Source organism: Mustela lutreola, chromosome 7 (genome assembly GCF_030435805.1).
Source record: "Mustela lutreola isolate mMusLut2 chromosome 7, mMusLut2.pri, whole genome shotgun sequence".
NCBI classification, from domain to species: Eukaryota; Metazoa; Chordata; class Mammalia; order Carnivora; family Mustelidae; genus Mustela; species Mustela lutreola.
This window is the reverse complement of record NC_081296.1, coordinates 93857324-93929412: the sequence shown is the minus strand read 5'-3', so window position 1 is coordinate 93929412 and position 72089 is coordinate 93857324. Positions and strand designations below refer to the sequence as shown.

At 40.0% G+C, this 72089-nt stretch overlaps 2 protein-coding genes and 1 long non-coding RNA gene across 5 annotated transcripts; 2 read left to right on the top strand and 1 right to left on the bottom strand.

The window, feature by feature from the left end:
* Positions 1–8135: 8135 nt before the first annotated feature.
* Positions 8136–10131, top strand: CLEC14A (C-type lectin domain containing 14A). Its single transcript, XM_059181963.1, has one exon. It carries the CDS (start codon positions 8232–8234, stop codon positions 9699–9701), a length of 1470 nt encoding a protein of 489 aa, XP_059037946.1. The 5' UTR covers positions 8136–8231; the 3' UTR covers positions 9702–10131.
* Positions 10132–38810: 28679 nt separating this feature from the next.
* Positions 38811–42539, top strand: LOC131836497 (uncharacterized). The gene is made up of 2 exons (XR_009355644.1): positions 38811–42286; positions 42376–42539. It is a non-coding gene; the product is annotated as an uncharacterized LOC131836497 (long non-coding RNA).
* A 2032-nt stretch (positions 42540–44571) lies between these two features.
* Positions 44572–49447, bottom strand: SSTR1 (somatostatin receptor 1). Of its 3 annotated transcripts, none has more exons than XM_059181961.1 (2): positions 48976–49447; positions 44572–48124 (listed from the first exon to the last, which is right to left on the bottom strand). In XM_059181961.1, exon 2 carries the CDS (start codon positions 48055–48057, stop codon positions 46990–46992), a length of 1068 nt encoding a protein of 355 aa, XP_059037944.1. In that variant the 5' UTR covers positions 48058–48124; positions 48976–49447; the 3' UTR covers positions 44572–46989. The 3 variants fall into 3 exon arrangements, with proteins under 3 accessions (XP_059037944.1, XP_059037945.1, XP_059037943.1); XM_059181962.1 differs by having other exon boundaries at positions 48990–49447; XM_059181960.1 differs by lacking the exon at positions 48976–49447 and having other exon boundaries at positions 44572–46660; positions 46917–48965.
* Positions 49448–72089: the final 22642 nt, after the last annotated feature.

Genomic DNA, 72089 nt, shown 5'->3' with positions numbered 1-72089 from the left:
TGAGCTACTGAAGCCAACTATAGTAAATGTCATTCGTACCTTTGGTGTCTTTCTGACTGGAGGTGTTCTCTGGACACCAGAGTATATTCGACCTATGCTCTGGGATTGCTATAAGTACCTAAAACCAAATGCCCCAGCGCTATTTGCTTCAGGGAAAAATTTATAAGTAAACATCCTAGCTTCACCACCCCTTAGTGGGACATACTCAGTTGGGTTTCATAGTCTCTCAGAGGGTTCCCAGCAGGGTTGTGCCCCAGTGGTCTACAGCTATAACTCATATCAACTTTGACTTTACTCTTTTCCCTGTATTGAATCCCTACTCCTGGTCAATGACTCTGATCCCCTTCCAAATAAATTACTTTCTCCGAAATCCTTGTCTCAGGGTTTGCTTTTGAGGGAACTCAGATTAAGAAACTAAACCACTCACAAAGGACTATAAACAATTAGAAAGACAGATAGATGGATAGATAGATATGCACACATATACATATATATGTGTGTGTGCATACACACACCCAGACACACCGCACACACCTACACAACTAGGTTGAAATCTAAGGGGAAGAAAGACATAGAAACCTGAAGTGAACACAGGCCACTTTTGCTTTTGGACATTTGTCCCCAACCCTAGGAATCTCGAATTTCTGTTTTGATGACCCCATGGGGAAAGAGGAGCAAACTACAAACATAAACTGGCCCTATTTCCTGAATTGGGTGGTAGTTTCAAGTTTGCTTGGAAAACTGTACATAAGTGATTGAGGAACTTTCCTATATGTGCATTATACTTCACAATATTTCAAAATGCAATTCAAAAAAAAATCTGAACAAGAGAGGAATGATTTAAGCAAAGGGAAATCACATAAGAATTATGTAGATGTTTTGGAAGAACAGAGAACAGGCCAGGTGTGGCTGGAGCATGATGAACAACAGGCAGAATGGTGGAAGATTCATTCATACATTCACTTACTCATTTCTGAGTATGACCTTTTTAATAGAGCTTTCATTGGGTGGGAGATAGGCAAAAACAAACAAACATACAAACAAACAAAAAACCCACAACTAAATAAGCAAGATAATTTCAGAGATTAATGATTGCTATGAGGAAAACGAAAAAGGTTGATGTCACAGAAAAACCCTGGCGGGGAGGGTTTTTTGGTGGGATAATGGAGATTGGGTCATGTAGAAAGATCTCACTGAGGGGCTGGCAATGAAACTGAGATCAAAAGAACAAGAAGATAAAATTAGAAAGGGATATAGAAGCCAGTGCCTGGAAACCTCAGTAAGAATTTTGAACTTTATTTTAGGAGCAATGGAAAGTGATTAAAGAAGAGGGAGATAATCATACTACGGTTCTTCAAGATCGACCTGATGACTCTGTGAGGAATGGTTTCCAGTGAGAAGACATGATAGAGGCTGACTAGGATGCCAGAGCAGACACATACAACTGGATCTATTCAAGTTATACTATAGACTTAGAATGGCATATTCCTTCCATAAGCCCTGGTACAGACCCTACCCTCTAAAATCATCAGTCACTAGGCCCTATCTTGTTAGCTTCTGTGATTTGGCTGATGAATGACAAATGACTGAAGTTGGACCAGTCAGAATCCTTTCTTGGGATATTCCTAATGGAGCTGGAGGGGAAGATTGTCCTTCTATAGTAGAATGTTGTAATGCCATGAGAACTGCTAGCGATCTTGTTCAAGATCGTTTGGAGAAAGGCGGAAGGAAACAGAAGAGGATGCGACCCTGAAGAGAGAGGAGAGAGGGAGAGAGATTGAGACAAATACCTTGTGTAATAGCATTTCCTGGTTGCTGTGGTTTTAGCAGTACTTTATTTGACTGTTGGAATTCAGGATTCTTCCCAGTTACACAAATCATATTAATTCCCTTTTGCATTTAGCTAGTTCAAGTTGCATTTCTGTCAATTAACTGAAAAAATCCTGGGTGGTTTAAGAGGTGAGGGAGATGGAGGTGAGCACGTGAGGGAATAGGTATGCCATTTACCAAATAGAGGAAGGCACGATGAGAAGTTGGCACAGGGGGAACCAAAGTATTGTTGAGAAAATGAGAATTTGAAATACCTATGAGATATCAAATATTGAGTAGATAGTGGATATTTGTTTTTGTTTTTTAAAGTTAATTTTATTCCCATTTTTCTTCAAATTTTTATTTAAGTTCTAGTTAGTTAATATACAGTGCAGTATTGGTTTCAGGATTAATTCAGTGATTCATCACTTACATTCAACACCCAATGTTCAATATGACAAGTGCCCTCCTTAATATCATCACCCATCTGGTCCATCCCCCATCCACCTCCCTCCATCAACCCGCCATTTGTTCTCTATCATTAAGAGTCTCTTATGGTTTGCTTCTGTCTCTCTCTCCCCCCGCCCCAATGTTCATCTGTGTTGTTTCTTAAATTCCACATATGAGTAAAATCATATATTTGTCTTTATCTGACTGACTTATTTCACTTAACATAATACACTGTAGCTCCATCCACATCATTGTGAATGGCAAGATCTCGTTCTTTTTGATGGTTGAGTAATATTCATATATATTACCTTTATCCATTCATTATTTGATGGACAGATAGTGGATATTTGAATTAAGAGCTCAGCCAAGAGGAATGGAGTGTGGATATAAGTTTGGACATCACTGTCAAAGAGTTGATATCCAAAACCATAGGATGATATGAAATAAATTAAAGGAGAGAGACTGTCCAGTGGAAAGAGAATAGGACCCAGGACCAGGTCCTGAAGAATTCCAAGATCTGTGGACCTGTTGCCACAGATGAGATGCTTGCCAAATTTCCACTAAGGAGGACTGCAAGCCACCCACCACACCCCTACTGCCATTCAGCTGTAGTTTGTTTGCTGGATGGTCTTAACTAATGCTACAAGTTTCACCTTCATTGTCATTTGTCAAAAAAAAAAAAAAAAAAGGCTGGGTGAGGAAGCTGTGAGTATAACTGCATGACTTTAAAGTAATGAGACTGATTTTCAAGGGTGACTCATAAACTGGCTCTGTAGGTAATTTTGAAAAAAAAAAATCTAGGTAGTAAGATAAACATTTATACTTTAGAACTTGTTCGGCATTTGGGTTATAACAAGCCTTTTGTGTGCATGACTCATTCCTCCATTATTTCTTGATTATAAATGTGGCGGTGGGGAAGTGTACTAATTCTGTGATGGCCACCAGAGAATAATTTTTTTATATTACCTCTAGCATACATGAAATAAGGTCAGCACCATCTGTTTAGAAAGCAGTTTGAATGCAGGAGCTTCAAGTTTAATTTTTTTTTATGTTTCTTTTTTCTGTACTTAGTCACGTTGTTCATTAACCCACAAGGGTACCTATTGTTGTGACGTACATTACTGAGCTGACTGACTACTTATGAATGAATGCACATGTCATAAATACAACACTACCTAAAAAAACCCATCTAGTCAGGTGAGTATAAATTTCTTAGGTTATGAGCCTGTATGATCTGTTGGATTAAGAGTCAAACCATATATTCTGATTAAACCAGAATGATGATTAGGATGATTAGCTACCAGACTTTATCATTCTTAAGCATTTTATGGAAAGCTGGGACATAAATCAGTTAAAAGTGTAAAAATATTGGTCACTGATCATTTTGTTAATGTCCAGTACAGTTCTAAAAGGCTACATATTTTCGCAATTCTTAGTCTCTAGCTTAGAGAATAAGAAGTTAATCTTAACTTCTGAATGCCATGTTCTCCTAATGGAATGCTGTCTCCTTCTCAATTTTCTCTGGAGTATTTTTATACATCTTAAGTGAACTGAAAAATACACCAAGACCCAGATGTTTTATTTCTACAATTACAGAATTTATTCAGTGAGGATCAGGAACTTCATAAACTTATGAGATTACTTAAGATGTGAAATTTTAGTGAAATTTTATCTTTGTTTTCTTTCAGATATTTTAAATTAAATAAAATTAAAACATTAGACTAGACTTACTTTTCTTATATATTCCCTTTAGGTCTTTGGATGGCATTGATTAAATGAGTGAACCAATAAATATCAGACATGATTCTTACTAATAATACACAGATTATCTGAAAAGTCTAGAAACATTGGGAAAATACTTTTTATTATGTTCTTTCAGATGAATAATTAGCTTAAATTCAGAAATGTGTTACCTGCAAAAGAACAGGGGAATTAAAAGAAAATATGTTTTGAAAATGTAACTAACATCTTGATTTTATTTTTATTTTACAGCTTGAAACTCAGATGTTCAAAATCAGATTAATTATAATTTTTAATTCATTCATTTTCTCATTTGCCTAGATATAGACATATTCATTTATTTTGTTAATTACTTAATTATTTATTTTTAATAATGAAATAGCCACCCACAAAATCACTGTTTGAGACAAATCTGAGAGTCTAACAATAGCTCACATTAAATCCTGTTTCCCCAACTGGTCCATCCCTCTCTTCTCTTGCACCCAAAGGACCGACCCATCACCCAGAATCTCATACTCATTCTTCCTTTTATCTCATTGTATTGTAACTACTTTTTTCCTAAAACATGCACAAGTATGTGTATTTGGTAGGTTTTTTAATTGACAAAAAGAATGTCGCACTTTGTATAACCTTTTAGAAATTTTGTCCTTTAGTATTTATTGATAAGATTAATTCATATGGTTACTTGCAACTATAGTTTATTCATTTCCATGGCAATATATTCACTGAGTGAATGTATCACAGTTCATGTATCTACTGCCTGTTGCTGGACACTTGGATTCATTCTGGTTTTTGTTAAATATGAACAAGGCTGCTATAAACATCCATTTACATACCATCCCTTATACACATGCAAGAGTTTCTGTGGAAAATACAGCTGGGCACAGAAGTGCTGACATATAAGATTTTAAGAAAAAAAATGCCAAGCTTTGCCAAAGTTGTTGCTCTCATTTGTAGCAAATAAAAGGACCTGTGGATCCACATTTGATATTATCAGAATTTTAAATATCTGGAATATTTAAATATTTTAATTTAAATATTTAATATTTAAATTAAATTTAAATATTAATTATTTTAACTATTTGGGATATTTAAATATTTAAATATTTAAATATTGGAGGTAGAATGGTGGTATTCTATTATGATCTTAGTAAACATTACTTTAAAATAAAAATATTCGGGGCACCTGGGTGGCTCAGTTGGTTAACGGTTTGCCTTCAGCTTAGGTCATGATCCCAGGGTCCTAGGATAGAGCCCCACATAGGGCTCCCTGCTCAGCTGGAGAATCTGCTTCTCCCTCTCCCTCATTGCTCCCCCTGCTTGTGCACGCTCTCTCTGTGTCAAGTAAATAAACAAATAATATTTAAAATAAAATAAAATAAAAACATTCCTTTATTTCTGGTTTTAATCAGGAATACTATATATTTCAAAATGTGGTATGGTATAGATCAATACAAAGTAATTAATTACAAAATAGCCTATGTCTTACTTTGAGTATTTATTTGGGGGGTTACTCTTCTCCCACATTACTGCAAGCATGGCCAGGATTGTGATAAGCAGTCATTTTGGCCACTGTGTTCTCTTCGAGTATCCCATCTCCTGAATGGCAGAATGCCAGGGAGTGAGATCATGTATTTGCTATAAGCTCTCCAGTCATTCATTCTTTCTTACTCTAGAAGCTTCACCTCATCCCAAGTGATTTAAAAAATATCTGAGAGATTTCCATTGCCTACTTAGGTTTATAAAAGGCTTTATTTTATTAAAATTCATAGTGCTACATGGACACATTTATGAACACACAGTCATTTGATTGCAAAGGTATATAGAGTTGGGCCACATGATTAAGTATTTTTAAAATCCATTCAATTAGATTTCTAGATTTTCATGTTCCTTTCTCATAAGACATTTAGTTACTTAATTTAAATGCAAAGTCACGTTTAAGGCGACATGGCCATCTGAAATGAAGGACTAATGAATGTCCTTTAAATTGGAAAACAGCAAGGGTAATCGAGAAATCCTGCTGCAAAACTCCACAGTTAGCAAAATCAAGGTAAGTGTGATGATAATTCATGTGTTTATTATCACTTGTTAACAAACATAGACTTTCCAAGAGGAAAAGAAGAGTGAGAGTGGTGGTAAAAATGCGATGGGGAGGGGCACCTGGGTGGCTCAGTGGGTTACTCAGTGGGTTAAAGCCTCTGACTTCAGGTCAGGTCATGGTCCAGGGTCCTGAGATCGAGTCCCGCATTGGGCTCTCTGCTCAGCAGGGAGCCTGCTTCCCCCCACACACTCTGCCTGCCTCTCTGCCTACTTGTGATCTCTGTCGGTCAAATAAATAAGTAAAATCCTTAAGAAAAGAAAAAAAAATTTTAAATGAGATGGGGACATACAGATATGACCCTGAGGCCTTCTTTCCTACCCCTCCTCAAATCTGAACAGTCTAATCTTGCACAAGAAGGTGAGTTTAAAAGTGTGGTATACATTAGTCATAGAGTGGCAACTTTCATTCTGATTGTAGATATTTAAAAGCATCATACATGTTAAGTGGGCTTAGTTGAAACTGTTTGCACCTCTATTGCAATATATTTGGTCACTGTGAGCCAAGATAGATAATGCATTACCTAAAATTATATAGAATTGCCTAAGTTGCTAACAAGAAAATCTTTCCATAAACAGTGCAGTGTTTAAACTTGTCTTCCTTTACTCATCTTTAATTCCTCTCTACTTCCAATTGAATTAATTGCTTATATTTTTGAGTTTTTAAAATTGCGTTATGTTAGTCCCCATACAGTACATCATTTTTTTTATGTAGTGCTCCATGATTCATTCTTTGTGTATAACACCCAGTGCTCCGTGCAATCTATGCCCCCCTTAATACCCATCACCAGGCTCACCCTTCCCCTCACCCCCCTCCCTTTTAAAACTCTCCATCTCTTTCCCAGAGTCCATAGTCTCTCATGGTTCACCTCCCACTCTGATTTCTCCCCTTTCATTTTCCCCTTCTCCTAATGTCCTTCAGTTGCTTTTATTTTTAAAAAAACTGGAACTCTGGAGAGATTGACTCACCCATCTTTTAAGTTACAGGGTATTTCTTTACAGTATGTAATATGCATTATAATGTAATAAATAATTCAAGAATAGGAACTCTAGTGTCCCTGAAAGGGGACTTTTACAACTTACTGATATAAATCTTAGTCCTCAATCACAAGAGAAAATGGCATTAAAATAATTCAAAGATAAAGTTATACATGGGGTAGTTGTTCTCAAACATTACTAAGGCCACCATCTCATTTTTATACAACATATAAGCCCGAAAAAGTTAAGAACCAATAAAGTGGTAAGGAAACCTAACTACACAACAGTTAAGATCTGTGGCCATTATTTTTTATTTAGGCCTAGAAGTACATTTCCTTTCCTGAGTATGGCCATTTCAAGGAGAAAGAAATGGAAGCAAAAAATAAACTTCAAGGCAAGCTGTGACTGAAGAGGCAGGATTACCCATTTAAGATAACCCAAAAGGAACCCCAAATTCTTCCACTAGCAATTAGCCCACAGGAATCTCCTTTGGCAGAACAGAGAAGCAGAGTCCTGGGGACTGGTGCTTATTGTAGTGCTGCCTCTCGTGGTCAAGGGAGATGCTGGGATTTCTCCCTAGATTCTTTTCTCCCGTCCAGTCTCCCGCCTGAGATGGCAGCCAGCCATCTACTCATTGTTAACCCAACTCCAGTGCCCCATAGGAAGCACAACGGGTGGGCGTGGGCTGTCACCGAGTTCCTCCTTTCCAGTCCTTCCTAGCAATATTCACCAAAGTGTTTTGGGATCTGAGCTCCTGAAACTTTCTAATCCCGGGGAGGGGGCGGGGGGCGGGGGAATGATAAGTTTCCTCCCAGTAACGTCTTTCCTTTTCCCCTGCTCTAAGCGACCAGGTTTGACCTGGTCTACTGTGTTCCCACTGCCCTGGGCGCCAGCTGTGTTCTTGACCCCAGAATAAATCAGGGCTGCACCAGGCCTGCCAGAGTTCGGGACACATTTCCTGTCGGGGCCTAAGGGAAGAGGTTTGCCGCCAAGAGGGTGGTGGGGATTCTTGGCAGTAGAGGGCTCTGGCTGGAGTGGGGCGGGGGAAGAGGGGGAGAGCCAGCTGTAGGGGGCGGTGACCGCGCTCTTGGGACAGCTCCGCGCCCTGGGCGGGACAGATCCAAGTTGGGAACAGCTGTGGGACCCGGGCCTCCAAGATGAGGCCGACGCTCGCCCTGTGCCTCCTCTGGCAAGCTTTCTGGTCTCGGCCTGGCTGGGGCGAGCACCCCACCGCCGACCGCGCGGGCTGCTCGGCCTCGGGGGCCTGCTACAGCCTGCACCACGCTACCATCCAGAGGCTGGCGGCCGAGGAGGCCTGCAGTCTGCGCGGCGGGGCGCTCAGCACAGTGCGCGGGGGCGCAGAGCTCCGCGCGGTGCTTGCACTCCTGCGGGCAGGCCCGGGGCCCGGAGGGGGCTCGAAAGACCTTCTGTTCTGGGTAGCGCTGGAACGCGGGCGATCCCACTGCACCCTGGAGAACGAGCCGCTGCGGGGTTTCTCCTGGCTGTCCCCCGACGTCAATGAGTCCGAAAGGGACACGCTGCAATGGGTGGAGGAACCCCAACGCTCCTGCACCTCTCGGAGTTGCGCGGGACTCCAGGCCACCCGGGGGGTCGAGCCCGCAGGCTGGAAGGAGATGCGATGCCACTCGCGCGCCAATGGCTACCTGTGCAAGTACAAGTTTGAGGGCTTGTGCCCCGCGCCGCGCCCCGGGGCCGCCTCTAACTTGAGCTACCGGGCGCCTTTCCAGCTGTCCAGCGCGGCGCTGGATTTCAGTCCCCCCGGGACCAAGGTGAGTGCGCTCTGCCCGGGGCAGCTCTCCATCAAAGCCACCTGCATCGCGGACGCGGTCAGTGCGCGCTGGGACGGGATACCCTCTGGGGCTGAGCTCTGTCCCTGTCCCGGGAGGTACCTCCGTGCTGGCAAATGCGCGGAGCTCCCTAACTGCCTAGACGACTTGGGAGGCTTTGCCTGCGAGTGCGCCGCGGGCTTCGTGCTGGGGAAAGACCGACGCTCTTGTGTAATCAGTGGGGAAGGACAGCCGGCCCCTGAGGGGACCAAGGTGCCCACCAGGCCGGTCGCTACTGCCAGCCCCGTCCCGAAGAGAACGTGGGCACCCACGGTAAAGGAGAAGCCAGCAGATATACCCCATGTCCCTGGACAAGGCAGTTCAGCAACATCTATTCCCGAGATTCCTCATTGGGGAGAACAGAGCACGACGTCTACCCTTCCGATCTCCCCTCAAGCCAGCTCACAGGCCGCCACCACCTCTTCAGGGAGTGTGACTCCCAAGTTTAATTCCACGTCTTCTTCTGCCATTCCCCAACCTTTCGACTCCTCCTCCACCGTGGTCTTCATACTTGTAAGCATAGCGGTGGTAGTGTTGGTTATCTTGACCATGACAGTACTGGGGCTTTTCAAACTGTGCTTCCACAAAAGCCCTTCCTCCCAGCCGAGAAAGGGACCCTTGACCCAGCGGGGCATGGAGAGTGATACTGAAGCCGCTGCTCTGCGTTCCAGTTCTGTACATTGCACAGACAATGGGGTGAAGGTGGGGACCTCTAGTCTGCGGGACAGAGCAGAAGGTGCCTCCCAGACAGGGTCCTCTCTTGGCTCTGGTGACACATAGGGAAATGGAACAATGGGCACTTCTGAGCAGAGTTTTTCACTTTCAGTGGAAAGGGAGAAGTCCCTTATTTATGGGACTAACTATTCTTATAGGAAATACCCTTCCCCCAAATTCCCCTCTATTCCACTAAGGAGCCAAATCTGAACTGGACACTCATTTCCTGAAGATGGAAGATGTCGAAGTGCCTTATGGTGGTACTGGGGGCCGGGATTCTACTGGGGAATGGTATTTACTTGTGTTGATTCTGGGGGATTTGTAGAAGTGGTTGGACTTTTGAGATATGGGAAGCAAACAGAGAACAGTACAATTAAAAAAAAAAAAAATTAACCAACCTGGAAAGGAAACTGTCTGCTTCCTTCAGGCTGGACATATATTTGTTTGAAGTTCCCAGGGGAAAAAAAAAAAAAAATAAAGGATTGTTGATAACCCACACTCAGTTATCATTGGTCTTCTGGAGGATTGATTATTTAGGAAAAACAGCTGAGGCACATGCTGAGCATAGAAACAAGGGCACCTCCTTCTCTCAGATTGAAGGGGAAATCTTCAAGTCCTTGTAATGAAGAATCAGTCTTTAACAACCAGCAACCTTTTTCCTGGTTCTTTTATACTTTGCTTTCAAAGTCACTGCTACTTGTGTGCTCAGCTATAAATCCAAACTGTAGTGTTGCCAGAGTAGCTGGCTCTGGAAGCAAATTATAGTTGACCACCAATTCAAGTGTTTACTGTGTGTCCTTGCTCAAGGAAACAAATGATTTGTGTTTTCCTTTTCCAACGTTTGCTCTCCAGTGTAATGACCTTCCCAACCAAATAGCCCTCTCCTAAGCATCAGGATGCTGATCCTCACTTCCAATTATGGCAATGTTAATTTCCAATTAAAACTTTAATGCTAAGTATTGATTTGAAATCTTCTGGGTGCATTAAAGCAAAAATGAGCTGGATTTCTTCCAAAGTTGCTAGGTTTTCATGCACTCTTTACTTCATGAAAAAAACTTGAATTCCAAACTATTTCCTTACCTCCCTTCTAAAAAGTGTGTGCAGTGACCATACATTGCCTATCTTGGAATGTTTGTAATAACAGTCATGGTAACAGCTCTCCCTAAGAATTAATAGCATAAGAAGTCAGTGGTAAATAAAAATGTTTATCATCTTCTTATGACTTGGAGCATTAGAAAGTAATCTAAATGACACATTCATCTAAAAAACAATTAAGTTGTAATAATCATTATCTAGTGGAGTTGAGACCCCTAAAAAAGATTCCACTTCTATAGTATGCTAAGACTTTAAAACGAAATGTGTGAGGGTTGTGACACGCAGAGAGAAAAACAAGCCTAGTAACCAGAAAGAATGAAAATAGGAAGTTTGCACTATGTTTTCATGGGACCATTTTGATTTTCTTAAGTGTACAATGAACAAAATACATATATAAAATATATATGGTATTATGACATTAGAGGAGTAAAGTAGCAGGTAATTTGCTTCATATATTAAATATATGTCATATCTAAAATAAAATCACAAATGAATTAGAATTAACATTTGAAGGAATTTTAAATAAAATCACTTTACAAGAGAACTAAAATCAGGTAAGTAAGGCTTTACTCAATATCCCCAACTTGTCAGAGTGTGCCTCAGTTCACTTCAGTTGTGGTGTTTTACCCTCATTCTTTATTACATGACCTTTCTGTAAGAAGGTAACTATATGAACAGAATATATGATCCTTTATTTTGTAAATTGAAAAATAGGCTCCTCTATAAATGAACTGAACTGTAAATTATCTGTATCTATAATTATAAATATATCTAAAATTATCTATATCTGTGTGTGCATATTTCTGTGTGTACACATGCTTTGTCTTAAAGTAGATTGCCTTCATATCATTGTTCTAATACAATGGACTAGGCATCATTAACTTAGTATGCAGCATGACCAGGTGGCATTACAAATCTTGGGGTCCAAATGCCCTAATGTGAAAAACAAATAGGTTTGAACTCAATTACTCAAATATTACCTGCCATTCTTTCCCCTTGTAAGTAGGTCAGGAAAGAATTAGAGAAAACCATCTGTTTTCATATTTGATTTCCTGACAGATAGCGATTGCAGACCAAGTTTCATACAACTGTCTTAGATTTCTGGCTATGAAGTCTTCCATACAATCTCGAATCCATGGCAGAATCAGGCCAGCCAAGCTTCATCTCTTGTGAGCTAAGATTAGGGACTTTACTACTTCTCTACTACCGTTTCATTACTTCTGCTCTCTTTGAAGTTCCATCCTTTCTCACTTAAAAGCCTCTGTCCCTACACTCATCTCATGTAACTACCTGTTCAGTCATCTGCTTCAAAGGAAGACTTGGTATCTAAGTTACAGTCTTTGTCTTTAGCCTAAGTCCTGCCATTGTTTTACACAATTTCAAAGCCCTCATATATGACTCTTCTAGTGCCTGTACATTTCAGTTCATTGACTGCCTCACTTCCAAAGACCTCCCCTTCATTTTAGTCATCCAATCCAACAGCCACAACTTAGCTTTTCAGATGATTCTGAAAATGCTCTACATATGAAATCACAAATTCACACATCCATATCTTTGTACATATGTTGAGAGCTATACTTTTGAGTTTTGTCACTGATTAAAAGTAAATCATTACTGTTTGCCCAGTATTCTCATATAATTCTTTTTCATTTCCATCAGGTTCATAGTGATGTCTTCTCACTGATTTCTAATTTTAGTAATTTGAGTATTTCCTCTTTGGGGTTGGGATCAGTTTACCTAAAGGTCTGTCAATTTGGTTGATCTTCTCAAAGAACTAGCTTTTCGATTCATTGATTTTCCCTTATTGTGCTTCTATTCTCTATTTCATTTATTTCTCATTTAATCTCTATTATTTCCATCCCTATCCTTGTTTTGTGTCGATTGTGTTCTTATTTTTCTAATTTTCTTAGAGTGCTAAGTAGACTATTGATTCGAGATCTTTCTCTTTTTTTAATATAAGTATTTATAGCTATGAATTTTTCTTTAAACACTGCTTTAGTGCTATGTGATACATTCGGGCAAGTTTATTTTCTTTTTCGTTCATCTCAAAGTATTTTCTAATTTCCCTTGTGATTTTTCTCTTCAATGCATTGGTTTATTTTGGGGGTATTGCTTGATTTCTATGTATTTGCAAACTTCCCTAAATTCCTTCTGTTTTTAATTTGATTCCCTTGTGGATAGAAAGCATATTTTGTGCAGTTAGAAAGCATAATTTGTGCAGTTAGAAAGCGTACATATGTATGGTTTCAAACTTTTTAAATTCATTGAGTCTTGTTTATGGTCTGTCCCAGAGCCTAGCTTATGGTCTATCCTGGCAAATGTTCCACAGGTACTTGAGAAGATAGTATATACTGCTGCTTGGGAAATGTACTACAGGAGTCTGTTGTAAACATCTTGTTTAAAGTGTCTTTCAAGTCCTTTATTTCAGTTTTATCTTTTTCTTCATTGAGGGCTTCCGAAGTCTCTTTTATTGTTATAGTATCAATTTCTAACTTCAGTTCTGCCAGTTTTTTTTAATGTGCATATATGTTTATGGTTATATCTCCTGATGTATGGGCTTTTTTATTTTTTCATAAAATGTCCTTCTTTATCTCTAGTAACATTGTTTGTTTTAACAAAGTCTATTTTGCATGATACTCGTAGAGCAACTTCAATTGTCTGATGGTTGCTTTTTCTTGTTGTATCCTTTTACATCTTTTAGCTTTAAACCATTTATGCCTTTGAATCTAAAGTTTCCTTTGTAGACAGTATATGTTAGGATGGTTTTATTTAATCCATTATCCAATCTCTGCCTCCTGGATGGATATTAAATACATTTGTGATTAATGTAATTACTGATAAGGTAGGATTTATATCTGCTGTTTTCTACTTGCATTCTACATGTCTTACCTCTCTTTTGTTCCTGCATTCTATTACTGTTTTTTTTTTAATTGAATATTACTTGGAGTATCATTTTAATTCTCTTGTTGTTTCCTATACTTTCATAAAAATTTTTGTTAAGGGACTGCCATGGAGATTATAATTAACATCTTAATTTAAATACTATACAATTAGGATTAATACCAACTAATTTCAATAGTGTACAACAATTTTTTGGGGATGGGGTTAGTCTAACTAAAGGCCTGCTACTTCCTTCCTTCTCTGTGCTATTATTGTCAATCAAATTACATCTTTATACAACATAAGCCCACCATCACAGTTTTATAATTATTGCTCTATCATGCAATTATCTTTTAAATCAGATAGAATGAAAAAAATACATTTATATTGTCTTTTATATTTACCTATGTTAATACCTTCACCAGTGCTCTTTATTTTTGTGTGGTTTTGTTACTGGTTATAGGACAGTACCATAACTTGTCTTTTATCATCATCCTGAAGGACTCTGTTTGTATTTCTTATAGAGAATGTCTGTTCGTGAAAAATTCTTTCAATTTTTGCTTGAGTATGTCTTAATTACTTCTTCATTTATTGATAGATAGTTTTACTAGATATAGAATTGGGGGTTGGTCATCTTTTCCTTGTAACACTTTGCCTAATTTATCCCACTTCTTCTGGGCTTCATGATCTCTGATAAAAGCTAGTTAATTTTATCATATATTTTGGCTTGTTTTTCTCTTGCTACGTTTGAGCTTCTTTCCTGTGACTGATTTCCTGTTTCTTTGTATAGTTCATGAAATTTTGTTGAAAACAGGTCGTTTTAGCTAGTATAATGTGGCAACTCTGTAAATCCATGCCCTGATAGCCACACCACTGTTTGGCTCCTGCTGTTTATTTGGTAACTTTCCTTGATTGAGTCTGAAAGGTCTGTATTCCCTGTGATATGTAACCACTGAATTAACTGTTAACTCTGCTCAGTTAGCTTATGGTCAGCTAATGATTAAATAGAGATTTCTTTAAAGGATTGTACCAATAGATCTGCCACCATTTTTAGAGGGGTTCTTGGGTGGGGCCAGGCCTTCCATGCTCAGACAGTTTATAAATTTGCTTTAGGTTTCACTTCTTGCTATCATAAGAACTCAGCATCACCAGAGTTGGAGAAATTAGGGCCTTTTCATATCTTCCCTGGCAAATACACAGCCTTAAACATGCATCTGCCTTCCTAGATTCCCAGAAAAATGTTGGAGCATTGCAAAGTCCCCAAGGACATCTCTTTCCCCAAATCTTCCTTTTTAGTTTTTGTTCCATCTCTGGCTTATTGCATTGATATCACCACCTGTGTTAGTTTCCAGAGCTGCTATAACAAATTATCACAAACTGCTTGGCTTAAAACAACAGACATTTATTTTTTCACAGTTCTGGAGGATAAAGTCCAAACTCAAGGTGTTGGCAGGGCTTTGATATCTCTGAAATCTCTAGGAAAGAATCATTCATTGCATCTTCCTTGCATCTCGTGGTTGATGCAATCCTCAATATTTCTTGGCTTATAGCTGTATCACTACAGTCTCTGCCTCTGTTACCACATGAACCGCTTACCTCCCTGTGTGCCTCTTATTTATTTCTGTATCCAAATTTTCCCCTTCTTACAAGAATACTGGTCACCGGATTTAAGGCCCACCCTAATTTGATATGACTTCATTTTAACTTAATTATACTGCTACAATCCTATTTCCAAATAAGATCACATTCACAGGGACTGGAAATTAGCACTTAGATATGTGGGGGAGGTGGCACAATTACAGACTGATCGATAGTGATAATTCTCTGTGGATAGAGCTCTCAGAAAGTTCCAAACCTTTCTGCCTCTTCTAGTGGCTGATATGCTGATGATTTTTGTAAGTGCTCTGTAACTCCGCTGGATTTCAAGGCTTCTTCAGGGCTGGTGAGTAGAGAATGGGAATAGGGTGGAGCAATGTTGATAGTCTGATGATCTCCTCAAATTACACCAATTAATTTGCTGCCATAGGCTTGCCTTGCCTGAATGGCAATTTACTCCACCTGTGGTTCCTAAACCCCCCTCGTCATTGAAATCATCCGTGGTGACTTTATATATACAAATATCTATATATACAAATATATATATATAGTAAATATATAATATATATAAGTATATGTAAAATAAAATATGTAATACAACATAGTATATAGTAAAATATACAATAGAACATATATCTCTGTGTTATATATAAACATACATATTATACATATATAATATATATGTATATATAAACTGATATAACTTGCAACTACAGATGTAGACAACCAGAAAGCCTAGGAGATTGTATGTTCCACTCTAAACCAGCCTGGACAGATCTGGTTATCATGAGCCATGGGACTGGGTATTTATCCCCCATTGCCAGGGATGTATGTAAACTCCCCAGAACTTAGATCATCCCTATGGTTAAGTGCTCAAGGGAGAGGAATAGAAACCTAGAATTATCATTTAACCAGGTAGCACTAAGAAAAATCAGAAATAATTGATTTATAAATATCATGATAAGGGCATTTCATATCTTCCCTTTTCATCTGCTACTAAGGTATTTGATGCATGCTTACTTCTACTCCGGATTACTGTACTAAGTCTCTGTAATCCATTTCCTTACAACAGTTGTAGGAGGCAGTTAACATTACCTCTATTTTGCAGACAAAGCTAAGAACATATATAATTTTTTCTAAGTATGTACATAGAGATTTCTCAGTAACAGAATTAAATTCTTGAGTCCCATTTCTGCTGATGACAGAAAAATTAATATAAACCACTCAGACCATACCCTTTCAGGGTTTTAGGAAGTCTTAATGTCATTACAAACTAGTGAACATAATTCAAGGGTCCTGAGAACCAGAAAACGAGTCTATAAACTACTGACCCATAACTCTGGGGGGAGGGGGGGAGGAAAGTACTTAAATGTGACCAAGGATAGCAAACAATGCTCTTAAGCTAAACATACTTTGTTTTGGCCAAGTGAGCTAACTTGTTATGTGAAATGAGGGTGTGATGGAACTGGTAGTAAGACTCATTATTTGAAGAAATGACCACTTCCCAATTCCCACATTTCTTCCTCTGAAATTTCAAATGGCAGAACTGGAAGTGTAAGTATCAGCCAATGGACACTGGTTTGATAGACACTTACAGTGGCCTGGAAGCATCTTTCTCAAAGCCTTGGATAGGAACATGTCCTTTAAATGACCCACCACAAAGGATTAGTTCTGGAATTATAGTGGCTCAGAAGGCAGTCATTGTAGTTTATTGCCTGGACAAGCCCCAGATTGCCTGGTCATCCAGGGGTGTGATTGTGGTGCCATGAAAATTGTGAACTGTTCAGCAGATGCCATTATTCCCAGTGCACTGTGCCTGGTTTAAATATTTCCTTTCCCACTCCTCCCTTCATCAACATATACAGAAAGCTCTTAAAAACAGTAAACCATGAAAAAATGCTTAAAGTTATTCTATAAAAAAATAGGATATAAATCAAAAAGAACAAACTAAATAGTTCCAGATTATTCTGATATGTGGTAATGTCCACATAGCACATTTTATAGACCTATAATAACCTCATAACAACTTTTTACAGAAAAAATACTTTTATATGTACTCTCTTGTTTTATTTATCCTCACAAAATCCCTGTTAAACTAGGGGAAGGATAGATGGGTAGAAATCTGCAGTGTCTATGATAGCTTGTCCCAAGCTGGGGCCTGCAGAATTATTGAGACCATTATCAGAGCAGATCAGCCAGGTTTTTCATTTTAACAAGAGGTTCTTCTCCTTGAAACATAAGAAGCTGAGGAGTTTTATGTGGATTAAAATTTCTGTGTTCCTAAGGTGGAGCTACATTTAACTAAACTTCACTGGTTTATGTGAAAACCGAATCGAAACTTCTTACTCAATGCTTCTCCTTTATTTGGCAGGTGACTCGGAGGTATAGAACGAGGCTAGGAAATCCTTGCTTTCAGATGTTAGTTAGCACCTTCATCTGTACCCCCTCACACAACACTTACATTTCTTCTTTTTTCCCTTTTTCAGGTCTCAGGGCAGGCAGCAATAGGATGGCTAACCCTTCCACGTATGGTCTTAACATTCCCATCCATAATTTAAGACTGTCTCATTTTTACCTTCAATTTTCCTCTCTGCCCTGGTTTTCCTTTTGGACTATACCTCAAGTCTGCTCCATCCTAAATCACCACCACAAACAGAAATCTCATCATGGTGCTTTTCCTCTTTCCTCTTCATCTCAGTCCCCTTCTGGTGACTTACCCCAGCTTGGTATTACATTTACCTTCATAACTTACTACTCCATCATTCGCTCTGCTGCCCAGTAGGATCCCAGGCTCCTCCACTAAAGTCCACATTCTCGAAACTTGCTCAGGGCCTTCCAAGACATTATCAAGTGAGTCCACACTCCCATCATATTGTGTCCTGTGTTTTTGTTAAACTGAATTACTCGGTTTCACTTAATTGCAGCTCCATGATTTTAACACACATTCCTACCACCTGGAATGCCAGCCGTCACCAGCTGGCATGCTGAAATGTGTCTGTACTAATACCAATCCCAGTTTAAATGCCACCTCCTCCAAGATATCTTCCCCAGCCACCTCAAACTCAAACCAATTCTCTGCAATATGCTACTGGTGCATATTTTTTTCATCTCCCAACTACACTACATGCTGTTGAAGTGAGGAATTATACCTTACATGTTTTGTAAAAAAATGAATTACCTTTACATTTTAAGTTACCAATAGATGTTTCCTAACTAAATGATAAGTAGGCAGAAATAATAAATTTGCTTAAATGAATACTAATTTTTACACTGAATAATCAAGTTTTTATAATTTTAAATTCTTAAAAAAGAATTTCATCACTATATTATGCATTATTACCAAAAGCTTCCCTTGATACCTTTTACAACTTTTTACTTCATGATGAGTACATATTAACTCGTGCAAGTATGAAACAGAATTCTTTGCTCTCTATCCCTGAAAGTCTGTCTTTCTTTGTTCCCACACATTCCCTCCTACATGGTTAAAAATGGAGACAGTCTTCCTTCACTCTTTTCTTACAAAGGCATCCCTAAATAAGAAATCCAGATGGAATCTGTTTCTGAAAAAAAATCCCTCTAACACCTTCCCCCTCTATCCGCCACACCCAATGTCCTCCTTTCTGAAGACCAGTGTTGGGTGTCCTGACAGCTCAAAGCAAGAGTTGGATTTTTGAAGGTGCCATTGTTTGGGGGAATAAAGTTTGGGCAGATCCAAGGAAGACAGTGAACTTCTAAGATGAAAAACACACGGCAATGGACTCTCCCTGGGGATAAAATTGCCTGTAGAAAGACCTATCCAATGGACAGTCTCCAGTCCCATGGGTGTAACTTGAGAAGAACAGGGATCTCTGGGCACACTGGCTTCTCACTCAAGAGTCTGTAGAACTAGGATCTCTGGTGGTTCCAGCTAGCAAGACCAACCCAGTCTCTATTACCCAACAAATCTGTGATCCAACAGACCAAAAAAAAAAAAAAAAAAAGAAAGAAAGAAAATATATAAATTAAAAATAATTTGTACATCTATGGTCCTTTTGCTCTTATCCAAAACCTCTACTGTTATTGTTCTCATCTTGATAGCCCACTTATATTATCTTTCCACCATCCTTATATCCCTTGTTTCTTGAGCCCGAAGAAAGACCCACAGACTGGAATTGGAAGCGAGTGGGAAAAATGCTGATAGGTATTTCCAGGCCTTCAAAGCTGAAGGTAGGTTTCTTCTCTCATTGAGTTCATCTTTGTACTGGATGCCCGGATGTGGGTGGCAGGTGCGGTAGGAAAGACTCTGTGTGTCCACAGTTAGGCCTTCCTCTCTAGGACTTGAGGCTAGTGTTTTCCCAAATGAGCTGTTTTCAAATTATTAGTTCACCCTAAAGTACTTCTTGCTTCTGTACAGCTCTATTTAACTTTCTTACTTTGAGGAGGCAACCCTGATAGAATTTAAGAGCACATAGTTCTCTCCTTCTCACTTAACACAATTTTAGTAAATTAATCAATTAGTATGTATTCACTTTCTCTATCACCATTAATTCCTGTGAGGGCAGGAACCATGTCTGCCTGGTTCTTTTTCATGTCCACATAAACGGCATGAAGTCCTTATTGAATAAATGGAGGTAAGTGGTTTGAAATGTAGGTTAGGGGCAGGGTTGGCGGAGACACATTCGCTGATCTTTTCTGAATACACGTGCATTTGACGTGCACACACACATACACAGACACCCAGATACACACGTCTTTCACCTCATGAAGTTGCCCCTCCTCTGGACCCCTTGCATTTCCCCAGCTCTGCCTTTTGGTTTTTTCTGGGATGCATTCCTTCCACCACTCTTTATCCCTCAGCCATCCTCTGCCCTACTTTTTCTTTAAACCATCTGGCATCTTCTTCTCTTTGTTTTACATTGACATGTACAGAAGGTCCGGGGCTTCCACTGATGGAGGAAGAGTCTGCAAGAGGGCAGGCCCACTTGGCAATTGTATTGATGACAGACTTATTTACCTTCACATATGCTGGAAAAGACAAAATCCGAGCAGATGTCTGTTTAGATCTTACATGTCCACAGACTGTGGCTCCCAAAGGCTATGTCTTCATTACTGACAACACCTGCTCTCCAGGCCTCAGCTACCTGCTCAATATCCCCCACAAAGATTGCCTCCTGCTGCAGCAAATACAACAGGCTTTAAATTAAACTCATCACAGACTCCTTTTGTAACATTTATCTGTTTAATGGTACAACATTCATTCCAGAATTTCAGGCTGGAACCCTCAAATATTCTTTTCCATTCATTAGTGTCCCTAACCCTTATATTCCATGTTACCGTTTCCTATCGATCGTCCCTTTGACATGTCCATTGGGTTTGCCTTTTTATAATGATATCCACCATTGCCATTCCATTCGAGGTTTTCATTGCCATAGCTTTCACTTAGTTATTTTAATATTTATATCCAGACAAGACTGAGTGCATTTAGACTGATATGGCCATACACAATATTTATATCTGAATTGACTCAGAAAACCAGTGTAGTCTTGCTGCAGCTCCCTTAAATTTAAAAAAAAAAAAAAAAAAAAAAAAAAAAAAAAAAAAAAAAAAGAAAGAAAGAAAGAAAAACTTTTGATTCTTGTTTCATAGCATGTGACCTAAAAATCCATGACTGACTTCTCAAAATCTGGCCCTACCTATGCACTGGCCCAATATTATGTCCCAAGAGTCTTTAAGACACCACTGTCAGGCCACAGTTCTCCATGAAAACAATAGAAACATATTAAGCACTAACTTTGTGCCAGGCCCAGTGATCGGCCCTGGAGATAAGGCAGAATTTGAGACAGACGTGATCCCTATCTTCATGGATCCTACAATCTAACTTGGGATTTTTCTCCCTTCTCTTATCTGACAGTAGTGCTCTGCTACTTAATATTAATTGCATGCCATCATATTGCTAATTCATATATTCAACCAAGGATTATTTATTTACCATGTGGTTCAGGTGGGGCATTATGCTAGGCATGTGGAAGCTTCAAGCTCTGGTAGTTGGAGACTATGCCATCATACACCCAGTGTCTAGCACAGTGCCTGGGGGTAGGTCAGTCATCCATAACCCTTTCAAAATGAATGAATCACATAATCAGAGGTTATAACTATTGAGACTTCAGAATTTAGAGCAGAGAGAGATCAGAATGAGGAGGGGTTTGCAGAAAGCTGTGCTTTGGAGGATGTGTGGGATGTGCACAGCCTGAGAAGTGGGAGGAGGGCAATCCAAGCTGGTACAAGGCTGGAGTGTGAGACAAGGAAATGAGGCTCTGCCCCCACTCCCTACCCCCAGCTCTCTGCTTCCCTTTGTTTCCAAGGTAACAGGGTATAAACAGCCCAGCCAGCCCTTGAACCAGGATTACCCATGGGACTATGTTCTCACGGATAACATGGGGACAGAAGTACTCTACAGTGTCCACCTCACCATCTGTAATAGTCACCGCAAGATGGGTTATGTTGTGGAATGAACAGCATAAGTTTAGGTCTTGCTCACTCACATCTCCTGCAAGCCTGAGAATTTCTTTGCATTCATTTGGGTTACATGCAAGTTCCTGTCTCTTAGCACCTCCACAGCAACATGTGTTTTATGGTCCTCATGGCAAAGGGAGTAAGGACAGAGACTCAAGTGCCGGCAAGGAAAGCTGCAGCACAAAAGTGACTCACGCTGCATTGGCTCCCATGGCTGTGCCTGACTACAAAGAGTGAAGAGGTATAACCCTCTGTGTGCCCTTAAGGAAAAAAGAGCTGGATATTGGTATAAATATTGTTATATCTATTACACTTATGAAAACTGAAATTGCATATTGTGGACTTACGGTCTACTTTCTGAAGGTCAAAATATGTGTGGCATCCACCAGTCTTTTTTTTTTTTTTTAAACATATAATGTATTATTAGCCCCAGGGGTATAGGTCTGTGAATCGCCAGGTTTACACACTTCACAGCACTCACCATAGCACATACCCTCCCCAATGTCCATAACCCCACCACCCTCTCCCTCTCCCCCTCCCTCCAGCAACCCTCAGTTTGTTTTGTGAGATTAAAATTCTCTTATGCTTTGTCTCCCTCCTGATCCCATCTTGTTTCATTTATTCTTTTCCTACCCCCAAATCCCCAATGTTGCATCTCCCCTTCCTCATATCAGGGAGATCACATGATAGTTGTCTTTCTCCAATTGACTTATTTTGCTCAGCATAATACCCTCTAGCTCCATCCACATCATCACAAATGGCAAGATGTCATTTATTTTGATGGCTGTATAGTATTCCATTGTATATATATGTATATGTATCCATTCATCTGTTGATGGACATCTAGGTTCTTTCCATAGTTAGGCTATTGTGGACATTGCTGCTATAAACATTCAGATGCACATTCCCCTTCGCATCACTACATTTGTATCTTTAGGGTAAATACCTAATAGTGCAATTACTGAGTTGTAGGGTAGCTCTATTTTCAACTTTTTGAGGAATTAAAAATAGGGCCACCACTCTAGGGGATGGTAGAACCATAAGATGAAAGGAAGCTAAGTCCCTGACGATTTTGTGGAGTAAGGCCACTATACCGGCTTTCCCACCTCCAGACCATTGCAGGAGTGAGAAATAAACTTCTCTCAGGGTCAAGTCCCTGTGTCTTGAAGTTTTTCTCATTAGCTTAGCCTGTACTCCAACTAAGAAGGAAGAGTCAAGGGAGACAACGGTGTTAATTGGAGTTAAGACTTAACTCCAAGGAAATAGTATTATGGCATTAAAATCAACAAAAGGAATATCAAGACACATCTGTTTATTTCCAACACAAGAATAAACTTTGAGCTAATAGGAACTAAAACACAGAAACAATTTTTTTTCAGATCTCTTCAAGATCTAACATAGTTTTACATCCAGAGGGTGTCCTTTTGTACATAACTGTTGGCTGATCGATAATAATAAGAAACAAAAATATAAGAGATCTTCATCTAGCTACATCAAAGACACAAGGACTCTGAAGTATAACATACAGTCTCCAAATTGAGAAGGGCATACACCACCTAGACACACAAAAGTTTAGAAGGTCAATCTTCTAATGGAAAAGGAGGTGATACTTAGGTGACAATATCCATTGACCCATTGCTCCTCCAAATGCACAACATGAAATGGCTTCACCCTTCTGAACACCATTAGAGAAGAAAAGCATAACTACATAGGAGATGCTTTTATTTAAGTTTTATTTTACTTACATTATTATTTCTTTTGCTTTTTGTTTATGTTGGGACAGAAGAGAGTGATAAAGGATTTTCAGTAAAGAGCTGTGTTTCTTTTGATTTTTCATTATTAGTGATGTTTTTTTTCTCTCTATTTGTAGCATGACCAGGGGAGAAATGTATTACAACAAGGTCATAATAATAATTTTGTATACTACACTTAAGCATAGAAAGGGTTCACCTGTTTGTCCATTAGCAATTACAAGTATTATGTTATGGCAATAATAAAGCAGAATACAATTCTCTTGCTAGTAAGAATTAACTGAAATATGCACCAACTAGAAGAGGGTTAATCTCCTTATCTCATATCCGACAAATGTCAGCCTTAAAGGAGTCACTTGGAACAATGTAAAATAAAACAAAAAATTAGATAATTAACAAAGTAATTTAAGAAAAAAAATAAAAATAAACATGGTGATAATAAAAAATGTTTTATAACCTAATTCATAATTATATATTTATGTTTATCTTATTAATCTGATTAATTTTCCCATTAAGTTGGCTCTATAAAGATTTATTTCATTAGTCTCAAAACATGTTCATGGTGAAATTATTATAAATATGTCTTTAGCCAGCATCAGCAAGGGGAACACATAGGTCAGAGGACAGCCTTGCCCCTGTAGCATGGGTTAGAGGGTGCTGCAGGTAGCAGAGAGAGTGCTGAGGTGTGACAGGAGTGGCTGAGCTGGAACTGCATGAAGTATGTGCACTACACATTGAAAACCAGAGCTGGAGCTTGGGAAGATATGAATTCTAGCCCTTAACTTTGACAGTGACCAACTGTAGAGCTTTGGTGTTGAAATCCAAAAAGACTAAGCTCACCCAATTATGAAGCAATGAAAATAGGCAGATGACATAGGGAGATGGAGAGGAGAAGGAAGTTGAGGGAAATTGGAAGGGGAGATGACCATGAGAGACTATGGACTCTGAAAAGCAATCTGAGGGTTTTGAAGGGGCGGGGGGGGGGGGGTGAAGTTGGGAGAGCCAGGTGGTGGGTATTATGGAAGGCACGTATTGCATGGAGCACTGGGTGTGGTGTATAAATAATGAATTCTGTTATGCTGAAAAGAAGTAAAAAAAATAATAATAATAAAATAAAAATTAAAAAAAATTTAAAATAGGCAGAGGAATCAGAAAATTATTTCCTTTTAAACTAATAAAAGCTATACTAGAGAACAGAGCTTAAGTGTACAGGCAGCTTGGCCCTGCAAATATTGAACCCAGAATGAGACAAACTTATCCCACTAACCCCAGTCAGAAGCACTAAGACAGCTGCAGGCCTGCCCAGGACAGGTAGAGCCTACACCTGAAAACCTGGGACAAGGAGCAGTGCAAAATGTGTAGGTCCTGTGACAGATTCCCCTAATGCTAGAGTCTGAGGTCCTGCAACTGCATGCCTAGATTCTCTTCTGAACTCAGAAGCTTCCAGCTCACTCTGCCTTCAAGGAGGAAGAGGTCTGGAGTGTTTTAGAAACATTCTCTCATCAGGGAATCTAGAGAAGTAGAGAAGCGATCCCTCCTGAGGCAAGTCACTTCAGCTTTCTAAAACTCAACATTTTCTGTCTGTAAACTAGTATCTCCAGTGTACCTTTTAGCTCTAACATTTATGATTTTAAAAAGCCTCTTTTGGGGCAAGTTTGCACCCAGGACTGGTGAAGAGAGGGTAGTGGTCTTTGGGGGTCACTTACTGGTCACTTGGAATGGGGAAGTTATTCCTGAGCCATCAGTGTGAGTTTATTCTATTATATTTCAACAAACATTTATTGAGTACCTTCTATGTGCTGGCAAACTGAATGATAAATAAAACAGATTGGGTCCCAGGCTGCCTTCCTAGAGCTTACATTCCAGTAAAGAGAGGCAGTAAAAAAAGGGATACACAAATGTGCAATTACCAAAACCAAAGAGGATTTTAACACAAGAAAAAGTGGAGGGGGTAGTTGTAAGGAGAGTGAGAAGGAATAACCTTCTGGGCAGAAGGAACAGCATATGCAAAGGCCCTGTGGCTGAAATGAACATAGCATATTTGAGACTTCAGAGAAAGGCTCTGGCTGGAGTTTAGTGACTAAGGACATGAATGACATGAGTTGAATATAGAGGGACCAGGCAGACAGGACATGATAGAATATGCCAAGGAGCTTGGATTTTATTCTGAGTGAATGAAAAATCCAGTGAAAAGTTTTAAGATAAGAAGATATATGATCTAATTTATGGTACTAAAATAAATTTACTCAACAGTGTGGAGAACAGATTTGGGGCTTGGAGGATGAATGCCCATATGAGATAATATAAGTCATATAGGCAAAGCCATAGAGGAAAAGGGAGAAAGTATCTTTTGGATTTCTGGAATGTAGCTGCAGAGCTCCTATATCACAGTCATCACTGGTAAGAGCTCCTGATGTCTCAATGAGTCATAGAAACAAGTTGGTTAATAACTGACAGTTGGGTGGCATGACATTAACCTGTCATTTTATATATTAATGTTAACATTATTCACTACTTAGTTTAGAGGAATGGAAGTGAATTTTTATCCAACAATCCCCCAAATACAATTTATTCCAAATACACGTTTATACTGTTTCATCAAAATAGCATTCCTTATGCTCCACCTACTTGCAGCCCTCAGAAAATTTAAAATCTGGATTCTTGGGGTGCGTGGGTGGTTCAGTTGGTTATGCATTTGACTCTTGGTTTCAGCTCAGATTGTGATCTCAGGGTCATGGGACTTAGCCCCACATTAGGCTCCTTGCTCAGTGGGGAGTCTGCTTCTCTTTCTCTCCCTCTCTTCTCTTCCTCTCCCTCTGTCCCTTCCCTTTGCTTGTGCTTTCTCCCTCTTTCTTTCTATAAATAAATAAGTGAGTAAATAAATAAAAATCTGTATTCTGACGTTAAATTTTGTCAGGAAGGTCATTTACCTCCAAATCCAGAATAATCTGACTAAGTGAATTAATTCATGTTCACCATGGTGCTAATCTATGTGGGGTACCCTTTGTGACTTTTCACCAAGGTAGGGGTTATTTGCATAAGAATTAGGAAATGATCCATTCCCTCCCTACCACTAAATGTTCCATAGGTTTTGGTATCTGGGACACCGCAAATAGTTTCTTTTTCAATATTTTTATTCAAGACCTCTTAGATTAGAGGACATGGGAGAGCAGTGTTCATAGTGCAAATAAGACCAAACTGGCATTCTGAAGTTTGTTTGTGCTCGGATGCAGCCCCTTGTCTTGGTAAGGATGGGAGAATGGTTGGGGAAGATGGTTTTCATGTTGATAGTATATTTCAAATTTCTGGTCACTTTTATAAGCAATAGCTGGAAGTAGCACCTCCTTTTACTTCACCAGCTATCCCAAAGTTACTACCAAATCACCCATGGCAAAAGTACCTATAAAACAGAAAAAGAAACAAAAACGAGAGCCTATGGTGACTACTCCAGGAGCTCTCCTGGAGAGCTGGGTAAAACACTCCTAAAAACCACAAAACTTGGCCATAGGTCTAGGGAGCTGCAGTGGGAAAGTTACCTGTAGTCATTCACAGGCCTGAAACTGCCCACCAAGAACCACCATTTCAACCCATTCAATGGGACTTATGGAGTGGCTCCTATAGCCCAGGACTCAGCAATCAGGACAACCACAACTAACTTTCTGCAAAATACAGAAACACAACTCAAACTGACTTCAGCAAAAAAGGAAGCTATGGGCTCATGTAATTCAAAAATATAAGGTAAAACCACCTAGCATCAGGCAACACTGGAGGAAAAATAAAAGCTGCAATGGTTTCTTAGAAGATCTAGGTCTTGGCTCTGTTTTCTTCCATGTTTACTTGATTCTCATGAGTAGCTCCTGGCCGATCCAGGCTCAGAGTGTGAGAACAAAGTGGACACCGAGCTTCCACTCCAACTTGAAAAAAATCCCCCAAACTGGCTCTAGGTCATTGCGTGCAGATCTGAACCAATCACTGACTGACGTAGACTAGCCTGTGACTTGTGTTGCCTTGACCAGTGGGATCAAAGTCATGACTCTACCCACATAGGGCAAAGTAGGGGTGGATTCAGCTGTATCCAAATGACATAGGTGGGAATTTGTAGCATCTAAAGAATGCAGTAGGCTGTCCCTAAAGACACTTTTACTAGAATAAAGGTAACAACAAAGCAGTAGATATCCACTAAGTTTTTAAATACCACCAATCATTGCGTGATGTACAAAATAGGCTTGCCCTCATAGTCTCATTGCAGGAGAAGGATGGTTCCACCATACAATGCCATAAGTGCTGTAATTAGGGTAACCACATACGCTGACTAGCCAGGACAGTCATCTATGCCTGATATCCCAGTGTAGTTATTAACAAGGCACCCCTGTGCTCTCAAAATTGCCCTGGTTTGGACAATACATTATATGGCCACCCTGACAACAACTAATATAAGTTCAAATGCACATAGAAGGAAAGGAGAAGGAATGACTAACTGTAAGAGAGATGAATAGGGGAGTTGCAAAAGCCTTCATAAAGAAGGTGATGCTTTGGGGAGCCAAGAGGTTCAGTGGGTTAAGCCTCTGCCTTCAGCTCAAGTCATGATCTCAGGGTCCTGGGATCGAGCCCCCACATTGGCTCTCTGCTTAGCAGGGAGCTGGCTTACCCATTCCTCTCTGCCTACTTGTGATCTCTCTCTCTCTCTCTCTGTCAAATAAATACATAAATAAAATCTTTTAAAAAAAAAGAAGAAGAGGAAGAAGGTAATGCTTTGTCAGAGAGTTGAAGGATGTATGGAAATATACCAAGTGGCTAAAGAAGCTAAAAGCATTCCAAGCATCAGGAAAGATGTGAAGGTATGAACAATCACTTGATGTATAGGAATCGCTCCCACACCTGTATGATCCAACAAGATCAAAAGTGTGCCAAGGAAAGGGGTGGGGTGAAGGACAGGAAAGTTGGGCCAGGTATCCGCCTTCTGACTGAAAGAAGAAACACCACAATAAAATTATTTAGCCAACTTTATAGAGTCTAGAAGTAAGCTAAATGCTTACTAGAATTAGAATAGAAAACAGAAGAAAAAAACTTTTTCTTTCATTGCTGCTTCCATGAAACATTGAAGTATATCATACCCAAGAAGGGAACCTGAGACGCTTGTTTCACTTCACTCAGATTCATCACACAGGCTACTGAAGATGTAACCCAGACCCGGAAGATGAAAAATGTCCTCTGTCAGGCACAGACATATGTTACTGGTTTGGATCGTATGTCATTCGTGACTCAAGTAATCATGAACGTGAAATGAGAAAACAAACAGTTGTGTTGTATAATATGTTTTCTGCTTATCCTTCTTGTGAGATACATTATTAAAGAAGACAGGTAGAAATACATCCATCATAGGATGTTAGCAGAGCCATACATTTGTCAAAAGAACTGGAAAAAATGTATATTAGAAGTTGCTTCTGTAAATGGTACCTCAGATATGCTGATTATTTTGCATTATTAGCTTCACTTGGCCAAAACGAAGGTTGATTGTTTAGTGTTAAATTGTTATATTTGCAGCTGGAGAAGGAAAAGGAAAGTGTAAGCATGCAACCTTATTACCTACGAAAACTAGCTTCTTCCTAGTCTTATATTTCTAATCACTATATCACAATTCCCTGCTCCTGTCCAGTACAGGGATGTCAAAGTTTATTTCACACAAGGAAAACTTTAAAATGAATAATGGAGTTGAATGTTTCATAATTTCAGGTACTTTATGTGTAATAGCTAGTTATTCTCTAATGTGGTCGAGTTTCAATATCTTTATATAGTAGAAGAAAAATTAAACAAGAGGGTTAAATGCCAACGAATCCTATCCATGTCCAGCTATAACCATTGATGGAACAAATATTGTGTTGTCCACACAATACCACTTACTTGATGTGAAGAGAAGAATTTGGACATTAATACAGATAACCCTTGGGGTCTGACAGCATAGTTGGTGTCTCTGTTCTCTTTATGCTTTGTGTGACTTCTCCATCTTTGAAACTTTCAGACATCTTTGCACTCATATCAAACTATACCACCTTTTTTTACTGAAGAATAATTAACATGCAGTGTTCTATTAACCTTAGGTGTCCAATACAGTGATTCAACTATTATGTATATCACCCCATGCTCCCCTTTTCTGTAGCTGGCAACTGCTAATTGCCTGGTCCCTTCCTTTTGTTTGTAGAAGACTTCAGTATGTGAATCTCTGTCATCTCTATGCCTGTATCAATAATGTTTATTGGTGACTTCGATATCCTTGTGAAAACTCATCCTCCATGTGACTTCATAGTTCCTTGACCTTCTTCGTCTTTGGCATCTTTTTCACCATCTTACAGTAGCTGGCCACTCCCACACCCACAGTTACATCCTTGACCTAATTACCACGGACAACTGTGCTGTTCCTCCAATTTTCTGTATTCTGTTCTTTAACCTTATGGCTCTTCATTCTCTCATTCCCACTCCAGCTGTGCTTTGATCATACCAAGTTCTCCAAATCATCAATCTTTATTCTTGTTTGTTCTAACTGATCGCTTTTTATTATTTATTCCTTATTCAGTTGATGTTTCATGTTACAGCATTTTATCTATGTACTTTTAAAAGATGCAACTACCTTGCTCCTTTTTTCTTCTGTATTACTTTTCCCCAAAAAATTCTAACTCTAGTTATCCCACTATTTCTTATATCACATTGACTGCTGAATAAGTCTGGAGAAAATCATGCATTTATATTGATTGATTCCAATTTTAACTCAGGGCCACAAATTCTTACTGGGTAGTCAATATTGCTTGGCTATCTTTTTACCTAAATATGTGTTGTTTTCCCACTCTTTAAAATGAGACTATGTCATGATTTTCATATCTCCTCAAACTGCCAACAAGATGAAAACCACTTTCTATGTACCCATTTTCTCACATCTTCCATTATAAGAGATGAACATGCTTCTGCCAAACCCAAAACTTGGGTTCATGCTCTCCTGCCCATGCCTTTCCTACTATAGAACTCTCTTCCTGAAATATTTCTTCTTTTCATCAATGTATCCCTCCTAACTTAATTTTTCCCACTAATACAAAAATGCTCTCTTGGTTTCTTCCTCTGGCTCCTGTTATATTTCTCAGCTCCTTTTTGGATAAAAACTTTTCTTAAAAATTTTTATTTCTTTATTTAACAAAGAGAGAGAGATCACAAGTATGAAGAGAGGCAGGCAGGGTGTGGGGGGAATCAGACTCCCTGCTGAGCAGAGAGTCCAATGTGGGGCTCCATCCCAGGACCCTGAGATCATGACCTGAGCCAAAGGCAGAGGCTTAACCCGCTGAGCCACTCAGGCACCCCAGAGAAGAACTTTTCGAAAGTGTTGACCAAAGTTGCTATCTCCATTTCTTTCCCATTCTTTTCTTTCCTCAACCTATGCCAATTAGCCTTCACCCTGTAATCCTCTGAAACTGTGCTACATCATGTCAGCAACTACCAATGTTCTATCACATTCAATATCACTTAATTGTCCTTTTCATACTGGAGTTCTCATGAACATCTGGTACAAGAGAAACTTCTCTTTATAGAAACACTTTCCTCTCTTAAATTTTCCTCTTTCTTCACTGGCCCTTTCTTTCCTGATCATCCTCTTCTGTTCAGTTTCCAATTGGTTTCTGGAATATAGCATTCCCATATTAGGTCCTCAGCTGGGAATTCCCTTTCCCTCAATCTTTCTAGGATAATCTACAGGTCATCCAAATCTTACCTTAAATAGCTCCCCCTTAGAAGGGCATTTTCTGACAAGTCAATTTTAGTTACTCAGAAACACTATCTCATATCACTTTGTTTTATCTTCACTATAGCTCTTAATATATTTATGTTTATGTGTTTGTTGTCTGTCTCACCCCATTAGAATGAGGAAGTGGTGATGCAACATGGGGGCTTAAGTGGGTAGGAGAAGAATAAATGAAACAAGATGGGATTGGGAGGGAGAGACAAACCACAAGTGACTCTTAATCTCACAAAACAAACTGAGGGTTGCTGGGGGGAGGGGGGTTGGAAGAAGGGGGGTGGGGTTATGGACATTGGGGAGGGTATGTGCTTTGGTGAGTGCTGTGAAGTGTGTAAACCTGGTGATTCACAGACCTGTACCCCTGGGGATAAAAATATATGTTTATAAAAAATAAAAAATTTTAAAAAAAAGAATAAGAATTCCTGTTCTTGTCTTGTTGGATCTGAATTGTCTTGCTCAAGGTTGTAGGTAATTAAAATATTTCTTGTGTGAGTGAGAAAATTAACATTGATTTGCACAGTGACAACAATTATTTTTTCACTATCAACTATACCTTCATTCCATTTCCATGTTTGTCAAGATATTTGATGCCATATAGATGAAAATTTCTCCACCTACCCACAAAATAAGATTGATTTTCTTTTTAATTTAAACTCAAAGAAGATCTAGAATTCAATAAAGTTTTAGAAACCGCTGCATTTACTTTAATCTCTGTTTTCAAATACTAGCATAGGAACTGTAATAATAGTAATCCTTTATATGTCAAGATCCACTCTTTTTTTTTCTTTTCTTTTCAAATTTTTATTTAAATGTTAGTTAACATATATAGCAATATTAGTTTCAGAAGTAGAATTTAATGATTCATCATTTATATATAGTCAAATCATAGACAAATACACCACCACAAGAATAATTTTATCTACCGCAGATTAAAACTTTAATGTTAAGATTTAAACTTAAATATATTAAGATTTATTTAAATATAATTTTAAATTATTTTCTATGGCATTGTTTCATGCAAAGAGATTATTATGTACTCGTTTTTTCCTTAAGTTATGATAATGTTTTATTTATAACTTTGATTAGTCATTTTCTTTAATTCTGGACACTGACGTGGAAAATAAATTCTGGAAACAGGAATCTTGAAAATATGGGTAAATTTTTAATTTAGTTATTTATCAACAAAAGAGAAAATCAACTTAAAAAATCTGTCAATCATCAGGTATACGATTCATAAAATTTAGAGAAAAAAAATTTTTTTTGAGAAAGAGAGAGTGCAAGTGTGTGAAGATGGTGTGTGTAGAAGACGAGGAGAGAGAAAATTCCAAGCAGGCTCCATGCCTGACTGAGGGTCAGTCCGATTTCACCGCCCAAATATCATGACCTAAGCCAAAATCAAGAGTTGGATGCTTGGGATACCTGGGTGGCTCCGTCAGTTAACCATCTGCCTTCAGCTTAGGTCATGACCCCAGGGTCTTAGGATCCAGTCCTGGACGGAGTTCCTCACTCGGAGAGGAGCCTGCTTCTCCCTCTGCCTTCTGCTCCCCCTACTTGTGCTCACTCTCTCTGTCTCTCTGACAAATAAGTAAAAAAAAAAAAAAAAAAAAAAAGAGTTGACACTTAACTAACTGTGCCACCCATGTGCCCTTGAGCAATTTTTTACGGTATCCTAAAGACTCATGTGCCCTTATAAAAATCAGGTGCTATAAATACTTTGTTTAATAAATATAACAACACTGGGTACTGCCAATTACCTCTCTTAATATGTGAAACAAATGTAAATTTTTTAACATCTTCCTATTTTCATGCCAAAAAATTGTTGACTTAGACTATTTATACAATACTGTACTATACTGTACTAACAGGACAAATGAAATTTTATCCTGAAGAATAAAGGCTGGGATTTCCTAACCCATATGAATGATGACTCACTCTAGTTTCATAAAAAGACAAATCCCAAGGAAAAGAAAAACACATTTTTAAAGACCTTTTTCTCATAACACTTCTGTTGTACAAAATATTATTAACCAATATTACTTGTCTGGGGTGTTAATCTATATATAGGGCATTACATCAGTGAAGAAACAATATGAATATAATCATTTCAAGCAATGTATTTTAAGAACCCACAATTGCAAACCTGCTATCTAAAATTTGTCATTTTTGTAAAAGAAATAAATCATTTTGGTGGACAAACAATTGAATCAAAGATGTAGAACTAGGCTATTTGTAGTCATGTTGTCGTGAATATTTGATTTTAAAGAATATTATTTGAGTCTTTAACTTAGTAGACATACTATTAAAACATGTTTTCTAACTCAAAACTAACCTTCAAGTGGTGATGAAATCTGATAGAAAATAGGAATAAATAGGTGTGACTTTTGTTTAAAAAATTATTCCCTGTACTAAGCAACTTTATTATATATTACTAAAGATTCTGAGAAATAAATTAAATGAAATTGGCTTTTTAAGCTGTGATTTTCTTTCTCTAATACTTTTTACCCCCCCTCCAAAAAAAGTTTAAATTATCCTATTGCTAGAGAGTTCTTTGCAAAATGTGTTGTTATTTCACATTATTGACAATCTTTATTTTTCTAGTTTTATGCAGCTTATGGGAAACTAATGAAGTACTATATTTATCTGAATTATTCCTGGATGTTGAGTTGTCATCCTCTAATACCCAGGCTAAAAATTGGTCCAATGCATTAAATGTAGATCCTACACTCTCCTTTTATAGTCATGTCTGTCATATGATTTTTTTTTCCAATTCATTAGTCCTCCTTTTCATTCTCTTTATCATGGCCTTAAATACCCAGTGAGACTCTAGGATCTCTCATTGAATGCTAATAACTCACTCCTTTGAAGCCACTTCAACTACAGTCGCACAGCCAGGAGGTCATAATAAGGATGACGGAGGTAACAGTAGTCACTGTCATTACCATCATTCCCATTGTTCCCAATCCCAATTTCTTCAGGCCTCAGCATACTCTCCATTTCCTATAGTGGTCAATGAATTAAAATATTCAAGAAACAAATTCTGCTTTTGCCAATGATCTCAAAGCTCTTTGGAAATTGACTTTTATATTGCATGTGCTGATCACATGAGCTAAATAGAAAAGGCTGCAGAGGAAGAGGTTAAGGCTATGCATGTTATACACTCCTTTTTAATTGGGATAATTGGTGGAACATGAACCAAGACCCAAAAGAGTATTAGAGGATATAGAAAGGAAACCTTCAGAAATTTCCGTATGTGCAAAGTCTGGTTGTTTCCCCTGAAGAGATGTGTCTGCAGGAAGAATATCAAAGAGAAAGAATATCAAAACAAAGATTTTCCAATGCCCTTGAAAATGATACCAGTAAGAGAGGGGCTGGCAACAATACCATTGTAGTTGGGAGATTTACAGAAGGCCTCTGAAGAGCTATTGGGGTGAATGGCAATTCTGATTATAGTGTGGTGGAATTTAAGGGGCCAAAAAAGACACCAGACTGAGAAAGAAAAACATCACCTTTACAACCATAGACTCCTCACAGCCCCCACAATCCCTTCACTAGGAAGGCAGTACTTTCCTTTGTGGAGTCTTTTTCATCTATAGTGGAGGCTCCCCACATACCAGTTAGTAAAACCATTGGTGTCAGAATCCTTTGGAAACTTATTTCCAAATGATGTCTTAGGCTTTATTTTCAAAAGTTTCTTAAGCTGTGCATTAGACATCCTAGGTTTTGTTTTTTTAAAGATTGTATTTATTTATTTATTGGACAGGAAGAGACAGTGAGAGTGGGGAGGGGGAACCAAGCAGGGAGCCCGATGTGGGGCTCAATCCCAGGACCCTGGGATCATGACCTGAACCAAAGACAGAAGTTTTAATGACTGAGCCACCCAGGTGCCCCAGAATCCTAGGTTTTTAAAAAACTTCCCAGATGTGTTTAATGTGCAGCAAGGTTAGGGAGCCATTGTAATTATCTGTCATTAAAAAGCCAACCCACCAGTGGCACCTGGGTGGCTCAGTCAGTTAAGTATCTGACTTGATTTCAGCTTGTGTCATGATCTCAGGATGGTGGGATGGAGCCTCCTGTCTGGTGTCTTGCTCAGTGGGAAGTCTGCTTGGAATTCTCTCTCTCTCTCTCTCTCACTCTCTCCCTGTGCTCCTCACCCCATCATGTGCTCTCATGTGTGCTCTTTCTGTCTCTAAAAAAAAAAAAAAAGGCAAAAAACAAAACAAAAAAACTCCAACACACTTCTGATTAAGGAATTCATAATTAAAGTTATTAAGTACCTGTACTTAGAAAAATTCGTTGAGATATGAAAGTCAGATGCTCATGTGGAGAATACTCCAGAAGCCCACAGGTAGGGAGAGAGCTACTCAAGAGGTAAGCAATGCCCCCAATACCTAAAATCAATGACTTCAAAGCTTTGCTTTGTCTTAGTAAATCCATCAAATTTAATGTAACGGTATTTTGTTGAGTACTAGAAAACTCATCGTGTGCCAACTATTTTGAATACTTTACAAATGTTAACTTATTTAACCTTCAGAACAATCTCATGATGTAGGTACTAGTATTTCCCCAACTTTATAGATAAAGAAATTATAATTAAGGTGAAGATATGAAGTCATTTCCTGAGGTCACAGAGCTATTAAGTCACTGAGCTCCACAGTTACTACACCTAATGACTGTGTACCTTTCAGATGATGAGGTAGGCACTGAGAAATAAAAAACAAATGGCCCTTAGGGAATTTGTAGACTGGTGGAAAACAATTGGGAAGCCCCGACATCTGTGCTCTAGGAAGAGAGAGCGTGAATGGGGTCTTGCCTAAGCAAATCCTCATTGACTTTATATCCTGTTGCTCATTGCCGCTCACCATCTTTGCAAGGACCCATCATTGGCTTGTCAAATGCTTCCCTTCCCCTTTGTCTCCTCAGTGCTTTTGTTGGACAAATGATAGGAAAAAATGAATATGTACTCAATTTAGAATGGAGTTCATTTTATTTCATTTTGAAATGGGACGTAACAGGATATCAGTTGTGATGATTCTAGAGATTCTTACTTTGGGGAAGATATTGCCATAGAAAAGGATTAACTCTCAGAGGAATAAATGCAGTCATTAGTTCTATTCTTATAGAGTCATCCTTGGTTTGCAAATGGGATGAGAAATGCAGCTGCAGGTGAGACAGCACTCATTTCAAAGAAATACTTGGCAGACCTCAGATTTTAAGTGTCCACAGCTGTTTGAAGTTGTGCTTTACATTTTTACCTCTTTGTTTTACACGCTACTCCTGTTGCTCATAGATTCAATGAGATAATTTATAAAAATAATTTATAAGAAAATAATTTGTTTATAATTTTATAATATCAGCTTTCAATATTTGGGAAGGTTTTTCTAATTTGCTCATCATTTCTTTACTAGACTTTATTCACTTGAATAATTCAGTGGATTCTATTTAATTGCTATCCTGATAAATGATACGGCCAATTAATTGAAAAGAATACCAGATTTAAAAAAATTAGGTTAATGTGTTTCAGTTACTTTACACTATTATTATAGCATAACACCTTACTAGTTGAAGTAGAGAGGTAAAAGGAACTCAACTTGTCTCTAATGCCCTACAGTAGTTTATGGAATTGAACTAATGTTACTCATTCAGAATTTTGCCTTTTTAAACTCCAGAGTTTTGTCCTATTCTAATGGCCATTAAAGTTGTAGTAACTAATATTATTTTAATATTTCTTAATCATTTAATTCCTAATAATTGGGACATATTTACTATATCTTCATAAGTGAAAAAGAAACTCTGCTTTTCAGTGTTCTTGAACTTTCACTATCTCTGATAGTTATGTCAACAAAAAGGATTATTATTAAAGTGTGTAAAATATGTTAGAAGGACTTACATGTCACTTTGCTAACATTATGGAAAAGAAATTATTCTTCTTGTCACTTTTCAGTTAAATATGAGGCATAAGGGTGCCTGTGTGGCTCAGTTGGTAAAGCCACCCCCTCTTGCTTTAAGCCCAGGTCATGGTCTTAGGTCATAAGATCAAGCCCCATGTCAGTTCAGCAGGGAGCCTGCTTAAGATTCTCTCTCCTTCTCCCTGTGACCCTCGCCCTCTACCTCACACACTCACTCTTTCTAAAAACAAACAAACAAACAAAAAAACAAACAAAAACGAAACAAAGAGTGCAAGACATAAGTGGATAAGTGGCCCAGGCCCATAGTGACATAGCCAGTGGTTTCTAAAGCCAGGATTCTTTTTTTTTTTTTTTAAGTTTTTTTTTTTTTTTTTTTTTTTAAGATTTTATTTATTTGACAGAGATCACAAGTGGGTAAAGAGGCAGGCAGAGAGAGAGGGAGAAGCAGGCTCCCCACCGTGCAGAGCCTGATGTGGGGCCCGATTCCAGGACCCTGAGATCATGACCTGAACTGAAGGCAGAGGCTTAACCCACTGAGCCACCCAGGTGCCTCCAAAGCCAGGATTCTTAACCATGCATTCAGATTCCTGACCCCACCTACTGGATCACTCTGTTACCATGTCTCTCTCTTTAGAGGAAGAGCATGTATGGGAGGCCTCGTATGTACACAATGATGTTCTTGACATGGGTACACTTGGCTTGGAGGTGAAACTGGTGTTTTTTGTAGGCAATCAGATTGACTCTGTGGAAAATAGTATAGCTCCTTTAGTATTTGCCAATAATTTATTTGATTATTCTCCCTGAGGTAAGACCTCTACTCATTAGTAGAGTGGTACATTTTGACATTTTGGCTTTGGTCACTGTGATTTGTAAAACTGCAGGTAACAGTCAGACTTTTCCCATTTCTATGTAGTTGATGGAATGGACTCTGTGTGGCAGTTAAAAGGACTTCAACTGGTATGATAGAAAGATCATGGTTCTTGGAGTCATTAGGCTTGATTTTTAGTCCCGGTTCTTCTAACTACCTGCTTCAACATGCTGGGCAATTCTCTCTTCTCTCTCCCTCTCCCCACTCCCCTTTCTCTCCCCCTCACTCCTGCCCCTTGCCTGTAGGAGAAATAAAGATTTCTAGTTCACAGGAATCTTGGGAAAGACCAAACGAGGTGGCATATAAAGCACCTAGCAAATGTGTCACTTACAAAGTAGGTACTGAATAAATGTTACTTCTCTTTCCTTCCCCTGCCTGCCCTGCTGCTATCTTTTAAACTCTGGTTACTGACAGTTTTATATAACTGCTGTGAAATCTGAGGGGAGATGCAGCTGTCATTCTAATTCATGGGACTTGGTTATCTTCACAATGGTATCTTGGGCCCTAAATATGTGGCACAAATATATTTGTGAGCCACGCTAAAACAGAAGGAAATTCATTTGGATTTTATTTTACTAATCATTGGCACCTATCCTGGTTGTGGTGGGTTTGCTTCTGTTACCTAAAACTGTATTTATAGCAAACTTTTCCCCCAAGTGCTGATAATAAGATGTAATTTCAGAGCTGGCTCAACCAAATCTCCGTGTATCACTTCATGCTTTATTCATTTAGGTTTCTAATCTCAAAGCTGTTTTCAATATGTTTAACTGTAAGCTGGGTATCATAGTAAAATGTCTGTGTCACCTGATTTTAAAATATGCATAAATGGTGTCATTCACCTTATAGGAATGTACTATATTGTTATTAATCTAATTCTCATTTTAAAGATGTGGAGTCTGATGCTAAAGTCATTTGGAAACTATCAGTTATATCTGTGAGATGTTTTGAATTTCCCAAATAAGTGACTATATTCTTTATCGTAGAAAAAATATATGAATGAAAATATATCTTGTGCCAGTTTCATATGTGCTTACATTTGAAGAAATGAAGCAAAGTTTTGCATATTTAAAGTTACTCTAATACCATCCACTTAAATATATGACTAGAAGCAGAAGCATTTTAAAACATGAATCACTTTAATTCTCTTTCTCTTAAAGATATACCAACAATGATTAATAATAATAATATCATCTGTCATTTATTGAGGTATCTATATCAATCTGTTTGGTTCCCAGATCTGTGCTGGGTGGTTTTTAATTTTATTTTTGCCGTGTAATATACCTTTCCTCATCTACTGAGGGTAATTGCATCTCATTTTTTCTTTTGGGATCCACCCTCCTAACCCTCCCATTTCTGGGTGGAGTTGACCCTCTCAGCTCCAAGGGTTAAGTATATAGCCCAGTTCTAGCCAAAAACACTCCTCAGACCTTGCTAATGGCTTCAGTGGTAGATCCTGTCAGGGTCCCAAATTCCATTTTACTTAACTTACAAGCTAATAAGATAGTCTATTGTCATCTATTGTTTCATGGATGACAGCAGAAGACGCAGAATTTCGGGGTCAGAGACAAGAGTTTATTACTCGTGGTGCAGCCAGTAAGCATCATGATTTGCATGAGTTCCTTTTGTTTCTGATTCTCATAGAGCTGAAACCATATGAGCCCATCTGGACACCGTGTGCCAGTGGGCTTGTGTCACAGCTAAGGAACAATGATGGTGGGGAAACCGCCACTTCAGAGCAAGCAATAATCAAGACTTCCGTGTTCTTGAAAGAGACTTTATCTGATTGCTCACCATTCTTGCTAACAATCACCACCTTGAGAAAGAATCCAGAAGTGTGGTCAGGGCCTTTATTCTTGGGCAGACTTAGCAACATAGATGGAGGAGATGGACAGTGAGAGACACGGAGTGGTGTCTCACAACCGATAAACTATCTCAAACAGTCCAATTGGAGAGAATCATTTTTACTCTTTCCTTTGAAATTGGAGCCTGGAAAAATATCATGTTTTATTCTCTGCAGCTGTCTTGTAATCACAAAGAAATGGCCTATCTGGCAATGGAGTCAACATGGCAAAAGTCAGAGATGAGAAAAGAAAACGAAAAAAAATTAAAAAAAAGTCTTACTGAGTTATGGATAAAGCACACCCTGAAGCCAGATCTTTCTCCTTCCAGAACTTTCAGTTATGTGAGCTAGTAAGTTTTTGTTCATTCACAACTTAAAGAGTCCTAATGGATTGGGCCCTTGACCATGCACTGTCTCATCACAACCTTCAAAAGGAGGTATTATTATCTGATCTTATAAGTGAGCATAACACATATCAGGAAGATTAACTAGCTCAGTATCACACAGTTAATAAAGTACAGCTACATCTACTGAGGCCAGTCTCCATGCTCTTCATCCTGAAACCATAGTTCTCAAACTTAAGTGTACTTTAGAAACACTGAGACTCACCCCAGACCTAATGAATCAAAAACTTTAGAGCGGAGCAAAGACAATATGCATTTTTTTTTCCTTTTTTTTTTTTTTTTTTGTCTTTTCATCTTTATTTTTTTTTTATTTTTTTATTTTTATTTTTATTTTTTATAAACATATATTTTTATCCCCAGGGGTACAGGTCTGTGAATCACCAGGTTTACACACTTCACAGCACTCACCAAAGCACATACCCTCCCCAATGTCCATAATGCATTTTTTTTTTTTTTAAGTTCTTGGGTGATTTGATGCAGGGTTCATGGACCACTTGTTAAGAAGTATTTCCCTTGGGCAAAAGTGTGCCTTCCAGGATACGGCTGTCTGATGATCTGATACTATATCCTTATTAAAAAGCCTTGCTTCTGGAAGATAACACTTGGAGCCTTGTCAGGGATATAAACTGCAAATCAGAGGAAATCCTTTTCTGAGAAGAGCTCTATTGGGAGAAGTGGGAAAATTCAGGAGAAAAGGCTTCTGAGGTGAGGATGGAAGGGTTAGGGAATGGGAACGTAAAAGGCTAGGGGGTCGGACAAAGTTTTGAAGTTCTATTTCACCAGTTATTACCTAAGAAATTCCTTTTTGTCTGAGGTGTGTGTCTGTTTTGGGTTCAGATCCCACAGAGAGTTTATGTATGTATAAGGAGACTTGGGAGTCTTTTTGAAAAAAGCATAGAGACATCTGCTTGATTTGCTTATTACAGTGGCTCATTGGACATGAAGGAGAATATTTAATTTAATTATTTACTTGGAATAGACATTTTGCCACTGCTAATAATATTAGCTAGATTAATGAATTGTTCAAGGGTTATAGAGACAAAGACACAGCCAGTCCCAGAACAGACATGTAAACCACATATGTCATTGTAAAATATTTTCCTAGTTGCCTATCATGTCTTGGATTTTTTCCTCTCCCTTTTTAAATGTAAATGGACTGCTGTCTTTTGATACTCTAGTGTCTCCACAAACCATCCTCCTCCAAGTGGACTCTGCTCCATCGTAAATCTTTCTGTAATTTTTTAAAGCTGTGAGTACTCCTGAGGTCTTCGCCCATAGCTGGTCTGGGCCTGTGGGCAATGAGTAGGGGTGCGGAGTTGAACACACATGGGGTTAGTATGCTAGTTAACAACATTCCGCACCTCTCATTCCTTTGTTTTAAACTTCTTCTCCACTCAAAACTGCAGATTTGAATCACACTGGTTTAAAGAAATCTTTTTTTTTTTTATTATTAAGAATCTTAAGCTCACTATTATTCCAAAGAATTTTGAGACTATGCCTATAGTCTTAGTCTTGAAGAAGTGTAATATTTCCAAATATTGACTAATAAGATTGAGTTTAACATAGGTTTTGAAAATAATTCAGATCATTATCAAAGTGAACATTTTACCAAAGGACATCTATTTTAAATAATGGCTCCTTTTTAGATGTCGCTACCCAACAGTTTGACAAGCAGGTATTTTGATATTTTAGTTTGCACTGGTTACTTCTCTTCACAGGCCTCCTCAACTTTGTCATCATTGTAGAGACACAGTCCTTTCCTTTAGAGCTGAAATCAGAACCTGGACTATATCTGTTCATCCCTAATACAAATCCTTTCATGAATACATTCGCTATAATAACCTGTCTCTAGATCTTTAACAAAATAGTAAATGATCACTTACAACATTATCTCTGTACCTGCCTTCCTCCAGGGAAACCATGTAACAATGTTGAACCCCTCTGCCTTCTTTTAAAGCCAGCGAACTTAAATGTGCTGAATGAAAAGGAACGTTTCCATCGGAATGTGGGAAAGAGGTTCTCCTTACCTCAAAGATGTAATGGTGTGTAACCAGATAACGGCATAGACTTTGCAATACTTTATTTTCTTAAGAACACACTGTACTAATTATATGAACATCTATCATTTCAGTTGAGTGCCTAACCTCTCTGCTGTGGTACGTTGGACCAAAGAAGGTGAAGAGCAAGATTTACAAAGCAACCCCACTACCAAGGTGTTCTTTGGAAGACTGATAGAAATATGATATCTCTAATATTTATTTAAAATAAGTTGGAAATATATCAGGTTTTTTTGTTTGTTTGTTTGTTTTTAATGTATCTTCCATAAAATTTTCCAGGAGAACACTTTGCCTTTCTTCTCAGGCCAAAATCATGCATACAGCATTTTGTATAATGGTCAGGGTTAAATTAGATGAAGCATCAGAGATTTTCAACATAATCCTTTTGTGGGGGACATTGTGTGAGAGGATGGCCTGAGGATATTGTGTGAGAATTCCTCTGGGAACACAGAGCTCACTAGTAAGAGAGATAATGGTTCACAGACACTAAAATGATGCATTTCAACTTCCTTCACAAGTCTTGTTTCATTGCAGTCCCTCATTGGGAGTGCCTAACTCCGCACCTTAAGACAGAAAAGGGCTTATCTTCAACTTCAAGGTGGTGCAGAAAAATCTTGAAAATCAGGTGAACCCCTGGAGGCAGGGAATTGTGCAGAGATTGCTAAATCCTTTTATTTTGCCTCACCACATCAAGGGCTAAGACAAAAGGACTCCTGTGTTTTTCCTCTAGTGGAAAGGGGATGGGAAGTGAAGGGAATGGTTAGAAGAAGTGAAATTAGGTAAGGAGAGATGGAAAAGCCCTGAGGCAGAGTCTCAGGAAAATACAGAAGAGAGCTTGAGGGTCACTTTCCCAGAGCCACCCTAGATCCCCCTAGTCATGAGCCAAGAGGCTCACCATGGGGCTGCCTGTGGCAGGATGAGATCACTCCTTGGCAGAGGCTGGGGTAGCCCCCCAGGCCAATGGAAGACCAAAAGGGCCGCAGCCCACAGAAGTGGAGTGTGGCCCTCAGCAAGGTGAGAGGCTGGATCATAGACTCCAGAAGCTGCAGATTTCAACCAACTATAGAAAGCAATCATCTCCAGGGGGAAAGCACCTGTTTCCAGGGAGCAAAGGGCAGAGAGAGCCCCTTTACCAAGGACCCTCCCCCTACCACCAGCATCTTCTCCACTAGGATGCATAAAGCTTCTTCCCAGTCTTCATTGGAAAGCCATTTTAAGGCTGACTAGAGAGGAGGAGGAGGAGGCCAGCTTGGGAGACTGTCTAAACTTATTCAAATGAAATTTTGAATTTTTTTCTTAAAACGGCTATTTAAATCATCAACTCAATTAGACATTTGGATATTTATTTATTTATTTATTTTTCTTCCAGCTAGCCAGTTGGAAGGGGCTTGGAGTAATGTTCCAAGTTCAATTTACCATCTTGCTATAGCTTTTAAAAACCATTTAAAAGGACAAAAGTCCAGCTATCCTTAGTTATATTGAGATAATGTTTAGAACTATTAAGTCTAGAGTTACAGGGCATTTGAAGTTTTTTGAAACCCCCCCTACCCACCACTCTGATTCTAGAATTACTGCTATTGCCTGCTTGGAAAATGTTGCTTTCCACTTATTTTGCTGTGCAAAGAAAACTGCTCTGAAAAATAAAGTCTGGTTAAAAAAAAAAAAATCCTCTATTACCTTCTTAAATTCTTCTAGAGATGGAAGTGACTATCACAGAACCAAGCGTAAAACATGACTCTCTTCTCTTATGTTGAAATCTGATTTTTCTATTTCTTTTGCCTATTTCCTCTGGAACACTTTTAGGAAATCAATCTCTCTCTCTCTCTCTCTCAATCTCTCTCTCTCTCTCTCTCTTCCCTTTCCCTCCCTCTCCTTCCTGTTTTTTTCTCTCCCTAAGTAAGTCAGCAATTACTTAGTTCCCAAAACAAAGTCTGAGATCATAAATAAGGGTAGACAGTAATTTAGTCTTTGGGAGATTGAAATATCCTCTAGTTAGGTATTCTCTAGTTAGGATATCCTCTAGCTAGGCCGGTACACTGCTTCCCAGTGATATTGACTCAAAGTTGTTTTTCCTCTTTCTCTGAACTAATAGACTTTTCTTTTTTAAAAAACAACTTTAAGTATAATCCCAATTGTGGTAAAATTTCCAAAGGTAATCTGGAACCGTTCTTCTTAAAATCTAAGTGGAACACAAAGCAACTAAGCCCACATGTATGTGTTTTTAACTAATCCCTTGAAACAGTAAAATTCAAATGGCAAAGTCAGACAACTTGCAACAACATAATATATTTGTTTATTTAGTTCATATTACAATGGTAACAGGTTAAGAGCACTAGATTTGTATCCTCTCAAGAGGATAGTGTTTAAGATTTGTGAATTTCATTGTTCTTAACCATTAAAAATCTATTTTCCAAAGGAGTAATAATATATATTATTATCAAGGGACAGATCTAAACTTTATGATGTATAACCAAAGCATATATTTGTTCCTTAGTTTAAACAAAACGTTAGAGACATTTTAACTCTTGGTTACTGCTTTCAGGAAAGCACAATGTTCTTGAAGCAAATATTACACAAAACATCTTTTTCCATGATTTCAACCATTGTGTATCATGTCAATGAGAGAACCTGACAGCCCCAGACAGTATCTCCCCAGGGTTGTAAGACACTCTGGCTTACTTAAACAATCAACCAACAAACATGTATTTAGTGCCTACTATGTACATGCCAGCATACTAAAGCAATACAGGAAATACAAAGAAGTAAAATTATTGGTCCTTGCCCTGCTCAGGCTTCCAATGTAATTGGTAAGGTTAAACAGACACAAATGACTCTACTTTCAATGTGTTTGAAAGAAGTGACAATGTTAACTAGATTGTCTATCAGAATCGTCTATGCCGGAACCTAGAAGAAGCAGGGACATAAACAGGGACGTTCTAGGCACTGATTACAATTGGTCTGCATCAGACTTCTCAGCTCCAGGCTTGAGTGTCCCTGGAACGCCCATATCTGAAAGTGCTCCAGCCAGCCTCGCATTGTTTCACGGACTCATGACGACGGAGCAAGATAAATAGATGGCATGGGTAAAAATATATATATATATAAATAAAACCATACATAAGGTGATGTTGAAAGGAATTCAGGACATTCCACTCTGCACGGGAGGGAGGTGGCTGACCCACGTTATCATTTATGTATTTATGTATTTACTATTAAGACAAACAAGAGACTACATAAGAAAAAGTATAAGAGAATCTCCAAATTTCACTGAATACAAGCAAAAATAGAAGGATAAAAAAAGGGGGGGGGCCCAACAAAGAGGACAGGTTTTGAGGGGTCTTTGGGGAGAAAGCCTCCCCCCACTGCCACCTCGATCCCCATCCCCAGTGTCCTGAAGGAAAGGGCCTGGGCTAGGCAAGTAGAGAAAAGCAAAGCAGAGACACCTTTCCAAACATCACAAATAAATAAATAAATAAATAAATATGTTAAACAAGAAAATAACTTATTAGGCACCGCTTGAAAGGCAGCAACCTTCAGGGGCCAGGCAGGCCGCACTATTTAGCCTGCGGGCGGCAGCAGCGCGCTCGGGATTGGCCAAGGCTCAAAAGGCGCCACGGAGGTCCCGGCCGCGGCGCCTGGTCTCCGAGATAAGCCGGAGCAGGAAACCAAGTCTGCTGTTGCTCTCACAGCTGCGCCGCCTGCGGCTTAGGGGAGGGAGCAATCCTCGCGCAGCGGCAGACTCCCAGGCGGCCCCGGGGAAAGTGCGCTCTGCCTTATGGGGCCAACACAGACCGGCGTTGTCCCGGGAGTGCCCAGCGTTTGGTCTTTGAAATCAAAAGCGCTGGTTGTGAGCCCGAAAAAAGGGTGGTTTCTATTACAACCCTTTCCCCGCCAAACCCTGGAATCTGCTGAAAACTCCTGGGTCGCTTGTTGTCCGTTCCTTTTTGCTCCAGAGCGGGGTTTGGATGGGGACTGCAGAATGCCTGGGGTTCGAAGCGCGGGACCGATTTTACTAAGCACCTGGCTCCGCCCCGGGTGGAGTGCGAGCGGTGAAAGGGTTCTTGGGAGGGCACGACTTCACCCGAGAGTAGGAGAAAAGACCAACTGCCTAGTTCATTCCCGAGTCCTCCTTCAAACAGAACTGAGCCCAGAGAGCGGCGATTCTCCAGACTCCGCTAGGGGCACCAGGCAGAATCTGGCGAGCGGAGGGACGCGGCAGGGAGGGGCTGAGGGCGAGTCGGGGACTCACCCCGTGGGAAACCCGTGGCGGTAACTGCGGCTCAGCTCAAACAAAAATAACGGCTGGCCGGGCGGAGGGTCAGGCTGAGTTGACGACGTTTATGAGTTCATGATCTGCACCTGCAGGACGGGGCGGAAGGAAAGATCGAAGTTACAGACTGGGGCGCATAGCGGGGCGCAGAAGTGCAAGCGCAGTGGAGGAGGGAGCGAAAGTAGCAGACGAGGAGAAAGGGGCCAGCAAGCCTTCCCAATTTATAAGCAAAGTGCCCAATTCCACCTTGGTCGCACGACTTTCCCGGGTCGCTCCACCCCACTCGCACACAGTGTCTTAGTCCCACTTTGCCCCACCGCACCCAGACGCCTGGGATACTTTCACCTCTAGCACCCGGCCTCCCTTCCTCCTCATTTTCCTCCTCCTGCCTTGCGCAGGGTCCTTGCGTGGCCAAGGCTTAGAGAGTCGTGATCCGAGACGTGCAGGTGCCATTACGGAAGACACCGCCTCCGGACTCGAGGTTCTCCGGCTGGAAGTCCTCCACGCTGTAAGCGCGGCTTTTGAGGGCCGTAGCGTAGTAGTCGACAGGCTCCTCGGCGGCGTTGTCCATCCAGCTGAGGCACAGGATGCGCTGGAAGGAGCGCTTGAAGTTGTCCGAAAGGAAGCCATAGAGGATGGGATTGGCGCAGCTGTTGGCGTAGCCCAGGATGACCGACAGCTGGCTCACCGTGGCGTCGTCCTGCTCCGCAAACACGTTGACCAACTGCACTACATAGAAAGGCATCCAGCAGATGACAAACACCATCACCACCATCATCACCATTAGGGTGATCTTGCGCTCTGAGCGCTTGCGCTGCTGCCAGCCGGCCTTGAGGGCCACCATGCGCATTTTGGCGATGATGAGCACGTAGCACAGGCAGATGGCCCCAACGGGCAGCAGGAAGCCCATGAGAAATGTGTACAACACGAAGCCCACGAGCCAGCGCTGAGCGGGCTCAGGCATGAGCATGTTGCAGGCCACCGTGCCATCACTGTTGGCCGCTGTGCGCGAGAAGACCACAATGGGCAGAATGACAAGCAGCGATAGCACCCAAACGCCCAGATTCACTACCTTGGCCACGGTGGGCCGGCGGTAGCGTGCTGCCTTGATGGGGTGCACTACGGCCACGTACCGGTCCACGCTAAGCACAGTCAGACAGTAGATGCTGGTGAACATGTTGACTGCGTCCACGCTGAGCACGAGGCGGCAGAGCAGCGCGCCGAAGGGCCAGTGGCGAAGCAACGTAGAGGTGACCAGGAATGGCACACTGAGCATTAGCAGCTCATCTGCGATGGCCAGGTTCAGGATGTAGATGTTGGTGGCCGTCTTCATTTTGGCGTAGCGGAGGATCACGTAGATGACCATGGAGTTACCACACAGCCCCACCAGGCACACCACGGAGTAGATGAAAGAGATGAGGATGGCGCTGCCCTGGCCCTCGCTCAAGGTCCCGTTCTGGGACGCATTTCGCCCCGGCTCCTCCATGCCGTCCGCAGCGCCGGCCCCGGGGCCCCTGCTGCCGCCGCCTTCGCCGCAGCTGCCCGGGCTGGGGCTAGGAGAGGAAGGAGAGGAGGCAGTGCCATTGGGGAACATTTCAGCTGCTGGGGGCCGATGGGGCTACTGAGGCTGGGGCGCTCTTCTCGCGCCCCCGCCGCTTGCGCCCTCACTCGGCACCCCTCCCGCCTGCCCGCAGCTCACTGCTGCCGGACACCTGGGGGTGGCACGCAGCGGCTGTGGAGAGCTTGGCTCCAACCGGCGCCGGAGGGGCGCATTGCCCAGCGGCGGCTTGCGCGCAGCCGCTTGCAGCTCCGGGGCGCCTGGGCACTAGCAAGCGTGGAGAGGGGAGGCCAGGAGGCTGGAGCCCCGCGCTGCACAGCCATTAAGTGGCGCGGCTCTGGGCTGGTGAATGATTAATAGACACCACCAGCGCGTCAGCAGCTACGAAAAGGGAGGCGTGGGGGAGAGAAAGAGGGAGGAAGGCGATATAGGTGGCTTACCACCTCTCGCCCAGTTTTTTGTTTTTTGTTTTTTTTTTTTTTTTTCTTTCCCAGTCCTGTGCCCGGATCAACTCCAGCCGCTGCTTCGGAGGTGGGGGTGGGGGGTGTCCCCTGCAGTACCCTATACCCATCCTTCAGGGAGAACTGGGGAGTTTCTCCGCCTTCCTGGAGGGTGGGTGGGAACCAAAGGTGTAGACTCTGTCCCACCCCAACCGGCTCCTATCCAGTGAAGCAGACCCGGGCACAGATGTCTGGAGTTCATCTCAGTTTCCCTCAGTTGCTGGCCCGTCCTGAGAGACCCCCAACTCCACTCTCATCCAATTGTCTGGGTCCCTGAGCCCCCACCTCCCGCTCCCGCTAGCCCTGCCGGTCCAGACCCGCCGCGGAAGCTCTCGGCCCCCCTTACCCAGGGCGCGCTACCTCCAGACCGACGCGTAGATGGCCCGTGCAAAGTGCCTGTGCGGTCTGGTGGCACGGTGACGTTCTTCTCGCAATCCAACTCCTTCCTTTCGGCCGGACCCCCGCACAGGCGCCCACGCAGATACTCTCAGAGTCGCTGAAACTGACCCTGAGCCGTGTTAAGAGGAGGAAGGACAAAAAAAACGTGCGTTAGGAGATTCTGCGTTACAGCACCGCAGGCAGCTCTTCGCGGGCGGGAGTGATTTAGGGGCCTGAGTAAACCATTGCGAACCTCTTAATAAAGCTTGTAGTGCCCACAGCCCGCTGCGTCTCCCAGAGGAATATAGACTGCAAAAAGGAGGACGCGCAGCTGGGAGCACGCAAGGAGCCCGAGGCTCCCTCCCGAACGTGCCAGGCGCGATATTGGAAATCCATCTAGGTGTTCACTGGGGAAAGATATGGCTGCGCCGCTGGGAAAGGCTCCGCCTGCGTCCCTGCTGTACTTTGTACCCAGGAGAGTTGGCGGGCCCCGGGGGAGGAGAGTGTAAAGGCCTGGGAGAGCAAGGATGCCAACTCCTCTAAACCCAAGTGGAACCCGCCATGCAGGTGACCACACCTGTCACCAACTCCACAAACTGGCAGGAACACCTTCGGGTCTCTCCGTGATTACTAGAATTTCAGCCTTTTCTGAGGTCCCTGGACGTGTGACCACGTTCTAGTTCAGGTTCCTAAACTTTTAAGAGACAGAAATCCATGCAGGCACGCCTAAAGCTCGCCTGCTTCACTTAGGAATTGAATGGTTTCTGTGTTTAAGAGTGAATGTTTGATTACCATGATTTTTAACCACTTCTGGGACTTCCCACTATCCCTAGCCTAGGCTCCCTTTGGCTGACCGCTGGCTCTGGTCCAGGGAAGGATCACTTCATCCAGCTCTCCTGTCCCTTTTCAAACGCCCATCAAGTCTTTCTCTGAAAGTTGCCTGTTTCCAGAAAGGCTAACCTACAGCAGCCTAGTGCTGGGCCTCTTTCAAACTCTAGCTTTGTCTTGGAGTTTCTTGTTAGTTCTTCCTTCCTCTCCACTGAGTGGAGCACCCCTTCTGCCCTGGGTCTCCTCCTTCCCTCCCATCAGTACAGTTTCACACTCAGGAGAGGCCACCTGAGACAGAAACTAAACTCCTCACTGAAGCTATTTGTACCAGGCAGTTCAGCACGCAGAAATGGATGCAGAACCTGAAAGGAAAAAATAAGAAGTGTAGGTCCTATTGCCCTGTTTTCTATGGACAATCTTTTGCATATGTGTGTTTTAATTCTCAAGATTAAATGCTCCTGAAAGGAAAAGAGTAGCTTCTGAAGTGTGTTGATTATACAATCAAAGATAAATTACGTCAGGCCCTCACAGGAAGGTGTGCAATGGACACTGAATTATTAATGAGAAATGTGCCAGGAAGGAATTTGAAATTTCATAAGGCCCAAGGTGTTTAACCCATTACTTTTTTTTTAAGATTTTATTTCTTTATATGACAGACATCACAAGTAGGCAGAGAGGCAGGCAGAGAGAGAGGAGGAAGCAGTCTCCCCTCTGAGCAGAGAGCCTGATGTGGGGCTCGATCCCAGGACCCTGAGATCACGACCTGAGCTGAAGGCAGAGGCTTTAACCCACTGAGCCACCCAAGTGCCTCCACACTACTTTTATCAAAACAAATTCCTTTTTACCTTTCACCAAATGATGGTTAGTTGTGTTTTATTTTCTGTAAAAAATACTGAACATATGGAGGCAAAAAAAGAAGAAGGAGGAGGAGGAGGTAGAGGAGGAGTTGGAGGGGAAGAGGGAGAGGGAGGAGGAGGGATATGTTCATCAAGTGTTTTTTAAAAAAATGGCCTTTCTCCCCCTAGAAGAGCTTTGTACAAGCCAAGCCTCATAATGGTTTGGATGCCTCTTTGCCAATCACTGACTAAAGACACCTGGCTATTCTTCAGGGGGCTGACATTTCAACAGTCATCATTTAGACGCCTTGGCATTGATCATGGTTGCTGGGGGGGGGGGGGATGGGAGCCCGTAAAGCAGAGCTCTGTTGTTCAGACTCTCATATGTTCATTTTGCAGCTCACCTTAGGGAAATCTCTCCACTTAGTGGTAGCCTCATATATGAAAGAAGAAAACTTAAGACCCAACATGAATGTGTTTGTTTGCTTGCTTGTTTCTCAGGTGATTTCTATGATGAATTAGTTATCCGTTAAAAAAAGATTGACAAGGAAATATCACTTACACCCACTGGAATGGTTCTAAGAATTATTTTAAAGGTAAAAAACAACACATGTTGGCCAGCATGTGGAGAAATTGTAACTCTTATATGTTGCCAGTGGGAATAAAAAAAAATGATGCAGCAGCTTTAGAATGTTTGATGATTATTCAGATATTAAAACAGAATTCCATTTGACCAAGGAACATGCTTCCCCTAGGTATTTGCCCCAACAAATTGAAAATAGGTGTTTGAACAAACGTGCTCATGGCAACATCATTCATAATAGCCAAAGAGTCAAACCAAATATCCATCAACTAAGGAATGGAAAACACAACGTGGTGTATCCTCACAATACATTATCATCCATAGATAGAAATGAAGTACCCACACACGAGCCTGGAAAACATTATGCAAAGCGAAGGAAGCAAAACAGAAAAAGTCGTGTATTGCGTGATTCCATTTATCTGAGATGTCCAGAATAGGCAAATCCGTCGAGACAAAGCAGACCCGAGTATGGCAGGGGCTGAGAGGAGAGGAACGGAGAATGATCGCGTAATGGATGTGGGGTTTCTTTTTTGGGTTACGGAAATGTTCCAGAGTTAGATAATAGTGGTGGTTGTACAGCATTGTGAATGTACTAAAAGCCACTGAATTGTGCATTTTGAAAATGGTTAAAATTATGATTTTTATGTCATGTGAATTTTACTTCAATAAAAAGAGAGCCATCGAGATGGGTATGAGCCATGCAGTGTTATATGGAATCTTTTCAGCCACGTATTTCTTAACATTGTATCTGTGAACTAATCCATGAGCAAACAAAAACAATTGAGCAAAAGGCAGCATTTCTGGGCTAAACAATATGAGACTGAGGTTGCAGCTGTTTTTAAATTACATCAGGAACAGGAGCCCAGTTAGGAATCTGCCTTCCTCTCAGACCTTAATTTAATGTCTCTTGATGAGACGAGAACACTAATGTGGGCATGGCATTGTTATAATGTGTAAGGAGCATGGCCTAGGAGAAGGCAGAACTCCACAGTCTTCATGTCTTGTTTAAAAACTTATTTTTTTTAAGATTATTTACTTATTTGACAAAAAGGGATTACAAGTAGGCAGAGATGCAGACAGAGAGAGAGAGGAGGAAGCAGGCTCCCTGCCTAGCAGAGAGCCCGATGCGGGACTCGATCCTAGGACCCTGAGATCATGACCTGAGCTGAAGGCAGAAGCTTAACCCACTAAGGCACCAGGGATCCTTTTTTTTAAATTCACATGTCTACAGCCTGGGGAAGCTTAGGAAAGACTTGTTTCCCCTGTGAAAGTTAACTGTCCTGCGGTCTCTCCTCTCTTTTCTATACTTCTGTGATATGAACATTTCTAACATGAGAGAAGAGAGATGATGACCTGCAAGAAGGAAAGAAGGAAAAGTCCTAATTTAGGAAGTTGCAGATTCTTAAGTGAACTGTTCTTCCTCCCCATCGCAGTTCTACAAGCTGCACTCCCCTGTGCTCTCAGGTACCAGGTGCACACATGGATTACTGTATTTATCACACTGTGCTGCTATTTCTTTTGTGTACTTATCTCTCCTCCCTTCTAAATCTGTAAGCTTGTTGAGAACAGTAGCTATATTTTACTTATCTTTATATCCCCGGCACCCAGCTCAGTCCCTGGAAAATTGCCCAACACCTCCTTGTTTGATTTTTCTGAGGTATGCCATAGATAGGATCTTCCTTTTGTTCCAGCCCTTGAGATGTAGATACAAAGAAATGCACTTCCGGTCTCTTGCAAGGAAAGTTTTAATATCTGTGTAATACCATCATCTGTAACAATTTCTTACACATTTAAATCATTCTGAACAATTTCAATTTGCATGTCCTGTATCAACAATTATCATGCTGATGATTCCTTCATTGATCATTCTTGGTCTTAAATTTCTTGTCAGAGAAAAGGCTCTGGAAAATGGGCAGTACATACTTTAGTAGCTAATGATGGTTATTTAATAGTATCATGCAGTGTAAAAGCCATTATATGTGGAAGATCGTTTCTTTTAATTGCAGTCCCGAGTCTCAGTTGGTTTGGTGGAATAGTAATTATCAGGAGCTCAAACTCTGCCTCTGTCAAAATCATTACTAATGTGGTTTTTCCAACTGAAGCCTCTGGTGGTCCTCACATGAGCTCCTCTCATCCGGGCCAATGGGAAACTGCTGGTTGGGGCCAGGGATTAAAAGGAACACTTTCCAGATCGTACCCCACACTGGCATCATCACAGTTGTGTTTACAAACACCTGTCTGGGCAGATGGGACCAAGCTGGCGATAAGGGGCAAGCACCTCTCAGCAATATGGCCCACAGCAGAGGTATGTGTCACTTAAGGCCATCTGCCACCAAGCCATTAACGTGATGACAGTCTGATAAGAGAGTTAGCTGGAGTGCAAAAGTGAGGATGGGGCTAAGGAACAATCCTGAACCTCATTTCTCAGGAATGCCCCTTTGCTTCACAACAGCCCTGGTAGCCTGTGGTTCAGTTCATCACCAATCTCAGCAATTCGCCCTGGCCTGCTGATTTTCCTATTGCCTCTTCTGTGAAACAGCATGACAGCATCATTTTTGTGCTTTCAAAAAAGACACACACGGTGCAACAACTCAAATCTTCTCTTATGGATTCTCTACTACTAAATACTATTTCTAAGAACAAGAATTCAGCACAAACAGGGAATTATTCATTATTATCCATGGAATATAAAAATAGAGCAAAGAACAAAAGCAGGCATATCCTACTCGTATTATTTTGAATAGTCCTTACCAAAAAGACATTTTCCTCTAATGGCGTCTCTGTCAGTCAAGGATTTCCAGATCAATTTAGTTGCAAACAATTTTATCAAAAACTTCTGGACCCGATTCTCTTTAGCAGACACTACACAGGTGCTTTCAAAGTCACAAAGCCGTATTTTTGCTTCTCTTAATTGATGTTTGATATTAAGCAGAGCATTTAAACAGTTACAGCAAATCACCCATTCCCTGAGAAAGGGTTGTTTCTTTGGAGTGGGCTGCGTCTGTCAGTCAGTTTCACCAACTAAGGAACAGCCTAAAGCCAGCAAAGAGCTGGCTGTGGGAAGCAAAGACAGCTTTGGAGATGAAGGCTATGAAGCTATATATATATATTTTTTAAGATCTTGAAAGTTTTGTTCTTAATTAAAAACAAAAAGGTATATAATTAGAGAGTGACTTAAATCTATATAGTCACCACAACACCTGCCATTGATACTGCCCCTTTGTTCCCATTTTAAGTATGTTGTGGCAGGAGGCTAGGACCCAAACACTACTTATTTGATGACATGAAGCAGCTAAATGACTGATGTTTTCTTCTTTTGCACGAGTGAAGTGGAACGGTCAATAATGGGTTTGTGTTGACTACATCTCTGACTTCCGTTCGGAGGTAGGAGGAATAGGGCACAGTGTCTGTGAGCTTTGGGCTCAAAAGATAGGCTCAAAACTACTGGGACTAGTCTGAAAGAGAACGCCTGCCTGGCCTGCTCACTCCCTCTTCCTGAGGTCTGGCTGCCTCCCCAAAGCCAGGCCCTGCCTCTGCTCTGCTTTCTCTAAGCAACACTTTGTCCTAGAGGAAGCAGCCTGTGACAGCCTGGCTCTTCCTTTCTTGTCAGAAGAGAGAGGCAAGAAGATAGCACAGTCCAGGAAGGGCCACCTGGCCTCCAGTAAGAGGTTACATTCCTTGTTGATGACGTGAGTGAGTTGAAATTTCACTGCTTAGGCAATTAGCCAAAACACTGATTTCTAATACTGTATCCTGTGATTAAAAAAAAAAAAAAAATTCAATAAGGGGCACCCCGGTGCCTGAGTCCATTAAGGTCTGTCTTCAGCTCAGGTCATGATCCCAGGCTCCCTGTTTAGTGGGGAGTCTGCTTCTGCATCTGCCTCTGCCTCTCCCCTCCGCTCATGCTTTCTCTCTGGCATATTCTTTCTCGAATAACTAAAATCTTTTAAAAATATTCAGAGAGGGGCGCCTGGGTGGCTCAGTGGGTTAAGCCTCTGCCTTCAGCTCAGGTCATGATCTCAGGGTCCTGGGATCGAGTCCCACATCTGGCTCTCTGCTCAGAGGGGAGCCCGCTTCCTCCTGTCTCTCTGCCTGCCTCTCTGCCTACTTGTGATCTCTCTCTGTCAAATAAATAAATAAAATCTTTAAAAAAAATATTCAGAGAGATGAAATTCAGACCATAGTAGAACAGACTTAATTCCATTGTTGTATATGGTCACTTTTTTGGCCTCTATTTCTTAGTGAGAAAGAACTGAAAATTCATATCACAATTCCACTGTGTATAAACAATGCTGTGTGTTTTTAATTTAAGCCAAATAATTTATTCATTAATTTAACAAATATTTATTGCCCACTAGAACAGCAGGCGCTGTTCTAGGCAATGGAAATACAGTGGCAAAGATTAAGTAGTTTCCTGTAGACTTCTAGCAAGACAAGAGAGGAAGCAAGTAGACATACAGACAATGGAATTGCACTTGGTGTTAGGTCCTAAGAAGAAAAATAGGGGTTAGGGGCCAGAGACTGCTGGAGAGGCTGGGTATATTTGACCTAGGTTAGACCAAAAGGGAAGGGGAGGAGATGATGTTTGAGCAGACTTGAGTGATGCAAAGATAAAGGAGCACATGGTCGGGTTAGGCTTGTTCCAACAGCACACGTGAAGCCATTCAGGACCCTGGAGGAACATGGGCAGAGTGGGTGTTATGAAGCAGTGGTTGGCCTGTCTGACATCTGGGCCCAAATCCACCAGTAAACAGTAGCCTGTTACATCTTTAACAGTGAAAAACTGGGTGGGCTAGATGAAGCAAAGAGGGCATTAAATATATTTCTTATACTTATTACAATAGAAAAGTAATTAAACACAAAATGATGTTAAAGGTGAATTATTATTGGCTTAGAAAAATGGTCAAGACAATTGTCAAGTGTGAGAGTCAATTTCATTATCAACAAAAGCCGAGCTATAGAGAGAGCATAAATTTCCATTGACTGATGAGTGGATAAAGAAGAAGAGGTTCTATCTATCTATCTATCTATCTATATAATGGAATATTATTCAGACATCAAAAAGAATGAAATCTTGCCATTTGCAATGACATGGATGGAACTAAAGTGTTTTATGCTAAGCAAAATAAGAGAAAGACAAATATCATATGATTTTACTCCTATGTGGAATTTAAGAAACAAAATAGATGGACATATGGGAGAGAGGAAAAAAAGAGAGAGGAAACAAACCATTAGAGACTCTTAATGATAGAGAATAAACAGAGGGAAGTAGGTGGGGGATGGACTAGACGGGCGATGGGCATTAAGTAGGGTACCTGTGATGAGCACTGGGTGTTGTATGTAAGTGATAAATTACTAAATTCTACTCCTGCAACCAATATTGCACAGTATGGTAACTAACTAGAATTTAAATTAAAAAAATTTTTTAAGTCTATTTCAAAACTATATGAGCCCATTAAATACACATACACACACACCCCAAATGAGCATATATATCAGTAGGCCTGAAAGGATGGTGACTAAGATATTATAAAGGTGTTTGTCACAAGGCAGTTGAATTGCAGATGTTTTCAGCTTCCTTTAATACAGAGATTTTCTAATTTTTCAGCCATGAGTATGCATTGCTTTTAAATAAGATAAAAGTAATAAAAGCTTTGTTTTAATTTAAAAAAAAAAAAAAGGAAAGACTCCAGGCCATAAGTGTCTGTTCTATTTAATGGGGCATTCATTGATTTATTTCCTCCTTAATTATTTTACTTTCAGAAAAACACAAATTTATTCTAGAAATTAACATATTATGATGCAAATTAAATAGCAAATGAAATGTACCCAGCAGAACATAGTAGAAGGAACTGAGACCAGAGCTGGGGTAGTCTATTATCTTCCAGGCAAGCTCCACAGCTCCATGGCCATGTAGTCTCTTGAGTGACCTGGAATCAGCTACAACTACCTCTTGAAATTGCTATGGCAATGTGAATCACAAGACGATGTTTGTGAAAGCATGGTATCTTTGTCTAAAACCAAACTTGTCCATTTCAGTCACATCTTTTCTGTTTATTTAAATTTGAGCATGTTATTTGGCCTGCCTGTGCCTCAGCTTCCTCTTTTGTAAGGTGAAGACCTCAGTGTGTCAACCTAATAGGGTTAGTTAAAAGGATAAAATATGTTCAAGATGTTTAGAACAGTGTCTGGCATGTAGTAAGGACTATGCAAGTCTTATCTTTTATAAAATAATTTCCAAACTATGGATTACAATGTAACATTATTTTTTCATCAGTAAAAAGAACTTAGGAACTTCATTTTTGCCTCTTGCTCAAAAAGGATTTAATGCAATGGGTCTAGCAGTTACTTATTCAGGGTACAGAGGGTACCCAGTGCATGTTACTTAGCATTTCGTTTTCCTCCTGTCTATCCAGGCTTGTAATTCAGCACAGTGAACGGTGTTCCATTCATAGGTTTTTAGTACATGTCACACATGCAGCTAAAATAATTCTAAACTATTAATCATCACTTCTACCAACATCATACCAAGGTGAATCCAGTCGAACCACATCATAAGGGTTCAAACAAGCCACTGTATTCATTGACTCACATGATCTAATTGTTTGACTATTATACAGAAACAGTCAGAGTTTGCTGTTCAGTTTTCTTTCTGTCTTGATTTCCAGGGAGACCCCCACGTTTTCAAGCTGTTGGCTATAGTTTAAAATGTGTTCACATCCTAAAGAGAGGTGCACTTCTCTTAAGCCGTCACCCACCTCCAGTCTGTATGCAGGAGTAGAAAGAAAGGGGGATAGAGATCATTTCCTTAGAAAGAGTTCTCAGAGCACTGTGCATTTTCCCTCCCACTGAAGATGGAAAGTGGCTTCTTATCCAGTCCCTGAAGCATGGAAGCATCTATAAAATCACTTGGAGAGCTTGTCAGGTGTTCACTGGGGTTGGTAAGACTCAAGAGATTAGTGCCTGATTCTTACTTGAAAAATCTAGAAGTGAACAAGAGACCCACTGGTACTTTCTCAGATGATAGCATGAAGAAAAAAGGCTGCAGGAGGAAAAGCAGATTCCCACTGACAGTGGGGCAGAGGCAGTGGTTTCCCATGCCCTGGAATGGAGAGCACAGCAGGCAGACAGGTGGGAACACCTTGATGGACCCACTCTGCCCGACTGAGTGAGATGCTCTGACCAGGAAGTTTATGCACCAGGAGGAGGAGCAGAAAAGGAAATATGACCCGCTAGCAGAGGGCTAGTGGGCAGGCCAGCAAAGGGAGGTCTCTAGCCTAGAATGGGAACATCCTAAAGAACCCAATGAAGAACTCCAAAAGAGAAAGAGTCACTCCCAGAGGACACCAGTGCATGATTCTAATTGTACCAACTAAGGAAAAGCTTTCTTATCTGTTAAAACTGTCCCCTCTCAACTGCAGGAGCCAAAGGCAGAGGGAGCAGTGAGGGAGAGGTGGGAAATTCATAAATAATAAAGAATCCAAAGACTCCTCTTTTCCCTACTGCAGGATCTGAGCATGAATCAGGCTGAAGTTCGTACAGGGACAAGGAACTTTGAATGAGAAATTAAAGTTTCAATTTACGGAGAATTGCTTTTTATAATGTCTGAAAATAAGACTTGATATTTATATGAAACTGAACAAAAAAGGTATGGGACTGTGTGTACCAAAGGCTTTCCAATTAGCTTTGGCATATTTAACCCTTCCAACTGCACTATGAGGATGTTTCTACTTACTGTCCTCAGATGAAGACACTAAAGCACAGAGAGGTTAAGTAACTAGCTCAAGTCACAGAGCTAAAAAAGTCAGAGATCTGATTTGACTAGCAATCTGGCTGAGGGCCTCTGCTGTTAACCACCATGCCATACTGCTGTGATCTTCTCTCTTGCTGAACTACTCAATTAAAGGTTTCTCTCTCTCTCTCTCTTTTAATGTTTCAATAGTTAGTGTTTTCCAGTTTTATTGAGAAACAATTGATACACATCACTGTATATGTTTTGGGCATACAGCATAATGGTTTCATTTAGCTATATTGTGAAATGACTGTCCCAGTGGGTTCAGCTAACATCCATACTCTCCTACAGACACAATAAAAATTAAAAAAAAAAAAAGAAAGAAAGAAAGAAAGAAGGGGGGGAAGAAAAAAAAGTTTCTTGTTGTGATGAGAACTCTTAAAAATGTACTCTCTTAATAACGTTCCTGTATATCCTACAGCAGTGTTAGCTACAGCCATCATGCTGTCCATTATATCCCTTGTACTTACTTATAACTGGAAGTTTGTAGCTTCTGACCACCTTCCTCTAGTTCTCCCTCCCCTGACCCCCCACCTCTAGCAACCACGAAGTCTGATCTCTTTTTCTATGAGTTTAGTTGTTTTTTTTTAGTCCCACATATAATTGAGATCATACAGTATTTGTCTTCCTCTGACTTTCTTCACTTCACATAATGCCTCCAAGTTCATCCATGTTGTAGCAAATGGTAGAATTTCCTCCTTTTGATGGCTGAATAATATTCCATTGTAGGTATACAGCATCTTCCATATCCATCCACCCATTCACAGACACTTAGGTTGTTTCTGTGTCTCAGCTATTGTAAAAAATGATGTTATAAATATGGGCATCCAGACAACTCTTTAATGTTTTCCTTTCCCTTGGATATAGGTTAAGAAGTAGAATTGCAGGGTTGGATTATAGTTCCATTTTTAATTTTTTTGAGGAGCTTTCATATTGTTTTCCATAGTGGTTATGAAAATTTACAATCCCACCATCAATCCCTTTCTCCATATCCACACCAGCATTTATCTCTTGCCTCTGATGATGGCCTTCCTAACAGGCATGAGGTGATATCTCATTATGGTTTTCATTTACATTTTCCTAATTACTAGTGATGTTGTACATCTTTTCATGTACCTTTTGTATGTCTTCTTTGAGGAAATGGCCTTTTGCATAGCTTCTTGAAGAAATGTCTATTGAGGTGCTTTGCCCATTTTAAAATTGGATTATTATTATTATTACTATTATTTTGCTATAGAGTGATATGAGTTCTATATTTTGAATATCAACCCCTTATCAAATATATAGTTTTTTCCATTCCGTAGACTGTATTTTAACTTTGGATAATTTATTTTGCTGTGCAGAAGCTTTTTAGTTTGACATAGTTCCCCTTGTTTATTTTTTATTTTGTTGCTTGTGCTTGAGGTCTCATATCCAAAAATTCATTGACTCATGTTGAGGAGGCTTATTCCTATGTTTTCTTCCAGGAATTTCATGGTTTTAGGTCTTACATTTAAGTCTTTGATCCATTTTTGAGTTAATTTTTGTGATCTGTGTAAGATAAGGATTCAGTTTCATTCTTTTACATGCAAATAGCCAATTATCTCACTACTTTCACCAAAGTCTTTTATTTTTTAGACTAGAGATCTTCCACTTCCTTGGTTAGACTCATTCCTAAGTATTTTATTGTTTGTGATACTATTGCCAATAGGATTGCTTTATTTCCTTTTCAGAAAATTTGTTGTTAGTGTATAAAAATAATACTCATCTTTCGATGTTAATTTTGGGTCCTGCAACTTCACTGACTTCATTGATTTTATCAGTTTTTTTGGTTGAGTCTTTAGGATTTTCTATACATAAAATCATGTCATCTGCAAACAGAGAGAGCTTCATTTCTTCCTAAAGGGTGATTGATTCTGATGTCAAGAAATTATATAAGCAGCAAATCTGTCAGTGATTTCTGTTTTCCACAATAAATCCAACAATTAAATTTTCCTCTTTACTTACATTGCCTATCATTTAAATGTAATAATTTTGCCCTCAATTAGAAATTTAGAATAACGTGTTTTGAAAAAAAAATACCCTTAATAAAATATAAGGAATTTAAGACTGATGAGCCATTGGTACATCTGTGTCAAAGAAAATGCATTTTTTATTAACTGCTAACCACCATTTCTCAGTTCTAAATATATGCTTGTCAGCATTGTAGGTATTTTAGCACTTTCTTTTACATAAGTATTTCTGTTTAGTTTTTTTTTTCTTCTGCTTTATTCCCATGCTCCCATCATGCCTCATTTTGGCCCCGCCTCAGGCAAATGTGTACCAAACAGATGGGTCAGCAGAGTCACTAGACACGGAAGGACTAAGAGCTCCTTTGAAATTTGAACCAACTCCACAAAACTACAGCCAAAATATATTCTCAGAAAAGGGAGAGATGTTGCTGCTGAAACAAAACCAATTAAAAAAAATATAAATTTCCCTTCCCTAGAGCAAGTGCATACACATTTCAAGGGGTCTGGGGCTTTGCAGTTGGACCTTCGTTGATTTGACTGACAGCTATAATAATGATGAGAATATATAGATGTCAGATTCACTCAAATGGGGCAAATTCTTTCCTAATGGAAACGTTCTGTCTCTCTTCACCAAACAATTAAGTGGGAAATTAACATTTTTAGTTCATAAAAGTGCCTTAACTCACTAGAGGGTAATCACATAAGAGAAGAAATTGTAAAACTCAGTATTCACTCACACTTGTGTTTGAGACTACAGTACCCAAAAAAACAACTCTACATTAGTAAAAGATTTTGTTTTTGATGGTAACAGTTCAAGTAATTGCAACGTTTCCCCTCTAAATTTTGAGATGAACAGATCTGATTTTCATACCTGCAAAATGTTAGCATCTATTCATTTTCTTGGAAAATTCTATCCCGTTTTATTTGTGAAAACACTGCTCTTCAAATCCACCAGGGGGAGATTTTAACATTGAGAACTTCAACAGAGAGAGTTTTAGATACGATATAGTTGTATTTCAGTTGACAGCTGAAACAACTTAAATTTCGAACTAAGCCTTGATGATAAGGTTTACATCTTGATAAAGCTACCCAAGATATTCCAGCTATATTAAAACCAGGACCGGGTGGCTAGGGAGGACTGATGAAATATTGCTCATTCTTGTCAGAAAATACATGCGGTGGCTGAGTGTGTCTGGGGGAGCGGAGTTGGGTGTGGATGGGATGAGACCTTGTGTCTCTAGAGGTAGAATCAGATGACAGAATAATCCCAGACTATTGCCACTATGTACACCTTCAGTAATTCCTGGTTTCCACTGATGAATAATATCTTGATTTGGTTCCTACAGCGGGCTTTGAGACTTAGAAGAACACTGCAATGCTCTGTAAGAATGATGAAAGAAGAAATAAAATGTATATTAGGGATTTTTTTTTTTTTTTGAGACAACGTATTTTATTTGGGAAGACATGCTACTACTGCAAAAACCTTTGGGTAACAAACTCTACTGGGTTCATCGAATCACTTGTTTGTATCAAGCAGTAAGAACCTGATGCCATCCAAATTCCTATAAAATTTTTGAAAGCGATAATCTCCAGAAAAGCTTCTGTAATAGGATTTGAGATGCAATGGCTTCCCCGAAGTTTGATTAACCTCTACTAATACATGGACCTATTCTTCCTGCTCCGTTTAACACGAGCTGTTTTGTTAATTTCCCCCCCTAGAACTAAAAAAGGAGAAAAAGAACACTGGTACTGGTTCTAGTCCAACCACTTGTCTTTCTGTCATTTTTAGACGTGATTTTCTGCATACAAACAACTCAGTCATTTCTGCCAATAAATGAACTTTCTCATACTTTCGAGTGAATATACGTATAACATAATTAACTAAGCATCTCCTTTCAGGTATTGTGTTTTTTTCTTATAGATTTGAACTCATATTTTATTATCCCTTTAGTTCCCTAGCTCAGTAGACCACAAACTATTTGGTTTTCCCCTCAGTGCAGTGTCTGGCTGGCTTTGTGACTTTTATTCTCTGAAGCCTAAGCCTACTGAGAGGATATGGTTTGAGAAGAAGTATTTCTCCCAAATAAAAAGAGCTCCCTGGAGACATGACGGGGTTAGGGCAAGGAAGAGGTTTGTGGGTTCCAAGGATAGAGGGTATCTGGGCTTTGCTTCCTGGCAGGAACATGGCAGGATCTTGAAATTAGTGGCCACATACTGCATTAGGGAGACGAGGCTAGACCCAGTGCACTCCATCTCATCTAAGAGTTCTATACCTGAAAGAAGGCATGGAAGCAGCAGGTCCATGTGGACCATGGAAGCTGGCCCATGAACAATGGAGCTGTAACCAATGTAGACCAATAACCAATGTCCAGAAGTCTCCAGAGACGTCCACAGTGGGTGGAAAGTACCCTGGAGTTTGGCACAGTCCTGAGGGAAAGAAAGCACCCAGAATGGGCAGGGAGAGTTTCCCACCAATTTTGACAAACCCATGCCCTAAACAAGAGCATCAGCACTTCCAAAGAGCTCATTTCCTCATCCTACCACACATGTTCTTCAGACTTCAGAGCCCCAAAAGATCAGCCCCTCATGACTTCACAGTTTTCCCTATGCTGACCAGATCCCAGATTCATCCCTTCAGATACTGGCTTGCTAGTACTATCAACTTCCTTTCTGCCCTCTTCCCCTTCTGCAGTTGCCCACCAAAATCCCAACCCCCAACCAATCCTATCCATGTTCTCCAACTCTCAACCCAAGCTATTGAGTGGCAACTAGAGAAATTCTACAACAACATGGGATTGTTCCTACTAAAAATGGCTTTTCATTGTAAATTAGGCTCATGACCTCATCTGACAAGCAATTGCTCTGTCCCTATACTGTCCCTCCCCCATTCCCTACAACTGCTACTTCAAATCAGTGCCACTCTTTTGAAGTACCCTACTTCATTCTGTTTTTCTTTAGCTGTCACTGGTTGGACTTCAGAGTTCATCTATGAGGCAGAAACGCCCTCACTTTGATTCACTCTACCTCCAAACCCCATTAACATCCAAGCTAATCTTTCCCCTCTTCCTCCCATCTCAGTGGGAAACACATTGTTTTTAAAGGCAATTTGCCACTTTTCTCTGGATCTTTTGCCTTCCAGCTCTCTCAGGGAACTTCTTTCACAAGTTGTCCCCTCTGCTGCAGTTAACTTTTGCTTCTCTTTACCCTTCCTCCTTAGCATCAGCAAGTATCTCATCAGCTAACATATATTGATTTGGTTATAGTTCCATTGTTCATGGGGCAGCTTCCATGGTCCACAACTCTGCTGCTTCTATGCCTTCTTTCAGGTATAGAACTCTTAGACAAGATGGGGTGCACTGTGTACTTATTAACTTATTGATTTGGTATATTTGGCTTGGTGCCAAGGATCTGATCTATTTTATTATTATTTATTTAAATGTAATTATTCTTATTTAATTAAATTAGGTATTATTTAATTTTCACAAGCATATGAGGCCAGGACACTAACCCATTTAAGGTATATAGAAACTGACGCATCAAGGGATTTTGTAACCTGCCCAGCCTCTCCCAGCTAGTAAATAAGAGGTCTCATTCAGTTGTCTGTGTTTCGTTAGATGCAATGTACAAGTATATACACAAAACACATGCACACACAACACACACACAGAGACATAAACAAAAAATGTGTGTGCTTTTTCAAAAAGTTGTTAGCGTCATTAAAAAAACACAAAATTTCCCGGCCCTTTGTGCTCCTTTATTGACCGCTCTATCCCCTTCCGTCCACTCAGCGCCAACTCTCTAGAAAAAAAGCAACACTTGTTATCTCACTTCCTGTCATCAAACTGTTCTTGTTAAGGTCATCACTATTCTATTTTCGTTAAATACAATGAAAACATTTCTGACCTTCTCTTACAGACTTTCCAGTTGCACATGATAATGTTGGTATTTTTCCTCAATGATTCTTCTACCTTTGTTTCCTTGATATTCTCCTATCTAATTTTCCTCTTACCATTCTGCACAGCACTTAAGTTGATGTTTTCTAGGGTTCTACCCTCAACTGTCTTACTCTGTGCCCTCTATAAAAGCAATCTTATGCATTATCATGGCCTCAAGTCTGCCTCCACACTGATGACTCACATGTATGTATTCCCACTCTAGGCCTGTCCTGATTACCAGCTACCTACCAGACACCTTCACTTAGTCTACATGCATGTCCAACTCAAAATTGCATCCACCCTCTCCTCAAATATGCTGCTTATTACTTATAAATGTATTCATCTAGAATGTACTGATCAGTTAGTATATGCCAGAAACTGCTTTAGGGTCACAGCAGTGAGAAAAAAAGAGAAAGAAAGAAATCTGCTTTATGTAATCTACATAGTAGTGAGAAATGTGGTGTTTCTGTCTCTGTCAGCCAAGATTTAACTAGGGCAATAGAAGCTCTGTAAGTATTATGAAATAAGGAGTTTATTGTAGTAATGATGCCTTGTGCAATGGTGGGGGAAGCTAGGAATATAAGAATCTGAGAGAGAGAGAGAGTTAGGAGGCAGCCGGAAAAGTTAATAAGCAGGCCTCCTGAAAAGAGGTCCATGTCATTGCCAGAATAGACTCTGTAGGATCTCTGTAAGGATTGCCAGATCAGCATAGGACTGCTGTTACCTCTTCTTGCCTTTCACCTAACCTCTAGGACCTTCAGAGAGCAATGGCTCCTTCTTTATTTTTGCCCACTTTACCCAAAGAACATGGAGCCACAGTCCCAGCTCAGTTAAATTCACACAGTCTCAAATCACCAGACTTTCATAAATAGCATGTAGCTAATTTTTCTTTGGTGTTTTAAATCTATTCTGGAAATTTCTATCTTTTAATAACTAAGAAAGGAGAGGAGATGAAATATCCAAGATACATATCCCAAAGGATGATGTGTTTTTTCATATAAACATAGAGGAATAACAGAATAATATTTAAGAGTGGCAATGGGAGCCCTGAAAAAAATGAGATGGTCTTGAGAGAGAAATGTGGGGTCCTTTGTGTGGAGCCTAGTTTCAGTTATGACAAGAATGGTGAGTTGAACAATGTCACCCCCTCCCCCCAAAAAGTTGATGCTTACCAGAACTTCATAGTATGACCTTATTTAGAAATAAAGTCTTTGCAGAGTAATCTGTTAAGGATCTCAAGAGGAGATCATCCCTGATTAAGGGTGGGTCTTAAATCCAATGACTGGTGCCCTTATAAGGAGAAGTGATGTCGGAGAGAGATACACAGGCCAGAAGGCCATGTGAAGACAAATGCAGAGGTTGGAGCGATCTTGCCACAAGCCAGAGAACACTCGGAGCCACCAGAAGTTGGAAGAGACAAACAAAGAGTTTTCCTATAGGCTTTGGAAGGTGCACTGCCCTGAAATACCTTAATTTCAGACTTCAGGCCTCCAGAACCTGTGAGAGAATAAATTTCTGTGTTTTTAAGCCACTGAGTCATAGTGACTTGTTACAGCGGCCCTAAGAGACTAATAAAATAAGTATATTCTGCAAATATATTGCACCTCTGTGAAGAGGGTGAGATTCTTAAAAGTCTTTCTATGCTTTTTTTAATATTTTGTGTAAAATATCTGCTTGTATTATTTTTTAATAAATCCATTTTCTCCTAAGAGAGAACCCTGTTGTCAGTATTCTGTACTCTGGTGCTGCCGAAAAGGAGCCAAGTGAATAGGAGACAGTAAAAAGGGATTGTCTGCAAGAGGCTGTTTAATTCTTTAAATCCATGCCATGCTAATTAAATAATGTTAGACTATGAACTTAAAAATCTACCTACTCTATCTTACTTATGCTGACATTTTCTTCCACTGTACCAAAATAACTCTACATTTTAAATTTGCTGATTGCATATGCTCTGTGTAGATTAGACAAAAAAAATGCCACAGAGGAAAGACAAGTAGAAAAGGCCAGGCAAACTCAGTGTGTCACCTCTGGAATAGCAATATTCCCCACCCTCATTTATTTCCTGTTCTGTGCCAGATGACAAGGAGCCAGGCAAGGCATGGGAGTATAGAACCTCAGAAGGAGAAGATGCTTTAAAAACCCTCCAGTCCAATCACCAAATGATTATTTGATCGTCTTTGGAAAGTCATGTCTAAACTCTCCCTGTGCTTCTCTGGTGACAGAAGACTTATTACCTCCCGAAGCAGCCATTGCATTGTAGGATACTCTAAGACAAAATGTCTCCAGATGATTGAAAATCTGATATTTTTGATAGTTTTCAAATTTGCAGTATGGGGCTACCAAGAACCACATTTATCTTCCTACGTGACAGCACCTCTCACACTTGAACCCAGCCCTCATTTCCATTCCTCATCTTCTTCTCAGGCTTCAAGCTCAATTTTCTTTGACTGACATGATTTTATTCCCTTTCCCCCTTTCAGGTTCTTTTCCCCTGGTGGTGTTCCAATTGGTGGGACTAAGTGTTCTCTTGAGGCTGAAGGCCATACCTTTATCTTTCCTAGATTTCCGGTAGTGACTCTATGTAGGATTTTGGTTTCCCTAACACCAGTAGGTTCCATCAGAACTCCCTCCTTTTTGTTCCAGTAGCTTCAGTCTAGTATGCATGACATTGTGATACAATGCATATTAATGTTTCGACCCTGCCAACCAATTAGACTGTAATCTCACTGAAGTCAGAGGTGATGTCTTTTATCTTTGAATCCCAAGTAAAAAACACATTCTTGGGCACATAGCAGGGCTTAATAACTATTTGAAGTATAACCAACAGAATGAATGGATAATGAAGATTTTCCCAGGAATGATCTTTGATGACTAATTTATTTTATGGAATGACTAAAATGTCAGAAAGAATGCAGTGATATATAAAACCAAAACTTTGACATACCATGTGATCAAATTACCTCAAAGAATTCAATAAAGATCATATTATAGGAAATGGTCTTAAGGCTATGGAAAGATCAGCTCAGGGTGGGGAGATCCTGGATTGGACAGGAGTCTTGATTGCACAAGAGTCTGGATCAGTGCAGAGCGAAGTCTGAATTTTGTTCAGGTTGGTGCATCTCTAATAAAAGTCATGTTCATGAGACAGGTAAAGTAATTAGTTCTGAGGCCAGATGATAATTTTGAGAGGAAGATGATCTGGAGCATACAGGAGGTAGATGATCACATATTGAAGGGTAGTGGGTAGTAGGAAGTGATACCATGAAATTTAAAAGCTTTCCTTGAAGCTCTAAGAGAAAGTTCCAGAATAGCAATGAGGAGACTAGAGAGCACCCATACCAATTCTAAGTCCAGAGGCTAAAGGGAAGTGGGAGAGAAACAATTATTATTTGAGAGGGCTCTTAGGGCAGAAATGTTCTTAGGGGAAAGCCAGGTTTAAGTCAGAGCCAGCTGAAGAGCCTAGAAGACATTGGAATATAAGGGATGCTGTATTAGAGGGATCACAGGCCACAAGACCACCCTTACTTCTGAAATCAATTGCTTATTTTGAAAATTTGCTCAAAAGACTGGCAGAACTTACTGAAAGCTGTTATAATCACAGTTATGGTTCATTAGAGGGCCAGAATACTGATTAAAATCAACCTAGAGAAGAATTATCTAGAATAAAGTTCAGGGAAGTACCAAACGCAGAATTTCAAGTTGTCCTCTCCGCATTGTCATGGACAGCTTTACTTTTCCAGGATTTATGTTCTGATGATAAGCTTGAAATATTGCCAGCCAGGGAAGCTCATCCAAGTCTGGCATCCAGAGTTTTTATTGGGGCCCCATCAGATAAGTATAGTTGACTAACCAGTGGCTAATCTCCATCTTCAGTCCCTCAGAAAACGAGCTAAGGTTGTGCGACCTAAAGCCCCCTGAACAAAATTCAGCCCCCACCCTAAATCATATTGTTATTTATCTCACATTCCACGGCCAGTGGGAAAAGATGTGACTATGCCCAGGTTTAGATATAACCTCCAGAAGCCAAAGGCAAAGACCAAATCTCTGGTGGGCAAGGTTAAATTCTTCATGGCACAAAGGCTTATATTAATGATTGACTTTTCACGTTGTATTTGTATTTGTTCATGTATGTCTCCTAAAATGGAGATGTTATCCTTGAGGTCAGAGTCCAGACAATATGAAATATCCTCATGTTGGATAAACAAAAGAGTAAATGAATCCCTCTGTTTGGGGCATGGCTCTGCACAATATAGTGGCCTCAAATACCTTGGTCTAGGAAACATGTTTTTATCTGTTGTTTTTGAGAAAAAAGGAGTCTTTCAACTTCTCCTGCCTACAATGAACAAAAGGGTTTTTTTGTTTTGGGTTTGTTGTTGTTGCTTTGTTTTGTTTTTATCAGTGGAAAACTCTCTGGAAGAATACTGTTCTAGAGCATTCTGGCTCTATGTGACAACACTTCAAGGATTTATTGGACCTCAGAAGGACAGAGTTCTCTAAAGTGAGGGCTTGTTGCCTAAACCAATGCATATTCTACTGGGGGGGAAATAAATGAATTTGTAAACATTTCATGGCTTGACAGGCATCTGACTTACCTCAGTACAAAGGAAGATTAAAACTGCTCTCAAAGGCAGATGTCAGCTTATTTGTTTGACTAACAGAATTATTCTAACCACTCATCTCTCTCATTACCACTAGAAAAATGAAAGAATGGCTGGAAATGAAAACATAAAAGAATGTGAATAAAAGACCAGAGTTAAATGCATATATCAGAGATTCTTTTGATGTTGTAGTTCCCTGGCTTGAATTCTGTCAACAAGCACAACACTTCAAAAGGGGAAACTTGCTGCTATTACAAATAACTGAAGACTATAAAACACCATTATGCAACCAAAGTATACAATATTTCAAGATGTTAGGAAAACCACCATAGAAAGATAAAATATTATCATTTCCCCTAATTCTTCTAACGATAGTGTTAAATCTATAGTCACCTAGAACATGTATGTCTCCTGCGTGAAGGTATGATCCTTGAGGATAACAGACATTCAGTCTATTATTCAACTTCCATCTAGAGTCATGTGTTTGGTCTTCCCTCAGAACATGATGTAAGGATTAAAGAAATCATTTGCCAATAATTCCTTTTTGGTTTCTCATTCTAAGTTGTTTGGGACATAGTTTTTACTCTCAGGAAGCAAGCAGAAGGGAGTGAGCAGACATAAATAAGTAATCTACAGCTATTTTTGTATGAAAGAAAGTCATCCACAGTTTGAGACCAGGAACCCATATCAGCTCTTTCAGGGTAACACACTACCATGATGGCACCTGGTTCTACCTGATCACTTCATTGAGTCCCCCTGATTTCACCTGCTAGACTGTATCTTCAAGGTCTATTTGTTCATAGGAAGATTTTTTAGGTCTAAGATGTGACTCTTAATGAAGCTCTTTGTATTACTGATTTTCCGTGGTTTCACGAGAGATTGTGCATGTATAACATGACACAGTGTTCTTAGAGCTAATATTATCCTACTTCATGTAATATGCGAGGATCCTACCAGAATACAATCCTATTTACTCCACAATTCTTTTGCAATTGATACCATATATTTTTACTTCTTCATACATTATAAACCTGACCAATTCTAAGCAGTTAGCCATCTTTTAAAGGGATTAAGAGGGAGAGAGAACTATTTATATTCACCCACATATTTACCCTGTTAGTGCTCTGCATTGCTTCTTACTGATTCATGATTCCATACGGTATCATTTCCCACTAGCCTTAGCATTTCTTGTAGTGTGGGTGTGTTGAGATGAAGTTTTGTTGTTTTCACTTGCCTGAAAATGTCTTTGACTCTCACTGTGAAGGACAAGAATCCTGGTGAATGGGGATTTTTTTCTTTCTTCCTCTCACCTTTTTAGAAATATCATTCTACTTTCTTCTGACCTGCATTTTTCTGATGAGAGCTCAGCCATCATTTTTATCTCTGTTTTCCTGTATGTATATTTTTCTATGAGTACTTTTAATGTTTTTTTAATATTCTTTCTTTATCAGCAACTTGATTATGATGTGCCTTGGTCTGGTAAGATTTATGTTTATCCTGCTTGAGGTTTCCTAAGTTTTTTGGATCTGTAAGTTGATGCTATTACCAAATTTAGGAAGTTTTTGGTTATTATTCACTTATATCTTCTGCTTCATTAACTTTATCCTTTCCTTCTGGGACTCCAGTTACTCATTTGTTATATTGCTTGCTATTATCTACAGGTCCCTAAGTCAGTGTTCATTTTCTTGCAAGTACTTTTTCTCCATGTTTTTCATATTGGATAATTTCTATTGATCTGTATTCAAGTTCACTGACCTATTCTTATAGTCTCCAAATTGTTCTTAAACCAATCCAGTGAATTTTTCTTTTGAGATATATGCTTATAAGTTCTAGAAATTGAATTCTTTACAGTTTCCATTTCTTTGCTGATTTTTCTTACTTATTTATTCCTTACACTTATTTTCTTTTGTGTCCTTGAACATTATTAAAGCTCTTTTAAAGTTCTTGTCTGACAATTCCAATATCTGAGTCATTTAGGGATCTGTTTCCACTGATTTCATTTTTCATGATTTCATTTCACATTTTTTCCCTTCTGCTTCATAAATCTAGTAATTATTTTTATTTTATAGTTAGTGGAATTTATGATAATTATTTTGTCTTTATTATATTGTCTTCTTTGGAAGAACATTAAATTTTGTTGTCAGTTAAATTATTGACAAATCCTTTTGCTTCTTTTAGGCTTGGTTTTATTTTTTACTAGGGCTGGTTTATTTAGTTGTTTTCTCTTTTTCCATTAGTCCTAGAGCATGTCCCTTACTCTAGAGTAGTCCTTATTCCTTGGATGTAGCCTTTTGTGAATTCTAACTAAATGACTAAGGTGCACAGTGAGGCTGGAATAGCATTCAAACATCTCCTGGCACTTTAAGACCTTTTGTGTCTTTGTTGTGGGACAACTATCAGTCTGTTAGGCCCTGTGGTATCTCTCCCTATACCTGCACAGCCAAACCCTCAGCCAAGGACACTTGTGTGAATTTATGGGGCACCACTTCCATATAGATCCTACCTCTCCAGTACTCTGT

What these genes read in the sequence shown, in the direction of transcription:
- CLEC14A (XM_059181963.1), top strand. Translation starts at nt 8,232, where the DNA reads ATGAGGCCGACGCTCGCCCTGTGCCTCCTCTGGCAAGCTTTCTGGTCT.
- SSTR1 (XM_059181960.1), bottom strand. Translation starts at nt 48,165, where the DNA reads ATGTTCCCCAATGGCACTGCCTCCTCTCCTTCCTCTCCTAGCCCCAGC.